This window comes from Nicotiana tomentosiformis, chromosome 2, assembly GCF_000390325.3.
Source record: "Nicotiana tomentosiformis chromosome 2, ASM39032v3, whole genome shotgun sequence".
In the NCBI taxonomy this organism is placed as follows: Eukaryota; Viridiplantae; Streptophyta; class Magnoliopsida; order Solanales; family Solanaceae; genus Nicotiana; species Nicotiana tomentosiformis.
Genome location: NC_090813.1, coordinates 91,845,406 through 91,917,494, shown reverse-complemented (window position 1 = coordinate 91,917,494; position 72,089 = coordinate 91,845,406). Strand labels below are relative to the sequence as shown.

Here is a 72,089-nt window from a genome sequence, read left to right as displayed (position 1 = left end):
CCATAAAGGTCGTGATGGCGCCGGACTCCACTGTCAGGCAAGCCAACACTAAATAGTTAATTAAATCCTCATTTTCATATTTTTGAAATCGTAAATTTACTTCAATTTATCTAGTAAAAGATGAATTTACAGAATAAATAACAATATTTTCCAATTCCAATAGTGAACATCCCATAATCATCCCAGAACCCGGTGTCACAAGTGCATGAGCCTTTTCTAGAAATTTAAAATAAAATACAATAACTGTCCGGAATAAAACTTGGATAGGAAAGAAAATACAATATTCTGTAGGAGACTCTGCTGGCTACGGTGCGTCGTATAGAATGCAGATCACCTAAGTCCCCGCCATAATCATGCCTTTGCACCCACAAGGCTGCTAAACATATGTGTGTCTGCACAAAAAAAATGTGCAGCAAGTGTAGTATGAGTACGTAAATCAACGCGTACCCAGGTATCCCGCCTAACCCCGAAGAAGTAGTGACTAGGGGTCAACTTCGACACTTACTATGGGCTATAAATAGGATATCAATGATATAATTAAGTATGGATTATATGAACGGTTGCAAGCTCAATATTTTGAAGTAAGTAAGCAGATCTTTCATAATTAAGAAATCTCCAAAATCATCTCCAATTATTTAATAATTTATATCTCCGGCCAATGAGGCCATATCAATTATCAATAGTTCCAAATCAATCAATTAAGTCATGCGCAAATCATGCCGAGGTCGTACGACCCGATCTAACAAATATTTAAACTGTGCACTGCCAGAGGGTCGAATGGCGCGAACCATAGATGCATCTATTTAATCTGCCGAGGCGTTCGGCCCATTCCATAAAGATAAACACATACAGACAGTACATCGAGAATTCATCAAGGGGGAATTATCCAAGGAAATGTCAATTGCTCTTTTAATAGTCAAGAAATGATGTTTAGCTTTTTAGAAATTTATTAACACAGTCCGATATGATTTAAGTATTTTAAATTGACAACAAGATTTCAAATATTACAAGTAAAACATGCTTTTGGGTCCTAGACTACCCGAACTTAGGCATAATAGTAGTTACGCACGGACTCTCGTCACCTCGTGCGTATGTAGCCTCCACAAATAGGAGCACACAGTGATTTATTTCACCTATGGGGTAAATTCCCTCTTACAAGGTTAGAAAGGAGACTTACCTCGCTCCGAAACTCCATAACCGGCTGGCTCCCAAGCCCTTCCGACGACTCAAACCGATGCCCAATGCTCCAAAACTAGCCAAACAATGTGCAAACCAATGAAAAATATACTCTAATACTCATAACAATTCGATTTACAACCATTTCCAACTCCATTCGAAAAGTCGATAAAATTACCTTCGGACCCACGTGCCCGGATTACGAAAATGTTTTGAAGATAATCATTACCCATAACCTTATAAACTCAAATATATGATTTATTCGCAATTTCATGCCCAAATTTGTGGTCAAAATCCAAAATACCAAATTCTAGATTTTTCTTCAAAATCCCAAATTTTTACGAATTTTCATGTCTAAATCAATATATAATCCAAGTATTTAATTTTCTATAAGTGGGAATCACTTACCTTGACATAGATGATGAAGGTGGAGCTCCAAAAGCGCTCCAAGACTAGCTCCCATGGAGGAAATGAAGTAAAAATGGCCAAAAATCCCGTTTTAAAACAACTCACTGCCAGTCCGACCCTCCTTCGAGAACGCGGAAATCCCCTCGTGTTCGCGAAGGCCAAACCTGAAAGGTCTACAATTTTCCTCTTCGCGTTCGAGAAGATCCAGGCTCCACTTCTTCGCGTTCGCGGTTAGAGCTCCGCGTTCGCGAAGGCTAAATGGCTCTAGGACCAGCCCCCTATTTCCTTCTACGCGTTCACGATTGGCCCCTCGCATTCGCGTAAATTCCTCAGGCACCTCTCCACGTCCGCGAGCCCTCCTTCGTGTTCGCGAAGGCCAAATCCAACACCCCCAAAATGTCTTCTTCACGAACGCGGGACTTCCTTCGCGGTCGCGAAGAAGGAAACTAGACACCATAATCAGCTATTCCAAAACTTCTCCAAATGATCCGAAACCACCCCGAAATACACCCGAGGCCTCCGGGACCTCATCCAAACATTCCAAACTGCCCCAAAACACGACATGAAGTTAGTAGAGCCTCCAAATCACATAAAAAAACGTTGAATTCATGGATTGCACCTCATTCCAAGCTTAATGAACTTTAGAATTTCAATCTTCTACATTCGATGCCGAAACCTATCAAATCCCGTTCGATTGACCTCAAATTTTGCACACAAGTCACATTTGATATTACAGACCTACTCCAACTTCCGGAATCGGATTCCGACCCCGATATCAAAAAGTTCACTTCCGGTCAATCTTCTAAAAAACCTTCAAATTTCTAGCTTTAGCCAAATGACTCCAAAATGACCTACAGACCTCCGAATCCACTTCCGGACGCGCTCCCAATACCAGAATCACCATACGGAGCTATTCCCAGACTCGGAATCCCAAACGGACATTGATAACATTGAAATGCACTTCAACCCAAATTTATAAAATTCTTCCAAAATTTCAACTTCCACAATAGGCGCCGAAACGCTCCCTGGTCATCCAAAACCCGATCCGTACATACGCCCAAGTCCGAATTCATCATATGAACTTGTTGGAACCTTCAAATCCCGATTCCGAGATCGTTTACTCAAAAATCCAACCTTAGTCAACTCTTCCAATTTAAAGCTTCCAAAATGAGAATTTTCTTTTCAAATCAACTCTGAACTTCCGAAATTTCAATCCCGGCCACGCGTACAAGTCATAATACCTGAAGTGAAGCTACTCAAGGCTTCGAAACGCCGAATGACGCGCTGGGGATCAAATTGACCGGTCGGGTCATTACATTCTTTCCCACTTAAACATACGTTCGTCCTCGAACGTGCTAAGAACTGCGCTGGATTTGTCCGAAATCACTGTTTAACACCTCGTGCACCTACCCGTGCTACCAAAACTCAATTGAGCATATTAGCTCGATCAAACCTAAAGATATTCTCTTTTATTTAGGCAAATAAGCCTTAGAGCCCAGTTCCAACATCCGAAATTCTTTGCCAGGCCTGCTTCCAACATACGAACACCATATCTATCACCACGCGATGTACTAGAACATGATTGCATACCTTTGCTGAATTCACACCATGCACCGCAACATTCGCATGACCATAATAACATTCTCTAATCGTAATAATCGACATTTCCCGAATCTGATGTTCACCATGCACCTCATGACATATATAAGTATGGTTCCAACTCTTACGATACCGCCGCGATGGATGAGGTAGAAATTCCTAACCAGCTGCCGAGTCAACAAATCATTGAGTCTCTCCTCCTGACTAGAATCATCACCCCATTATAACCAAATAATGGCATTTGCTCTTTACTATACTTCATATAATCCGATCGCACTGATCCCGGATCCAATAATTTCGTCTCACCCAGTATAAGTTGTTCAGGCAATAAGCCACCTCAGACGCTGCCAAAAGTCTCATGTGATGCCACAATGTGCCAATAAGTTACAAACTGGAAGGGACTACTCAACCCACGTAACTAACTAGACAACCAAAAAAGTGCCATGAACCTTCATAAGAAAATGGAACACAAAACACACAAAATAGAATATAGGGGACTATACTCAACATCACACTGTTTCGGCGTGCAACCCGATCCAAACAACATACCCGTGGCGGCGTGCCACCCGATCCGCACAAAACAAAAAAAAATCTATAAAGAAATACTTACCAAGCTAGAATGCTCATTATTACAAAATACCCACATATTGGCCACAAGCACGCTAAGTGCATAATATCATCCCTGAAGAGACAGATAGCGCCATACCCTATAAAACTCAAGCACAACTACAGTGCGATATATGATCTGCATCTTGAGAGACATCCTGCTCACATAACACCACCGCTGTGCGGGAACTCAACACATTGTACAAATAATCAAGCCATCTCACAGTCCATATGGCACAAAAAAAATATAACACACGAAATAGTTGGCAACGAAATTAACATCCAACGCCCGAATAGTCCTCCACAAGGAGCGCTAAGCTGAAATGAACACATCCGACCCGATATAAAGCCCATATTCATATCTAGATCCATCCACGGACCTCAAGCCGATTCGGATCACACCGTACTAGTCTAATAATCTTTCAAGGGCTCATAATAACCCTTTTCCCCCATAACACACAAGAGAAACCATCATATCCGGAACAAACCTCCACAATCAAATGAACCGAGCGCCCTCCAAGAATAAATTCTCACATGAACAATAGTACCGTGATGTTGGGCATATTTCGATATGTGTTGATGTTACTTTACCCATGTTTTAATCACTTTTTGATGCTATTTGATCTTTAAAATGCCCAACATGATTTAATTATTGATTTTATGACTAATTGAGTTGTGTGTGATGATTTAAGGTGTTTGGAGTGCAAAAATATGAAGAAAAGGTGCTCTAGCTAGAGGAAGGGGGATTGGATGCGTCGCATCCAATCTAGAAAAAAATCAGATTTCGTGCACCCTTAGCAGTGAAGTCGGCCCATAGCATCCGCCTTAGCATCCGCACCTGGGAAAAGCTGAGATGAAGGAACAAAGGGTGGATACGAAGCATCCACCCTAGCATGCGAAGCTGAGAAGGGGAGGACGAGGTGGATGCGACGCATCCACCCTAGCATCAATCCCTGAAGCTGATTTGGATTAGAAATAGGAGAACTTTGGCCCACAACTTTTGTACGCAATATATAAGCAAAAAACTCCTCTTTTAGTTCATCTAACATATTGGGAAGGGGGAAAAAGCCACGACAAAGCTTGGGAACCACAGAATTCATCTTGAGTTCTTATTTTTCCTTCTTTTATTGATTTTTATAGGCTCTTGTGAATTTTTTGAGGATTGCATGAACATGAGTGGCTAAGAACCCTATTATTCTAGGGTCATGGGCGATACATGAATGTTGATGTTTGAAGTTTAATTTGACAAAGTTGATTTTATCATATGGGGTTGTTTATTTAATTTTGTTTTAATTAATTTTCTGAGTAGCTAACAGTGAATTACTATCTACGAATCTAGAGTTGAACTCGAAAGTGGGAATTCTAGATTGTATATAGAATTAAATAAAGCAAGTTCTTGAACTCGGGCATCGGGGAACAGATTCACAATTAGGATAGAAATATACCTAATTGTCTTGCTTGGTTGAAATACAGGATGTATAAATGCATTCTTGTTAATCTTAATTCCATAAACATATAGGCATTAAGTTAGCTTGAATAGGCGAGTAAGAACTCGACAGATTCTTATGAGTAATATCAACCTTGTCAATCAACAATCCAGATAAATCAATTAGTTATTTTAAGCTAAGAGTGCAACATGATTGTTAGATAACTCGTGACCCTGGAATATTATCTCCTATTGATTGTTATTCGAAATCATTTAAGTGTTGTGGTTGATCTCTAGTATTTTATTACTTGATAGTTTTTAGGTAGTAAATTAGAAAATTATCTATTTTGTGAGAAATCGCTTGAATCGATAAGTTATTTGAGTTTGAGTTAGTCAAAAGTTAATCATAAGTCTTCGTGGGAATGATTCTCTACTTACTACTATATTACTTGACGACCACGTATACTTGCGTGAGTGTGTTTGGTCACAACAAGTTTTTGGCGCCGTTGCCGGGGACCTAGAAATTAGCTACTCGACTGACTTAAGCTTTTATTACTTATTTGTTCAAGTTTTAATTTTCAGTTTGCCTTGTTTGTGTTAACACAAGATCTTCTCTTGAATGCGGAGGAGTAGAAGTGCAAACAACCTCCTTCCTTTTGATCCAGAAATTGAACAAACACTTCATAGAGTGAGGAGGGAAGTTGAAGCTAGAACGAGAATAGAAAGAGAGTTGGACATCGTAGTTCAACCACATCCAATAGAGATGGCAGGTAATGATGAGCGTCCAGTGATAGAAGCCGCAAGGCCCAATCTTGCTAATATGACTCAGGCTATCGTGAAGCCTGATATCACGGGGCATTTTGAACTCAAACAGTACATGGTACAACTGATTCAGTCCACAGGGCAATATGTGGGTCTATCTCATGAAGACCCGCAGAGGCACATTCAGAACTTCTTGAAAATTATGGACACTTACAATTATCCGAACGTTTCCAAGGACTATGTCAGGCTGACACTATTTCCTTTTTCATTGTTGGGGGAAGCTAAGGAATGGTTGCAAAAGGAGCCCGCGAACTCAATCCACACTTGGGATGATTTAGCAAGGAAATTCCTAATCAAGTTTTTCCCTACTAAGAAGACAAAATCGCTGAGGAGCCAAATTCTTGGGTTCCAACAATGGGATGGCGAGACACTTCGTCAAGCTTGGGAAAGATACAAGAAGCTACTCAGAGACTGCCCGCATCATTGTCAGACTGATGAGGTATTGGGTCACACTTTTGTTGATGGGCTAGTCGAGGCATCAAAGATGAATCTTGATTCAGCTTGTGGGGGTAGTTGCATGGCGAGGCCGTATAGTGAAATACAACTCTTGCTAAATAACTTCACTGCTAATGACCATAATTGGCAAGGAGATGGGGACGCAAGAAGAGCAATTAAACAGAAGGCAGCCGAGTGATTGAGCTTGATGACTTCTCAGCCATGAGAGCAGATATTGCAAAGCTGGCAAATCAGATGAACAGAATGACAATGCAACAAACACAATAGATGCAACATGTACATCAGATGTCTATTTGCTGCGAACTATATGGTGACAGTCATATGAGTGACATGTGCCCCACGAATTCTGAATCTATATACTATGTGGGGCAACAAAACAGAGGTTCGATGAATCAACATGCACAATATGGGAACACTTACAATCCAAATTGGAGGAATCATCCTAACTTCTCATGGGGTAGAAATCAACAGAATCTGAATCAGTATAGGCCTCAAGGAAATTTCAATCAACCTCAGAAGCCACCCCAACAAACAAAAGAGAGTACGAATGACTTGCTAAAAAAGTTATTGCTTGACAATCAACAGCTCAGGACCGATTTCAGAAATCTTGAGAGGCAAATGGGGCAGTTAGCAGCAAATTAAAATACTAGACCTATATGCTCTCTTCCCAGTGATACAAAGAAGAACCCTCAAGTTAATGCAGTTACACTCAGAAACGGGAGGGAACTAGAGGAAGTGCCAAAGAAGAGAAAGGACAAACCTATACCTGAGGGGGAGCTGACCCCTAAGGCAATACACGAGTCAAAGAAAAATGATGCAAGTTCAGAGGTAGTGGAGGCTGCAAGGCCACCACCACCTTTCCCCCAGAGATTGCAGAAAAGAATGACGATTGCATGTTCAACAAATTTCTCTCTATATTGAGTCAGGTTCAATTAAATATTCCATTAGTGGATGTACTTCATGAAATTCCAAAGTATGCTAAGTACATAAAAGATATAGTGGCTCACAAGAGGAAATTGACTGAGTTCGAGACAGTTTCACTTACTGAGGAGTGCACTTCAAGGGTCCAAAACAAGCTTCCTCAAAAGCTTAAGGATCCTGGTAGTTTCACCATCCCGGTGCGAATCGGTAATATTGATGTGGGTCGTGCTCTTTGTGATTTGGGGGCGAGCATAAATCTGATGCCATTGTCCTTGTTTAAGCAATTAGGTCTGGGAGCTCCAAGACCAACCACTGTGATGTTGCAATTAGCTGATATATCCATAGCCTACCCTGAAGGAGTGATTGAAGATGTGCTGCTGCAAATTGGGAAGTTTATCTTCCCAGCTGACTTCATTATTCTAGATTTTGAGGCTGATGAACAAGTTCCAATCATATTGGGATGACCTCTCTTGGCTACTGGTGATGCAATAATTAAAGTGAGAGAAGAAAAAATGATTGTGAGGGTGGACAACGAGGAAGCAGTCTTTAATGTCTACAAAGCAATCCAACTTCCCCGCCACTATGAGGAGCTCTCTATGATATCTGTTGTGGAGGTGGATGAGCAACTTCTTGATACGAGTGTATATCTAGACGACTCTCTAGAGAAAGCACTCATGTTGTTTGACAGCTTGATGATTGATGATGAGATTGAGGAGATGATGCATATCCTAGATGCATCATGTGCTTACATGCAAGGAATACACCCGTTTGAGCCCCTGAATAGGCCAAATGGTCCCCCTCCAAAGCCGTCAATTGAAGAAGCTCCAAAATTGGAGCTTAAACCCCTACCCCTCACCTTCAATATGCTTATTTGGGTAGTTCTGACACTTTACTTGTTATTGTTTCTTCTCACTTGTCTAAATTGCAGGAAGAAAAGCTATTGAGGGTGCTACGTGAGCACAAGCGAGCAATTGGGTGGACAATGTCTGACATTAAAGGCATTAGTCCAGCTTTCTGCATGCATAAAATCCTCTTGGAGGACGGACACAAGCCAAGTGTAGAGCAACAACGCCGACTAAATCCAATCATGAAAGAGGTGGTAAGAAAAGAAGTGATTAAGTAGCTTGATGCAAGTATTGTATTTCCAATCTCTGATAGCAAATGGGTAAGCCCCGTTCAATGTGTGCCAAATAAAGGGGGGATGACTATAGTAGTTAATGAAAATAATGACTTAATTCCTACAAGAACTGTCATTAGATGGAGAATTTGCATAGATTATAGAAAATTGAACAATGCCACCCGGAAAGACCATTTCCCCTCCCCTTTATTGACCAAATGCTTGATAGGTTAGCTGGCCAGGAATATTACTGTTTCCTGGATGGTTATTCAGTATATAGTCAGATTGCTATAGCCCCAAAGGACCAAGAGAAAACTACATTTACGTGCCCTTATGGCACGTATGCGTTCAAGAGAATGCCCTTTGGTCTTTATAATGCACCTGCGACTTTTCAAAGGTGTATGATGGCTATTTTTACTGACATGGTTGAAAGATTTGTAGAAGTGTTCATGGATGATTTTTCTGTGTTTGGATGTTCTTTTGATAATTGTTTAATGAACCTTGATAAAGTGCTTGCTAGGTGTGAAGAGACGAACTTGGTGCTAAACTGGGAAAAGTGCCATTTCATGGTACGTGAAGGTATAGTTTTGGGGCACAAGGTGTCCAAAAGTGGTTTACAGGTGGACAAAGCGGAGGGGGAGGCGATTGAAAAAGTGCCCCCACCGACATCTGTCAAAGGCATTCGCAGTTTCTTGGTCCATGCAGGTTTTTATCGTCGTTTCATTAAAGATTTTTCAAAAATTTCTTCTCCTTTGTGCAGGCTTCTTGAGAAAGATGTGCCCTCCAAGTTTGATGATGCATGTCTGAAAGCATTTGAGGAGCTGAAGGGAAGGTTGGTGACTGCACCAATTATCATTGGCCCAGATTGGGCGCAATCATTTGAGTTGATGTGCGATGCAAGTGACATAGCAATCGGAGCTGTTTTGGGGCAAAGGAGGGATAAAATCTTTCACTCCATTTATTATCTGAGCAAAACTATGAATCCAACTCAGATGAATTATACAGTTACTGAAAAGGAGTTGCTTGCAGTGGTGTGGGCGTTTGACAAGTTCAGATCCTATATAGTGGGAACCAAAGTCATCGTTTACACAGATCATTCAGCTATCAGATTCTTGTTTGAAAAGAAAGACGCCAAGCCGAGGCTGATTCGTTGGGTCCTCTTCTTGCAAGAATTTGACTTAGAGATCTGAGATCAAAAAGGGACAAAAAATCAAGTGGCTGATCACTTGTCTAGATTAGAAAGTCGGAACCATGTAGCTGAATGAGGGTCAATCAAAGAAACATTTCCTGATGAGCAGTTATTAGCAGTCACCTCAGGTGAAGCCCCATGGTATGCAGATTATGTGAATTTTATTGCAAGTGGGGTGATGCCACTAGAATTGACACTTGATAATAGAAGAAGATTCTTACATGATGTGAAGCTCTACATGTGGGATGAGCCATTCTTATATAGGCAGTGCGCAGATCAGTTGGTGCGAAAGTGTGTTCCTGAGGAAGAAATGAATGCTATACTGCATGACTGCCATGCTTCGCCATATGGAGGTCATCACAACGGGGATATAATCGCTCAAAAAGTGCTACAATCAGGTTTCTATTGGCCAAAATTGTTTAAGGATGCACATGCCTTTGTTAAAAATTGTGACAGATGCCAAAGAACCAGAACTATCACAAGGAAGCACAAGATGCCCTTGCAAAATATTCTGGCAGTAGAGCTTTTTGATGTTTGGGGGATTGATTTCATGGGACCGTTCCCATATTCTAATGGGCACAGGTACATCTTGGTGGCGGTCGACTATGTTTCTAAGTGGGTGGAGGCCATTGCTCTTCCTACTAATGACGCAAAGGTAGTGGTAAGCTTTGTAAAGAAGCACATCTTCACACGTTTGGGACTCCAAGAGTGTTGATAAGTGACGGAGGAACTCACTTTTGTAACAAATTACTGAATAATGTTCTTGCAAAGTATGGAGTTAAGCACAAGGTTTCCACTACCTATCATCCCCAAACGAGTGGTCAAGTAGAAGTTTCCAACAGAGAGGTAAAGCAGATTTTGAAGAAAACAGTAACTGGGAATAGAAAGGATTGGGCCGGAAAGCTGGATGATGCATTATGGGCATATCGCACTGCATACAAGACCCCCAAAGGTACTTCTCCGTACACCTTGGTTTATGGGAAGATATGACACTTGCCCGTTGAGCTTGAACACAAAGCCTATTGGGCGATTAAAAAGCTAAATATGGAGATGGACTTGGCCGGTGAGAAGAGATTGCTACAACTCAACGAGCTTGATGAATTTCGATTGCATGCGTATGAAAATGCCAAATTGTATAAAGAAAAGACAAAGAGGTGGCATGATAAGCACATCCAACATCGTGAGTTTGAGTCAGGTCAAGAAGTTCTCTTGTTTAATTCGAGGCTAAAGCTTTTTCCCGGAAAGCTTAAATCTCGAAGGTCGAGTCCGTTTGAAGTGGTTAGTGTGAAACCTCATGGGGCGGTGGAATTACGTGATACGAGTTCCAATGCGACATTCTTGGTAAATGGCCAGAGAGTAAAACACTATTGGGGTGGTGACATTGCACGTCACAAGACCTTGATGGATTTGCTGGAGGCGTGAAGAACGTGTTGCATCGTGCCGCGACGTTAAATCAAGCGCTTCTTGGGAGGCAACCCAAGTCCTGTCTTTTGTTTTCATAGTTAGTTCATTTTTTTTGGAATTAGATCTTGTATGTATATATTTAAAAATAAAAATAAAAATCCAGATATGGGAAAACAGAGTGGATGCGTCGCATTCCCCTCAGCATAAAAAAATTGACGGACCAATTGCTCAAGGCAGTGAAGTCTGCCTATAGCGTCCACAGCAGCGTCCAAAAATAATTTAGAGAAGTCACTTGGGATGCGTCGCATCCAAATTCGCATCCCAGGTAAGTATTACTTAAAACACTAGAACCATCTATATTCCTTCCCTCACTATTTTCCCTTCTCCCCCTCGCACCACCACTGCCTCAGCCCAGACGCGACAGGTATGTATCTCCTTCCTCGTTTTTTTCTTTTTCTTCTCTTTCCTAATTCTCCTCTCTTCTCTCTCTCGCTGGTAGCAAAAGACCCCCTGCCGCAAATTCCCCTAGGTTAAGTTTTACCAATTTAAATGTCACACATGTGATTAAGAGGGGAACTAAAAAAGTTTGAGGCTTGGGGCTGTCATTCATGTTAGTTGTAATGGTTGCGAGATGATAAACTATAATTCTCTTAATCTCGTTAATTTTGGGAGGGTAGTCGAATTACTCGACTGATAGAAGAAACTAGGCACAACTGTTGCATATCACCTGTTCGACGAATTTCCCGTGAGGTAAATTTAGGCGCCGATGAAGTTTGAGTAACCGAGCGACACTGGTATATGCTAGTGAATAAGTGTAGGATCGTTTGTATTGATTGTTTACACCATTGTCGGAATGTTTTTATCTAAATAAATTGAACATCCGGCACATGCTAGACGTCTTGAATTGTAAAGTGTTACTCGATTTGAATTGTGTGAGCTCTATGCGTAATGATATGTCGTGAGAATAAGTGTGGGGTCGAGTGAGCTGCTATGTGTAATTGAACATGGTTAGTGAGCGTCGCTCGGATAAACCTCATATTGTGCATAATGATATCTATTTAGCGAAGTGCTTATTTGTAAATTTGAAGAGATTTATCATATCCCTGCTGAAAGCCATGGGATATAGTTTCATGAAGTACTGAATGGCATGACTATGCGAATGATTGGAAGTGCAAGCTGTTGCAACTGCTTTATAGCTGAACTTCACTATTCTATACGCTAATTGTTGATTTCTTTGCATTGCAGGTTCTTAGGCTCATAAATGTCAGCAACGAGCAAACCGTCCAAGCAACAAGACAAAGATAATAACAAGCAACCGCCCTAAAAGCCTACCGGAAAAGCAACAGGTGCTCCAAATCCACAGAACAAAAGGAAGCGGACTGAGAAAGAGAAGGAACTGCAGACTAGGCAGTTAATTGATGAATCAGAGCAAAAAGAGGAGGAACCATTAGTAAGGAGGACAGTGAATAAGGGTATTACAACAACATCATTAAATTCGCCAAGCAAAGGGATAGAGATAAGAGAACCTGTGCCGAACCAGAGAAAATCCTCCAAGCAGAGTGACCCGAATGATAAAGGAAAGCAGAAGATTACTGCAGAATCTGAGTCTGAGTCTGATTCGGATAATGAGCCTCCACATGTTGACATGAGTGACGAAGATGAGGGTGAACCAATAGACCGAGCTGCTTGGGAGAAGAACTTTGTTAGTGAAAAGGCATTCCGAGCTTATAATAAGATACTGGGTTCAAAGAAGTACATTCCAGAAAAGCCAATCAACATCGGAGCACTTAAGAAAAAGTACCCAGATTTTCTAAAATAAATTCGAGAGGTGCAACAATGGGGACATATCTTGAAGGGCCACGGCAAGGCCAACCTCACTATCGTCAGAAAGCTTTACGCCAATTGGCGTCACTCCAGGGGCAGCATTGTGAAAGTACGAGGGGTGGATATTAATGTCTTAGCTGAAGCTCTGAATAATTTCTTAGGGGTGCCACACACACTAACAGATAGGTTTGACTCCATATGCAAAGCACCAGATTATGCACACATTAGGTCGGTCCTATGCCCTACCAGGAAGGATGCAAATTGGAAGCATGGGAGTATGGAGTACCATTCTCTGGCCAAGGAATTCATGAGTGCATTAGCACGTTTGGTTCTAAATTTCATATGCAACCGCCTGATGCCATGCCAACACAAAACTGATGTCCCTCGACACCGAGCACTAGTATTGTATGCTTTATTGGAGGGGATACCGCTCAACTTAAGAGCCATCATGCATAACCAAATGTAGAGCACCAGGATGAACTACAAGTGGAGGTTGTTATTTGCAAATACCCTATCGGCTTTCTTGACAGAGAGGGGAGTACTATGGGACAAGGAGAATGACGACATTGAGGCTAAAGCTCCAGGACCATATGATGTTACTCATGTACTAGAGCCGAACAAGGGAAGGTCTTTTAAGCTCACCATTCAACAGTTGTTTGAGCAGATGCAAGCTGATATACAAGAGAACATGGCTGAGTTGAAAGAGACTCGTGTAGAGTTGAGTGCCACCAGAGATGAGTTGAGTCAGACTCGTGCGTCTCTAAGCCGAGTCCAGACTGAGCAGGCCACGATGATGAGGGAGGTATCATTACTCCTCCGTGCTCTGGTTCAACGTGCAGATATAGACATCTCACAGCTGCTTGCATCGTCCACTGCTAGACCATCCACTTCTGCTCCTCCTATAGTCCCTGAGGCTCCACACACCACGCCTACTGAGGCCGCTGTACCACCTGCTACAGACTCAGCTCCAGTTGGTGATGATCAGACTGTGACAGCTCTCCCTATTCGTGAAGATGCTATTGCAAGGCCAGAGGGGGTCATGATGAATGCTATGGATGCTGATGCTCTTCCACAGACTGCAGATGAGCCTTCCACCTTGACTTGAGGGAGTTTCTTCTCACCCTACTCTACTTTATTTGTGTGCATTGGGGACAAAGCACGGCTTTAAGTGTAGGGTGGGGGGGTTATTCATAATTTTGTGGATGAATGTACTTAACTATTACAATTTTTGTTGATTTTGATACTGTTGGGGGCTGTAATATTCACTAGATTAATGGCCCGTAATAGTTAGTAAATTCATCTATATGGAGTAACTCTCAGTCCATTGTTGTGTGTAGTCGTAGTAAGTAGCCTTATCAAAGACACAAAAAAAGAAAGAAAATAAAGGACTTTTCCCGACGACGGACTACCTGGACAGTTCTCTCGAGGGATTAAGGTCCTTAGAAAAATACAAAAAGATTTTCATTTGATTTTTGAAATTAATGTTAGTATTAGGAGATTGACAGAAAACTAAAGAAAAGCACAAAAATAGAGTAGTAGCCTTGAGTAGTTAGTAAATTTTTTTTAGGTAGTAATAATCCCCTGTGGTTTTTTTTTGTGCCTCGGTTCTTTTCTATGGGATGTATTTTGAACCGGGTAGTAATTCTTTTTTATTTTTAGAGTATATTAGGAATTTAGGGAATAAAAGGAGCAAGAATGATGAACCTAGGCGCCCTTGACTTGTTTGATAATAGCATATTTATGCTTTGGCATGTGTAGTATCTTCTATATGATTTGAAATTATTGATGATGCCTTGTTAAATTGGATAGCATGTTTTGTGGCGCCTATGTCTCATTTACATGACTTATGTTCACCTTGTGCTTAATGCTTAATATCTTGTTGCTCCGTGAATACTTACATTGTTTGAGAGTCGGAATGCGACCGTCCTTAATGACTCATGTGCCATGTGTGGTGAGGCTTTTGTGTAGTCCATGTATTGTACTTGTGTCTAGAACTTTCCCGGTATATGAGTTGAAGCGAAATTTAAGGTGATGCTCGGGTTGAAAAATTATTTTAGGCTTTCTTTGATCTTTTTGAGCTTATTGCTTATCATGAATAAAATTTATCCCTAGTTAACCATTTTGAGCCTATTGACTTTTATTTGGTACCCACATTACAAGCCTATACCCTTTTTATTCTTAATTGATATTGTTTTGATCCTTTTACCTCTTGAAGCACTTTAATTGTTAGATGAGCGCTAAAAGAAGGGACTAAGTATGGGATGACTTTTGAGTGGAACCAATGAAAGTAAAGAAAGGTGCACTTGTTTTGTAAAATACTACACCACTAGCGGAAATTAAAAAAAAAAAGAAGGAAAAATAGAAATGAATAAATTGTTGTCTTGTTCTTGCTAGTGGGTATGAACTAAAGTAGTGCTTAAAGAAGAAAGGGACTGTTTTGGGGGTGATATTGTTTGTGAAATTGAAGTGGGGTTGAAGAAAAAAAATGCTTAAAGTAATTTTGTGATGTATTAAAGTGCTTAGGAGGGTGAGTCACTATTCCTTAAATATATCCTACCCGTCCCTTAGCCCACATTACAACCATGAAAAAGTCCTAATTGATTTTAGATCGAGCGAGCTTACATTAGTAGAGATTTACATTAAGGGCAAGCCTATGGTACCAATTGCATGCATGTGACTTCTTTGTGAGAGTGAGCGATTTTCTTTGATATATGTGAGTCATTAAAATATATTTGATCATGAGATTCGAATGTGTGGATTGAACTCGCTCTCTTGTTCTTGTTGTGAGGGCACATGGTTTCACGAGGGATAGGTAACGTTATTAGACTTCTCTATGATGTTGGGTGTTCAAGCCATGAGTGCATTGTGACATTGAGTCGGTTTTTGAGGTTAGGATTGTTGTGAGCATGTTGTCTTTGTTCGAATATTTTTTAAATAATGACATAAGTAAAGGGAAGTGTATGTGATGCATATTCTAGAGCCTAGTTGTTGCAAATAACCATGGTCATAGGTGTAGTGTGCTTTGAATGATAAGAGCTTAATTTTGTTTCGTCTACTATAGTGATGGTTTGTTCGAGGACGAACAAAGGTTTAAGTGTGGGATGGTGATGTTGGGCATATTTCGATATGTGTTGATGTTATTTTACCCATGTTTTAACCACTTTTTGATGCTATTTGATCTTTAAAATGCCCAACATGGTTTAATTATTGGTTTTATGAGTAATTGAGTTGTGTGTGATGATTTAAGGTGTTTGGAGTGCAAAAATATGAAGAAAAGGTGCTCTAGCTAGAGGAAGGGGGATTGGATGCGTCGCATCCAATCTAGAAAAAAATCAGATTTCGTGCACCCTTAGCAGTGAAGTCGGCCCATAGCATCTGCCTTAGCATCCGCACCTGGGAAAAGCTGAGATGGAGGAACAAAGGGTGGATGCGAAAGCATCCACCCTAGCATGCGAAGCTGAGAAGTGGAGGACGAGGTGGATGCGACGCATCCACCCTAGCATCAATCCCTGAAACTGATTTAGATTAGAAATAGGAGAACTTTGGCCCACGACTTTTGTACGCAATATATAAGCCAAAAATGCCTCTTTTAGGTCATCTAACATATTGGGAAGGGGGAAAAAGACACGACAAAGCTTGGGAACCACGGAATTCATCTTGAGTTCTTATTTTTCCTTCTTTTATTGATTTTTATGCACTCTTGTGAATTTTTTGAGGATTGCATGAACATGAGTGGCTAAGAACCCTATTATTCTAGGGTCATGGGCGATACATGAATGTTGATGTTTGAAGTTTAATTTGACAAAGTTGATTTTATCATATGGGGTTGTTTATTTAATTCTGTTTTTAATTAATTTGCTGAGTAGCTAACAGTGAATTACTATCTACGAATCTAGAGTTGAACTCGAAAGTGGGAATTCTAGATTGTATATAGAATTAAATAAAGCAAGTTCTTGAACCCGGGCATCGGGGAACGGATTTGCAATTAGGATAGAAATATACCTAATTATCTTGCTTGGTTGAAATACAGGATGTGTAAATGCATTCTTGTTAATCTTAATTCCATAGACATATAGGCATTACGTTAGCTTGAATAGGCGAGTAAGAACTCGACAGATTCTTATGAGTAATATCAACCCTGTCAATCAACAATCCAGATAAATCAATTAGTTATTTTTAGCTAAGAATGCAACATGATTGTTAGATAACCCGTGACCCTGGAATATTATCTCCTATTGATTGTTATTCGAAATCATTTAAGTGTTGTGGTTGATCTCTAGTATTTCATTACTTGATAGTTTTTAGGTAGTAAATTAGAAAATTATCTATTTTGTGAGAAATTGCTTCAATCGATAAGTTATTTGAGTTAGTCAAAAGTTAATCATAAGTCTTCGTGGGAACGATACTTTACTCACTACTATATTACTTGACGATCACGTATACTTGCGTGAGTGTGTGTGGTCGCAACATACCGCAATCTCCATACTTGGTTCCAATCTTCGATCAATCAAGTGACTACATATCACACTTATACAATATCCCCGTGGGACGTGCTCCTATGACCTTCCGCACCAGATAGCAAGTCTGCACATTCATACCACCGGCCTCACAATTGCTATAAAGCAAATCAAAAATCTGAAATCAGTATTTAAAGCCTCTTACATAGGACACCGATCTCAGGTGACGCTAAAGACAATACCAGCTTACTCTAACCATCTGAATCCATTCTTGCTCATCTGAGCTCTTGACATTCTTGTCGACACCAAACTGCAACCTTGATCCTCAACTTTCGAATCCCATGCCGACCACTACACTTAATCATGTCAATGCGCAAGAGTACAAGAATTTCATCATAACTCCTAAACCACTAATAGGGTAAACACTTCATCATATAGAAACCTTCTACTTAACTCATTTCAAGAGAATCATTGCAACACGCGACTGAATCCTCATATCCACAGAAAATACCAACCTCAAATAGTGGTCTAAACTATCATAACCCCTCCGGGATCCATCTGCACATAATAGGCCATAATACTCGAAAGCCTACAAATAAGATTGGTTACGGCAACCGTCAAACCTCGCACGAACCAAGAAATATAAGATTCTTCAAGAATTCTCTTCTGCTGCTTATTCTCATGATATATCAGTTAAGGTTGGGATTGAATCCCTTGATTTATGGAACGAATAAAAGGTGATAAATATATGGGCTCAGTCACCTTCCATGTGGACCGTTTACTATTATATGATTTTAGTAGATGCATTTATTCTATGATCACATGTGCATTTGTTATCAACTTGCAGTTTGGCTTTTGCAAGATTGATTGCTCAAATTATTAGAGCACTGTTCTAGAATATAAATTATGATAATTTATCTTGATAATACTGGTTTAAATCTAAGTTGGTTTAACAGAAATTATATACCTTGAATTATTGGTTATGAGAACAAAATTGCCAAAATAAAATTTGGTATGTGATGCATTATTTAATATACAACATCACTTGTACGCATCTAGCCAAGTAATGATAAGTTCTCTCTATCACAATCGGTTCAGGGTCAGGAACCAAATAATTTCCATCTACAAATATGAATGTGCTATATGATTTAATTGTTCTACCACAATGCACAAAGATGAATCCCCAAATAGGGCTAGGGATATATGTTGGTGATCCCAACAATAAGGGGAGAAAATGGGCAGCTGAAAAAGTAATTCATGTAATGAATTATTATGAGTACATCTAGATCCTCGTACGAGAAAATGTGAACTTGAAGTTCAAGTGATAATTCATTTGTAAAATATTGCCAGGCGTATTTGCTGACCCAAAACTAAATATCATATTCAGCTGCTAATGCTCCAAATAAAATAAAGTTCATAATGAATAGAGTCTATAGCATGCATGAAGCATAATAGACTAATCGGTTCCAAAGATAAAACTCCTTGAAGAAGGAGAGGAGCAAATGTTCAAGATGGTCATAATAAGGGGGCAAGTGCTCTAGAAAAGCACCACGACATAACACTTCATAAAACCTCATGGAAGAGGCTCAGGTACCTGAAAATAATAAAATAAAGAGATCTCAATAAGTTATGTCTTTATTGGGTAATAGTAGAACCGATATAAAATGATCGTTGACGATATTGTTAATATAATGTAGCGCTCAGTATTATTAATATTGACGAGGATCTTGAGCTCAAATCTGTCATGAAATTTGGACAGATAAATGATTGGCCAAATGAAAAATACGCAATGAAAATTGATTTCACCTGAAAAATATGAAGTTGGATGGATAGTCCCAACACCTGAAAGTATAAATCCAGTGGAGGTATAAATGTGTTCTTGTGCGAAAAAAAGGTCAAGTCGATAAACATAAAGACGACTTGTGTCACAAGAAAATTTGTAACACACTGAAGGAGCTGATCATTGCCTGAAGGAGCTGATCATTGCCATCATTATGCCAATTCAACCATTGCTAACCAAACCCGACTTCTCCCAATTTACTCTGGATCTTCCTTAGAAATAACAACAGCTCCTTTATCAATATAACGAACTCAATCCGCACTCATCCCAAGTGACCCCATTTCACAAGGTCACCTTGTCTCAAAACCCACGAACCATTCCATACCCTCCTTGTGCGCATTTTTGCATCTTTAACTGGTACACCCATTCTGATAATTCCTCTATGAGTCCGAAGTTATTTTCTCTCATTCCTCCAATACTACACCGCAGACCGAAGGTAATATAGAATACTTCAAGCCCCTTTTCATAATCTGCAAAAGCTCGATACTCAACCATACTACTGGCTCGAAATCCTTAGACACCGCACTCTGATTTTTTTTTTGAACCCACTAGAATCATTGCTGCGAGTCACCTACTCCGCCTGGTCCCGAATATTATCAACTCCAAGGCTCTGCTAGCACATGAACACTCTCTCAATAAGCAACCGACTGAATCGCTTTCTCTGTACATCACATCTACACGAAACATAAACTCCGAGTCTTCCCAAAGCCTGAACATGAATCGATAAGGCCAATTATAGCATATATTCCTCAAATTCTTTGCCCACATCACCACCGACGACCCTCTTCCTTAGTCATAATATCCCACCAATATGCCGATAACCAGAAATCTCATAATTAGCCGACCATGCAATCCAACCATAGGTGGTGGAACTCTCCCACTTAGCTTGAAGCTACCATTGCATAACTCTAGAACCCGCCAAGATTCTTTCTTCATCGTTGAACTGATCTTGCACAACCAACTCGCCAAATTCCTCGAAATCCTTCCATTTGACCTTTCATGAACACTCTGAATCACTAACCACATTCACATATTCGACCTCATGCCGGATAACCAGTAGAATTCTTTCATGACAGCCCCATCAACACCACGCAACCGCTAACCTGCTCACAAGAGATAACCCACACGTGGAAATTCCACGCCGACATCATCCAATGCTGCTGCACTAGGTACAATAACTACGAAATCAGTAACCCATCTTGAGCCCGTGCTCATTCGCCAGTTGTACAGGTCCGTTCACTCCTCATGGACATCAACTAAAGGTGCAACAATACATTCCAATCCAAAGTCCTGTTGTTTCCTTCATCATATCAAGCAACACCCTCCTATCACACCCAATCTTCCTCAATATAGCAGCCAATATTCCAAATTAAGTCCGTAGACCTAGTCACGGTCCACCATGAATCCCAAATCATTCTAAACTTTATCAAGGCATGTAGTCATCCTACCACATAACCCACATGCTACTCTGCCACTCTCCCACTTTGGTCAAACTCACTCCTTTAAGTAACTACCCGATTCTTGTTTCTCACGCTTGGCCTTCTATAAGTTTATCCACCGCAAGGCACCTCCCACATGCCCTTCCTTATCCTTCGCTGCCCAGTTATTGCCTTAAATCAAAATCTACCTCTGTAGCACTTGAACCGATAGATTGCTACCAACTTTAAACCTTTCCGAAAAATATCTTTTTCGAGCCATCAATACCAGGAATGTCGATTCGATCCTGAACCCCTACACTGTAATCTATGACAGCCGCTTTCTCGGTATCATTTATAATACTCTGCCCCAAGGCAAATTGAAGAAAACCATAACACCGGCGAACTTAACACATTATAAACAATCAAGGATGATGACGCCACATCACAGGAGAAGATTCCGCCATGCTCGAAAATATTGAGTCCCGTTACACCATCAACCCAAGTCTGAACATTCTTAGTTCGATTGTCTTTCATTCATCGGAAGTAAAATACCGAATCTGAATCATGCACTGAGTAAACCTCCTTTCAAGCCATTCACTTCCCCGAGACATAGGCAAGTATCCTACCTTCACATCAATACTGTGCGATAACAACTCATGAGCATCATAGCAACCTGTGCATAGGCTCAAAGCTCTCAGAATTACAACTACTGGGCTGAAATGACAGAATATCCTTCCACAAGGCGACGACAATAGCCCAATCAATTACGCAGGGAGAAACATCCCGCACCACATCTGTAGTACCATTACAATTCCTCAATTCCCGATTTATAACCAGGGCTTCACGTCGCATAAGATTGAATGAGAAAGAGATGAAAGCATAAGCCTCAAAGGAATCAAATAGCATGATGAGGAATCAAGAAGGGAAGTGCTCCTAACAGCCCTGTAGCCTCTCGAAGATAAGTACAAACGACTCCGTACCGATCCAATAGACTCTACTAGACTCGCTCATGACTCGTGAGACCTAAGTGAACCTAGCGCTCTGATACCATGTTGTCACGACCCAAAATCCATAAAGGTCGTGATGGCTCCGGACTCCATTGTCAGGCAAGCCAACACTAAATAGTTAATTAAATCCTCATTTTCATATTTTTGAAATCGTAAATTTACTTCAATTTATCTAGTAAAAGATGAATTTACAGAATAAATAACAATGTTTTCCAATTCCAATAGTGAACATCCCATAATCATCCCAGAACCTGGTGTCACAAGTGCATGAGCCTTTTCTAGAAATTTAAAATAAAATAAAATAATTGTCCGGAATACAACTTGGATAGGAAAGAAAATACAATATTCTGTAGGAGACTCTGCTGGTTGCGGTGCATCGTATGGAATGCAGCTCACCTAAGTCCCCGCCATAATCACGCCTTTACGCCCACAAGGCTTCTAAACATATGTGTGTCTGCACAAAAAAATATGCAGCAAGTGTAGTGTGAGTACGTAAATTAACGCGTATCCAAGTATCCCGCCTAACCCCGAAGAAGTAGTGACTAGGGGTCAACTTCGACACTTACTATGGGCTATAAATAGGATATCAATGATATAATTAAGTATGGATTATATGAACGGTTGCAAGCTCAATATTTTGAAGTAAGTAAGCAGATCTTTCATAATTAAGAAATCTCCAAAATCATCTCCAATTATTTAATAATTTATATCTCCGGCCAATGAGGCCATATCAATTATCAATAGTTCCAAATCAATCAATTAAGTCATGCGCAAATCATGCCGAGGTCGTACGACCCGATCTAACAAATATTTAAACTGTGCACTGCCAGAGGGTCGAATGGCGCGAACCATAGATGCATCTATTTAATCTGCCGAGGCGTTCGGCCCATTCCACAAAGATAAACACATACAGACAGTCCATCGAGAATTCATCAAGGGGGAATTATCCAAGGAAATGTCAATTGCTCTTTTAACAGTCAAGAAATGATGTTTAGCTTTTTAGAAATTTATTAACACAGTCCGATATGATTTAAGTATTTTAAATTGACAACAAGATTTTAAATATTACAAGTAAAACATGCTTTTGGGTCCTAGACTACCCGAACTTAGGCATAATAGTAGTTACGCACGGACTCTCGTCACCTCGTGCGTATATAGCCTCCACAAATAGGAGCACACAGTGATTTATTTTACCTATGGGGTAAATTCCCTCTTACAAGGTTAGAAAGGAGACTTACCTCGCTCCGAAACTCCATAACCGGCTGGCTCCCAAGCCCTTCCGACGACTCAAACCGATGCCCAATGCTCCAAAACTAGCCAAACAATGTGCAAACCAATGAAAAATATACTCTAATACTCATAACAATTCGATTTACAACCATTTCCAACTCCATTCGAAAAGTCGATAAAATCACCCTCGGGCCCACGTGCCCGGATTACGAAATTGTTTTGAAGATAATCATTACCCATAACCTTATAAACTCAAATATATAATTTATTCCCAATTCCATGCCCATATTCGTGGTCAAAATCCAAAATACCAAATTCTAGATTTTTCTTCAAAATCCCAAATTTCTACAAATTTTCATGTCTAAATCCTCTTTCCTTCTACGCGTTCGTGATTGGCCCCTCGCATTCGCGTAAGTTCCTCTGGCACCTCTCCGCGTTCGCGAAGGCCAAATCCATAACCCCCAAAATTTCTTCTTCGCGAACGTGGGACTTCCTTCGCGTTCGCGAAGAAGGAAACCAGACACCAGAATCAATTGTTCCAAAACAGCTCCAAATGATCCGAAACCACCCCGAAATACACCTGAGGCCCCCGGTACCTCGTCTAAACATACAAACCTGTCCCAAAATATGACACGAACTTAGTCGAGCCTCCAAATCACATCAAACAACGTCGAATTCATGGATTGCACCTCATTCCAAGCTTAATAAACTTTAGAATTTTAACCTTCTACATTCGATGCCGAAACCTATCAAATCATGTTTGATTGACCTCAAATTTTGCACACAAGTCACATTTGACATTACGGACCTACTCCAACTTTCGGAATCGGATTTCGACCCTGATATCAAAAAGTCCACTTCTGGTCAAACTTCTCAAAAACCTTCAAATTTCTAGCTTTAGCCAAATGACTCCAAAATGACCTACAGACCTCCGAATCCACTTTCAGACGCGCTCCCAATACCAGAATCACCATACGGAGCTATTCCCAGACTCGAAATCCCAAACGGACATTAATAACATTGAAATGCACTTCAACCCAAATTTATGAAATTCTTCTAAAATGCCAACTTCCACAATAGGCGCCGAAACGCTCCTGGATCATCTAAAACCCGATCCGGATATACGCCCAAGTCCGAATTTATCATACGGACATGTTGGAATCTTCAAATCTCGATTCCGAGATCATTTACTCAAAAATCCAACCTTAGCCAATTCTTCCAACTTAAAGCTTTCGAAATGAGAATATTTTTTTCAAATCAATTCTGAACTTCCGAAATTTCAATCCCGACCATGCGTACAAGTCATAATACCTGAAGTGAAGCTACTCAAGGCTTCGAACCGCCGAATGACGCACTGGGGCTCAAAACGACCGGTCGGATCATTACAATAATAGTGTAAGAATATATTAAATTTTAAACATAAAAATTTATATTTATTGATGATTATTAATAGGGTCATAAGCAAGACATTAGGTCAATTTATAATCTAATAAAAGATTACATTACAGTATAACAATATTAAGTAATAAATGATGCAATAATTATAGGCAAAGAATAAAAAGAGAAAATTTTTATTTCTAAAAATATAGAAGGATAAGACTTATTTGAACTTAAGATAAAAAATAAAGAGGTAGTAAGAATTTTGCTAAAATAATATAATTTATTGTGCTCAAACAAGACAGATCACAACGTTATATGTTTAGTATTCTTTAATATTGTCCGTAAAATAAAATACAAAGTGCCAAAATCAAGGGGTTGGATTATTACGGTATAGAAAAAGATAACATGTTATCCACTATGAGATCTAAAAAATAATTTTATGTTCTGCTTCTTAATTAATATCTAATAATTATTTATAATTTCTATATAGAAGGTTTACTTTTAAGGTTATTTGCACATAGTTCAAATAATTCAAATCATAATTTGACGTTGTTTATGTCCGCGCATCGCGCGGGTAGTAATACTAGTATTATATTAAAAGTTAGGTAGTGGAGCATGTGGTTAAGCCAAGTGGCAAGCTAAAAAGAAGCCACTTAGCAATTTTAAGACAACATTAATAATTTGAATTATAATAGAAACATAATTAATGGAAGTAGTAGTTCAATAAGAATTGTTTTTAATTATGATAGGAAATATATTTGACGTCTGTAGACTCTTCAGAATATCTATTATATTATTAAATATAAATTTTAATTTGGAAAATAAATAACATAGAGTAGTATAATTTAGATAACTTTTTTTGTATAATTATGGTAGGGGCGTCTGTTATGGAAATAATTAAAGATTGATGAAGTATTCTTTAATTGATTAAGCTTTGTGTCTGACCTTATTTGGATATAATATACATTACTGTAGGTATCTTTAATTAAATTTTTGTGTATAATTCAGTTATGGTAGGTATTCTTTTTTAAGGAAAAATCAATTAAATTTTTGTTTTGTATCTTACACATTAATTTTAAGTTGAAATAATAATTCTTTATTTAGTACGAGCTTTGTATCTAACTTTATTTGTGTATAATATGCATTACTATAGGTATCTTTAATTAAATGTTTTGTATAATTCAGTTATGGTAGGTATCTTTTTTTGAGAAAAAATCAATTAAATTTTCGTTTTGTATCTTACACATTGATTTTAAGTTGAAATAATAATTCTTTAATTTGTTGGATTCTATTTGTATAACATTAATAAAAGTTATTAATTGATATTCTTTTGTATCTAATTAATAATTGGATTTTTTTGAATTGCATAAAGCTGTCATCGAATTGTATAACTAAATAGTACTAAATATCTTTTCCTTTTGAAGAAACATTCTCTAGAATTTTGTATCTACGTACTAATTGATTTTTTTGTTAATGAATTGCTAGAGTTGTCACCGAGTTATATAATGAAATAATATTAAATAGCTTTTCCTTTTGAACATTCTCAAGAATTGTGTATCTAATCTAATTAATAATTAAAACTAAAGCTATAAACTGCATATAGTGTTGTCACCGATTAATATAAGAAAATATTACTAAATATTTTTTTCTTTTGAAGAAACATTCTCTAGAATTGTTTCCTGATTAATAATTGAATAATGAATACTTTTTATAAATGGTATATTAGAACTGTGACAGATTATATAAGTATATAATATTAATACCTTTTTCTTTTGAACATTCTCCAGAGGTTCTTGGATAAAGAAACTGATAATCTAAAAAAATTTCACTCTCTAGAAACTTCCCTCTTCACTGACTTGTTTCTCCAAGCGGCGGTTACGTTTGGCGGGAACGGTGGTTGTCAATGGCGAAGGGCAAAGCTAACGGACTAGGACGGGCAAGGAAGACACCGATACTAGTTCTCGGAAGCTCACTGACAACAACCAAATCTCCTACAACACATTTAGTCTTGCAGAAAACACAAGCAGTACCAATGGTAGCTCCAGAGGTTCACCAACAAAGCGGGAGGAACGACAATGGTAATTTTTCTCAAATTGACAATTCTCCTCCTCGTCTAGTTGAATTAGGCAGTGGATTGCCTATTGATGTTAGTGGAATGAGTAAAGTGATGAGTGAATGTGAGACCTCAACATCGAGTGTGTTGGCTATGGTGCAACCGCAACTAAATGCACATGCAGATGAAAATTCGCAGAAATTGACGGTTAACAAGGATCCAGTAGCTCCGGCGTGGGTTAATTTATTTGCTAAAAACCAGATGGCTTCAAATGGGCTTTCTCTGTCTTACATTCCACCGACGATTGTGGATGGTAATGTGGTTATTCAATTGGATATCATGGAGACTGCGAAAGAGGTTGATAAATGGAAGCACTCTTTGATTATTGCTGTAATTGGTGAAATCCCAAGGTATAATCATATGAAAAGGTTCATCAACCAGAATTGGTCGAAAGCTCCATGCTCTAAACTCTTCTGGCATGACAAGGGTTATTTCATAGCCAAATTCAAAGATGAAGATGATCTCAAAGAAATTATGTATAGAGGACCATATACAATCAATAATAGGCCCATAATTTTGAAGAAATGATCTCATGACCTAGAATTTGATACGACATTCCTAAAAGAGATACTCCTATGGGCTTCTTTCCCTAATTTGCCTATGGTTTATTGGGAAAAAGACTCGTTGAGCAGGTTGGGCAGTGCTATTAGAATACCCCTATTTGCTGATGAATGTACAACTAACCAATCGAGAATCTCTTTTGCTAGGATGCTGATTGAAGTGAACATAACAAAGCCACTACCAATTGAAGTTAAAATACAGGATCCATATGGCAAGATATACCATCAAGATGTTAGATTCTAATGGAAACCTGAATTTTGTCCAGATTGTCAACAGCTTGGGCATGTGTGTAAAATCACAGTGGAAGTTCAGGGTAAACCTCAGAAGATTGTAACGACCCGACTAGTCATTTTGAGAATCTACACTTCGCTCGGTATTTTGAGAGCTCGAGCATCTCCGCATAATGTATTATGACTTGCGTAAATTGTCGGTGTTGGTTTTCAAGTTATCCAGAATCGATTTGGAAGGATGAACTTCAAGATTTAAGCTCTAAGTTGGAAGAATTGACTAAGGTTGGATTTATGGGTAAACGATCTCTGAATTGGGGTTTGAAGGTTCCAACAGGTTCGTATGATGACTTCGGACTTGGGCGTATGTTAGGATCGGGTTTTGGATAACCTGGGAGCATTTCAGCGCCTATTGTGGAAGTTAGCATTTTGAAATTTTTTTATCATATTTGGGTTGAAGTGTATTTCAATGTTATCGATATCCGTTTGGGATTTCGAGTCTGAGAATAGCTCCGTATGGTGACTCTGGTATTGGGAGTGCGTCCGAAATATATTTGGAGGTCCGTAGGACATTTTGGAGTCGTTTGGCAAAAGTTAAAAATTTGAAGGTTTTTGAGAAGTTTGATCGGAAGTGGACTTTTTGATATCAGGGTCGGAATCCGATTTCGGAAGTTGGAGCAGGTCCGTAATATAAAATATGACTTGTGTGCAAAATTTGAGGTCAATCAGACGTGATTTGATAGGTTTCAGAATCGATTGTGGAAGTTTAAAGTTTCAAGTTCATTGAATTCAAATTGAGGTGTGATTCGTCATTCCGATGTTGTTTTGTGTGTTTTGAGGCCTCGAGTAGGTCCGTGTTAGATTATGGGACTTGTTGGTATGTTGCGACGGGGTTCCGGGTGCCTCGGGTGTGATCCGGGTGGGCTACAGGTCATTTTCCTCCTATTTTGAATTGCTAAATTTGTCATCTGGTTTTCCTTCATCGCGTTCGCGTCCTTAATCTTGCATTCGCGTAGTGTTATTTTGGAGGGTGGAATATTTCCTCTTCACGTTTGCAGCTACCCTCTTGCGTTCGCGAAGTTCTGCCACCTCCTTCTTCGCGTTCGCATTCCATATGTCGCGTTCGCGAAGTGCAAACCAGGCCCCGGGCACTGGTGATCATTTTCCTCTTCGCGTTCGCGTGTCTCTTACGCGTTCGCGTAAGTCCTATCCCTTGTTCATTCGCGTTCGCATCCCGCTTCTCGCGTTCGCGAAGGATATTCTGGGCAGCTTTTGTTTTCTTCTTCGCGAACGCGATAGTTCTTCCGCGTTCGCGATGCATAAAAGACCTGGGCAGTGTTCTTTTATTTTAACATTTCCAAGCTCGGATTGAGGCGATTCTTGGAGCAATTTTCATCTTGTGGACTAGGGTAAGTATTCTCTACTCATTTTTGATCTTATATCACGAATCTACCCTCATTTTTGGTAATTGGATTATGAATTATATAGAAGAAATTGGAGGTTTTGGCCTAAAGTTCATAATATGAATTTTTGAGTTTTGAACATCGAATTGGAGTCGGATTTGAGTGAAACTAGTATGATTGGACTCGTACTTGAATGGGTGGCCGTATTTTGTGAAATTTGTCGGGTTTCGAGGTGCGGGCCCAGGGGGTCAACTTTTGGATCGATTTTTAAACTTTGTTAAAAATTGGGGCTTTATGATCCGGAATAGTCTCTTACGAGTTTTATTTGTGCTTTGAAGTTATTGTGATTAGATTTGAGCCGCCCGCAGGTCATATCACCCGAGGAGTTCATTTTTGAATATCAGTTTGCCTTCTTTGAGGTAAGTGTTTTGCCTAACTTTGTTGAGAGAGTATTTCCTACTATTTGACATTGTTTGCTACATGCGGGGGTGATACATATATGCGGTGACGAGCATATATGCATGTGCCAGGGTAGCCATGCTCGGGGGTAAATTATGTTATAAATTGCATTTTATAGAATCACGTGATCTTCTTGCCTCATGCCTTACTTGGCTCCTAGATACTAAGAATATAGTATTAAATATTAGAAACTAAGACTTAGCTTATTATAACTTGATCAAATTTGATGGAAATTCTGAGAATACATTGGTGTATTTAATTCGGTCATCAATATGCATAATCATTAATACATTGCTATGACCGATATTCTTGAGATACTAGATTCTATACTTGTGTTGTAGATCATTTGTGAAATTTGTTGGAATACTTGAATAATAAGGTTCTTGTGGGTTTATTGAACTATTGTTGGCTTGGAAAGTTGTGATTGGGATTCATTTGAAATATCCGTTTAAACACTCTCCTTGACGTTATTTATGCTTCCTTCCTTGTTTGTCCTTGATATACATATGGTTGGTAAGGAAGAGTGCAAAGCACGAATGGTGATGCCGTGCCTTTATTTATACATTATCATGTGAGGGAGAGTGTAAAGCACGAAGGGTGATGCCGTGCCATATTATTTGAGAGTTAAAGCACGAAGGATGATGCCGTACCATATTATTGAGAGTGAAAGCATGAAGGGTGATATTGTGCCATATTATTGAGAGTAAAAGCACGAAGGGTGATGCCGTGCCATATTATTGAGAGTAAAAGCACGAAGGGTGATGTCGTGCCATATCATTATGAGTAAAAGCATGAAGGGTGATGTCGTGCCATGTTATGTGAGTAAAAGCACAAAGGGTGATATCGTGCTATTGTATTTATATTATTACGCTTTCATGTTATGGTGAGTTCATGGCACAAAGGTTGTTTCCTTGCAAGTGAGGACGAGAGACATGCATTATGTTGTGATATTTCTTCCTTGCAGATATCTTTATGTCTTTACATGGAATTGTTATTGTCGTGTTCATGGTTCTTATGTGATATGTCGTTACTGTTCTGTCTTTATCCCCTATCACCTTTGTTGTCGTACTATTATGCCTTCTAGTTGTTTAAACTTGCTAATATCATGCCTATTTCCTGTTGTTATGATTTCATCCATGCCATCTATTTTGTTGCACTTTAAGTGTGGGTCTTCTTCCATACTAGTTGTTCATGTCCCTACTTGCTAACTTATAAAGATCATGTGTCCGCTTCCTTATTTGTCATATTTGTCTTCATGCCTTCACCTTGCTAGTTAGTCGAAGTTACATTCCTTTTTCCTAATCATTGTCATTACCTATATGCTTTCTGTTTAGTCTGTTACTGATGTTCTCATGTACATTCTCGTCCTCCATAGTTATTTGCGTATTTCCCACTCTGTCATTTATGTTATCGGCATTTCTGTCATTTGGTTGGTACTGCTTTACGCATAATTGGTGAGGATGAGATAAATGCACGAAGTGTGTTGCCGTGCCGTTAAATTTGATGTCTTGAGTATATTTCTCACATTATGAAAGTTTTGAGGTGATTGTTGTGATTTAGTGGCTTTCGCTCTCAGGAAAGGATTGGGTGAGATATTGATACCTGTTGAATTGTGTTTTCTTTTAGTACTCTGTTAATGCTTTGTATAATTGTTTCGTGTGCTCTACTCTGTTATACTGTAGTATAGTTATATTGTTAGTTACATTACAGGTTTTATTAATGAGCATCTTTTAACCAAAGCCTCGTCACTACTTCGACGAGGTTAGACAATATACTTACTCAGTACATGGCGTCGGTTGTACTGATATTACACTTCTACATATTGCGTGCAAATGTTGGCTGTTGTTGTTGCTGTGCTCTATTGTTGCCGGGATTGAAGATGTACCTGCGTTCCTGTTGTAGCTGCTTCTTGTTCATGGTAGCCTTAGATTTATAAAAAAAAACTCTGTTTATGTACTTTTCAAACAGAAGATGTATTTACTTCATATCAGCTTGTAAATTATATTCTTAGAAGCTCATGATTTGTACTACCAGTCCTTGGGGATGTATAAGATTTAGATAACTCCTTTGCTAAATTGTTTTATTAAGTTAATTGAAAATGGGTAATCGTTAATTGGCTTACCTAGCGAGTTGGGTTAGGTGCCATCACGACTAGTGAATTCCGGGTCGTAACAGGTGGTATGAGAGCCCTAAGTTCATTGCTACAGGGCATTTAGGATAAACTTCCCATCCTTCTTTCCTTATCGTGCGACATTGATTCCGCTCAGAGCGTAACTTTTTGAATTCTTTCCACGCATTCGCTTGCGCATGCGAGCGCTCGGTATTGGCGGAGCATCGGCGGCTTGTGAGTCCCTGGATGAGTTACGAGATATGATTCCCGTGTGCTGATAATGGGTCAGTCTGGAGGACTTGAGGCCGGGTTGTGACTGTAGTTTGAGTACGGGGATCTCGGTTGTGTGAGCATGTGCTTTTGGATTTATACGTCCGGTAGTGTCCCTATGAGTGGATATTATGGCAGGCGAGTGGTTGGGTGGCTAAATAACGAGTAGGATGTGGTTGCGGACTATATTTGGGTGATTGAATGTGATAAAAGGAGTCTGCTTGAGGTGTAAAAAGGGGTAATGGGCGTTGGTTTCTGTCTTGATATGGTGTATAGTCTCGAGTTAAGAGTGTATTGAAAGGTTTTCATGTTGTTTAATTATGGAACGAATTTGATTCTCATGACTTATTTACGAGTTCAGACTCAGAAAGTTTAAGTGATGGCATAGTGGTTGTGGCTAGAGTTTAAGATTTACATTGGATGGTGTCGAGGCTCGCGGTATTTCTACATCATTGTGGATTATGCAATTCATTAACAGCAAGACTAAGTGGTGGAGGGAACAACTTTAGATTCACAGAAGGTCCCTTCAGAGCGGGTGCCTTGGTTGTGGTACTTTGCGGGGGTGTTAAGAGGGGATGCAGCGGCTTATGGGCCTTAGGGCGGTGTGGTTTTTATGCTAGAATCTCTTATGGCGAGCTTTGGGGTAAGGATCATGTTGTTCTCGCAAGGAGGGGTATCAACTTGAGGGTAATCTAGAAGGAACTCAGAGGAAACAGGGCGGTTTGATGGTAAATTGGATCAACACGGTAATGATGTGACCGGTTCCTTGGGTACTTATGATGTAGTGGGTCTCCACATGTGTTTCGTGGCAATGCTCATGGGTTTTGGGCAAATGCGTGGCTTGGTTGAGTTAGAGGGATTTGGTTATGATAGCTTGGGTATGTGCCAATGGATTTCCAAGGGGTTCTCGATGATTTCTTTCACGGTTCGGGGTGAATATTTTCTATTGGTGTGAGGTCATGTTGCGTATTGGGATTTCCTCCTAGATGAGATCAAATAGAATGTTTCTGACTGAACGGGATTGTGTTTTGGATGTGCAAGGTCACGTTTCTGTCTTGAAGGGAAAGTCATGTATTCTTAGACAGCACGGGCGGGTTCAGATGTCTAAATGGATGCTATCATTACTTGGTATTGCCTGAGAAGGGTGTGCATTTCAGAAGGCGCATTGTGTTTTGACTTACGAATGCATCATTGATATTGCGATGCTCGCCTGGTTAGTCTGCTGGTGAGATTCAGATTTTGTTATATGACACGGAAGAATTATAGAAGTATTCCTCGTGGGATGATTATATACGAGAGACGTGTTAGATATTTGGGCGGTGGAGTTGGGATCAGGTAGGGTGATTCGTGTGTTCCATGGATTTGAAGATTGGAGTTCTCAGAAACAGATTGTTTCGTGGTTGTGGTCTGTGAAATATGGCCAAAACTAGCCAGATGATGGTGTGTGTTACGGTTATGTCGTTGTGGCCTTTTGAGGGCTAATCGTCCGTTCAGGGATGATCGGAGTTAATTTGGGGGCTCATTGGTAGGCCCAATAAGGATGCGTATTCTGTATCGGATCAGATTTGCTTGCTCTTGCGTAGCTGTTACCACATATATATCATCAGGCGGAATGAATGTTATTCGCGCCTTGGTTTATGTTATATGTTCTCTTCTATACTATGACGGATTGTGAGTGTTACGTGGTTCTTCGCACGCATATTGTAATTCAGTTTAGGCTTCATGGCACTATGGGCGAGATGGCCTTCGTGATGTTGATTTGCTTATTGCACCATAGTTGTGCTTGTCCTTCTCAGTATTGTTTGTTCCTGATAATTTTCCCACGGTTACATTTTTTTTTGTGCACTCTATGGTGCTTGATATTGACGCACATGCGATCAGTGAGCCCGAGCATTATGGCTGGAGGGGTACCCTATGTGGATTGATATGATGGGATCGAGTTGCACGCCGCAACAGTACTGTGATGAAATGTAACTCCTGATGTTTACCTCGTGTAGTTTTGCTTTCACCTTGTTGAAAATAGTTCATAGTAAAATGCTAAAATTTCCCTGCCTGCTTAACTTGTTTAGTAGTCTTCTTATTTAGCTCTCCTACGGTTATCTGTCATGTTCGAATTATTACTTGTTGGTGTTCAGGACCGTGTTATGTGGGGTTCCATATGATTACTGATGATACTAGTTGGTGGGGCTGCTTGTAATGGCTGAGATGAGGTGTCTAAACTTGAGAATGGCACTATGGTAATGGGATGAGGAAGGTTTGGAAGAATAATACTATGTTTCCTGAGGATTCGGGCAAAATGGCCCTGGTCGGACTAGTGAGTTTCTTGGATTATTGATCAGATGAGTGGTTAAGAGGTTATGCGTGTTTCTTTCATCATCGGCGGGGTATGAAGGTTTCAAACGAGGCTCTAATCGATATGAGGTTGCTACCGACAATGGATTTGTGTTCGGGAAGTAATGGTGGTCAACAGTTCCTACTGTGATTGTCGGAGTGATGGAGCGCATCATGCGATTTCATCTTGGGGGTTTATGGTTATGACCTAATACAGCTTGTTCAGGCTTATATAGTGTGTAGATGTGAGATTTTGGGGCTTGTAATGAATTCGGGGTGTTAGAGATTGGGTTCAAAGGTTTAAGGACCAAGGTTGGAGTAAGGATCTCTAGTTAGATTGTGTTGGCAGGTTTATATGGGACAAGGTGATGCGGGATCACCCCAGGGTTTATGCATAGTAAGATTATACCGTGATTTGATAACTTTAGAGTGACTACTGGCACGTTCGAGGACGAACGTGTGTTTAAGTGGTGGAGGATGTAACTACCCGACTGGTCGTTTTGAGAATCTACACTTCGCTCGGTGTTTTGAGAGCTCGAGCATCTCTGCATGATGTATTATGACTTGCGTAAATCACCGGTGTTGGTTTTCAAGTTATCCGGAATCGATTTGGAAGGATGAACTTCAAGATTTAAGCTCTAAGTTGGAAGAATTGACTAAGGTTAGATTTTTGGATAAACAATCTCAAAATCGGGGTTTGAAGGTTCCAACAGGTTCGTATGATAACTTCGGACTTGGGCGTATGTTAGGATCGGGTTTTTGATAACCCGGGAGCATTTTGGCGCCTATTGTGGAAGTTAGCATTTTGGAAAATTTTTATCATATTTGGGTTGAAGTGCATTTCAATGTTATTGATGTCCGTTTGGGATTCCGAGTCTGAGAATAGCTCTGTATGGTAATTCTGGTATTGGGAGTGCGTCCGAAAATAGATTTGGAGGTCCGTAGGTCATTTTGAAGTCGTTTGGCAAAAGTTAGAAATTTGAAGGTTTTTGAGAAGTTTGACCGGAAGTGGACTTTTTGATATCAGGGTCGGAATCTGATTTCCGAAGTTAGAGCAGGTTCGTAATGTCAAATGTGACATGTGTGAAAAATTTGAGGTCAATCAGACGTGATTTGATAGGTTTCGGCATCGATTGTGGAAGTTTGAAGTTTCAAGTTCATTGAATTCGAATTGAGGTGTGATTCGTCATTCCAATGTTGTTTTGTGTGTTTTGAGGCCTCGAGTAGGTCCGTTTTAGATTATGGGACTTGTTGGTATGTTGGTACGGGGTCCCCGGGGCCTCGGGTGTGATCCGGGTGGGCTACAGGTCATTTTCCTCCTATTTTGAACTATTGAATCTGTCATCTGGTTTTCCTTCATCGCGTTCGCATCCTTGATCTCGCATTCGCATAGTGTTATTTTGGAGGGTGGAATATTTTCTCTTCGCGTTCGCGAAGTTCTGCCACCTCCTTCTTCGCGTTCGCATTCCATATGTCGCGTTCGCGAAGTGCAAACCAGGCCCCGGGCACTGATGATCATTTTCCTCTTCGCGTTCGCGTGTCTCTTACGCGTTCGCGTAAGTCCTGTCCCTTGTTCATCGCATTCACGTCCCGTTTCACGCGTTCGCGAAGGGTATTTTGGACAACTTTTGTTTTCTTCTTCGCGAACGCGATAGTTCTTCCGCGTTCGCGATACATAAAAGACCTGGGTAGTGTTCTTTTATTTTAACATTTCCAAGCTCGGATTGAGGCGATTCTTGGAGCAATTTTCATCTTGTGGAATAGGGTAAGTGTTCTCTACTCATTTTTGATCTTATATCACGAATCTACCCTCATTTTTGGTAATTGGATTATGAATTTTATAGAAGAAATTGGAGGTTTTGGCCTAAAGTTCATAATATGAATTTTTGAGTTTTGAACATCGAATTGGAGTCGGATTTGAGTGAAACTAGTATGGTTGGACTCGTACTTGAATGGGTGGCCGTATTTTGTGAAATTTTTTGGGTTCCGAGGTGCGGACCCGGTGGGTCGACTTTTGGATTGATTTTTAGAATTTGTTAGAAATTGGGGCTTTATGATCCGGAATAGTTTCTTACGAGTTTTATTTGTGCTTTGAAGTTATTGTGATTAGATTTGATCTGCCCGGAGGTCATATCACCCGAGGAGTTCATTTATGAGTATCGATTTGCCTTATTTGAGGTAAGTGTTTTGCCTAACTTTGTTGAGGGAATTTTTCTTACTATTTGACATTGTTTGCTACATGCGGGGGTGATACATATATGAGGTAACAAGCATATATGCATGTGCCAGGGTAACCATGCTCGGGGGTAAATTATGTTATAAATTTCGTCTTGTAGAATCACGTGATCTTCTTGCCTCATGCCTTACTTGGCTCCTAGATACTAAGAATATAGTATTAAATATTAGAAACTAAGACTTAGCTTATTATAACTTGATCAAATTTGATGGAAATTCTGAGAATACATTGGTGTGTTTAAGTCGCTCATCAATATGCATAATCATTAATACATTGCTACGACCGATATTCTTGAGATACTAGATTCTATACTTGTGTTGTAGATCATTTGTGAAATTTGTTGGAATACTTGAATAATAAGGTTCTTGTGGGTTTATTGAACTATTGTTGGCTTGGAAAGTTGTGATTGGGATTCATTTGAAATATCCGTTTAAACACTCTCCTTGACGTTATTTATGCTTCCTGCCTTGTTTGTCATTGATATACATATGGTTGGTAAGGAAGAGTGCAAAGCACGAATGGTGATGCCGTGCCTTTATTTATACATTATCATGTGAGGGAGAGTGTAAAGCACGAAGGGTGATGCCGTGCCATATTATTTGAGAGTTAAAGCACGAAGGGTGATGCCGTGCCATATTATTGAGAGTGAAAGCACGAAGGGTGATGTTGTGCCATATTATTGAGAGTAAAAGCACGAAGGGTGATGCCGTGCCATACTATTGAGAGTAAAAGCACGAAGGGTGATGCCATGCCATATCATTATGAGTAAAAGCACGAAGGGTGATGTCGTGCCATGTTATGTGAGTAAAAGAACGAAAGGTGATGCCGTGCTATTGTATTTATATTATTACGCTTTCATGTTATGGTGATTTCATGGCACGAAGGGTGTTTCCGTGCAAGTGAGGATGAGAGACATGCATTATGTTGTGATATTTCTTCCTTGCAGATACCTTCATGTCTTTACCTGGAATTCTTATTATCGTGTTCATGGTTCTTATGTGATATGTCGTTATTGTTCTGTCTTTATCCTCTATCACCTTTGTTGTCGTACTATCATGCCTTCTAGTTATTTAAACTTGCTAATATCATGCCTATTTGCTACTGTTATGATTTCATCCATGCCATATGTTTTGTTGCACGTAAGTGTAGGTCTTCTTCCATACTAGTCGTTCATGTCCCTACTTGCTAACTTATAAAGATCATTTGTCCGCTTCCTTATTTGTCATATTTGTCTTCATGCCTTCACCTTGCTAGTTAGTCGAAGTTACATTCCTTTTTCCTAATCATTGTCATTACCTATATGCTTTTTGTTTAGTCTGTTACTGATGTTCTCATGTACATTCTCGTCCTCCATAGTTATTTGTGTATTTCCCACTCTGTCATTTCTGTTATCGGCATTTCTGTCATTTTGTTGGTACTGCTTTACGCATAATTGATGAGAATGAGATAAATGCAGGAAGGGTGTTGCCATGCCGTTAAATTTGATGTCTTGAGTATATTTCTCACATTATGAAAGTTTTGAGGTGATTGTTGTGATTTAGTGGCTTTCGCTCTCAGGAATGGATTGGGTGAGATTTTGATACCTGTTGAATTGTGTTTTCTTTAAGTACCCTGTTATTGCTTTGTATAATCGTTTCGTGTGCTCTACTCTGTTGTACTGAAGTATAGTTCTATTGTTAGTTACATTACAGGTTTTATCAATGAGTATCTTTTAACCAAAGCCTCCTCACTACTTCGACGAGGTTAGACAAGATACTTACTCAGTACATGGGGTCGGTTGTACTGATACTACACTTTTGTACATTACGTGCAGATGTTGGCTGCTGTTGTTGCTGTGCTCTATGGTTGCCGGAATTGAAGATGTACCTGCGTTCCTGTTGTATCTGCCTCTTGTTCATGGTAGCCTTAGATTTATAAAAAAAAACTTTGTTTATGTACTTTTCAAATAGAAAATGTATTTACTTTATATCACCTTGTAAATTCTATTCTTAGAAGCTTATGATTTGTACTACTAGTCCTTGGGGATGTATAAGATTTAGGTAACTCATTTGTTAAATTATTTTATTAAGTTAATTAAAAATGGGTAATCGTTAATTGGCTTACCTAGCGGGTTGGGTTAGGTGCCATCATGACTAGTGAATTCCGGGTCGTGACAAAGATATAGAAGGTGAATGGCAGATTTCACGAGCCAGCAAAGGAATGGAGAATCAAGGGAAATGCGACACAGAATACAAGTAAACCTCAAGAAACAGTTATGCCAACTGATATTTCTAAAGCTACATATTCTGATCCTAAAGAGCAATATGTTGTCCCTATCATGATGGCTGAAAAGTCCCTGGATCAAACAACTACTCAGGTCAATAATGCCATACAACCCAAAGGTCATAGTAATAGTGTATCGAAAGGAAAAACTGGCGTCTCAACTCCTAGAAAGACTGTAGAAGGTATGAATTTCTTAATTGCTACACATAATACATTTGGAGTGCTATGAGGAGGTTAAGGGGTTAAGCAACCACCAGATAGAGGTGGTACATTAGACCCTTCTAAATGACTCTCCTCATGTGGAATGTGAGAGAGGAAAATCAGAGATATAAACAGAAGGAGTTGGCTAAATACTTAAAAAGAAAATCATATTTCCATAGTAGGTTTGGTGGAAACCAGAATTAAACAACATAATGCCTTTGTTATTGCCCCTAAGATTGCTAACAATTGGGTATTAGTTCATAACTATGCTCATGCGGTTAATAGAAGAATATGGATATTAGTCAACAGGAATGTATGGCAATTGGATGTGGTACAAACGGATGCTCAGTTTATTCACTGCACCATCAGTAACTCTAATGTTAGTTGTGCCTTAACTGTGGTATATGTATATAACAACTTAGAGATGAGAAAAGAGATGTGGCAAAAGCTCAAAAACCTTGCACAAACCATAAATCAACCATGGCTATTATGGGGGGACTTTAATGCTATTATTACTACACAAGATAGAGTGTCAAAGCATACAGTAACACAAGTAGAAGTCCAAGATTTTGCAAACTTTTGCTCAGATGCAATGATGCTTGAACTCCCTTGGAGAGGTGAGCTCTTTACATGGACAAATGGGCAAATGGGAGAAGACACGGTAATTAGCACGATTGATAGAGCATTGGGGAATGATGATTAGATGTTGAACCTTGGTCATCTAACAGTTGAAGTTGGGGATCCATTCATCTCAGATCATACACCACTCATGTTGAAGTTCCAAAGAAGGAATAATAATATAAAAGTGTCTTTCAGGTTTCTAAATGTTTGGGCTGAACATGAGGAGTTCCAAAGGATGGCAGGGTATCCAGCACTTGCAAGTTAGCTACTATCTGGTACAGACTGAAAGCTATGAAGTCTGACTTTAAGAACTTAAATACCAGAGAGTTCAAGAATGTAACAGAAAAAATTGACCAAGCAAGGAAAAACTTTATTGACATTCAACAAGAAATGAATAGAGACTACTCTGATCATCTAAGGATTATGGAGAAGGATGCTAGGATTAGATTAGAGAAGTGGTCATTTATTGAAGAAAAGATACTTCAACAAAAATCCAGAGCTCACTGGATTGATGTAGGAGATGGAAACAATAAATATTTCTTTGCTATGATGAAAGACAGAGAAAGCAGGAAAAACATTACAACTCTAACATCTCTAAATGGTGCAGTCCTAGCTAAGCCTACGAGTATTAAGAAAGAGATTGTAGATTTCTACAAGTCTCTTATGGGAACTGCTGCTACAACTTTACCTGCTATCAACGTTCAAATACTAAAAAAGGGCCCTCAGCTGAATCACCAACAAGTAGTGGAGCTTGTTAAGGATATATCTAAGTAAGAAGTAAATTAATGTTTTCATGATATTGGTAATGACAAAGCCCCATGCATTGATGGATATAATGTTATTTTCTTTAAGAAAGCATGGGGGGTTATTAAAGAGGATGTATATGAAGCAATATCTGAGTTTTTTTTACTATTGGGGTGTTGTCTGAGGCCATTAACTATACTACAATTACACTATTACCTAAGATCACCAACCCTACTACCATCAAGGACTACAAACCTATCTTATACTGCTCTATATTGTATAAGACCATCTCCAAAATCTTAGCATCAAGGCTGCATAAGGTAATGGGATCCTTGATTGATGGTGCTCAGGATGGCTTCATTCTAGGAAGGAAAGGGGCTGGAAATATCATCCTGGCACATGAGCTTATTAAATACTATTCAAGAAAACACATATCACCTAGATGCATGATCAAGGTAGATCTGCAAAAGGCATATGATAGTGTAGAATGTAACATTGTGCAACAAATTATTACACCATGTGCGTCCCAAGGTGACATAATGAATATAAGACTTGTTAATCATGATTTAATTGGGTTTAAAGTCATAATATGGCTATAAACAATATTTGGATAAAAAATATAAAGTTTGGAAAAAATCGGATTAAAGTTGCGGAAAAACCGACTAAGAATTTGCCTTGTAACAGAGCTTTTTGATAAATAAATTTCATATGTATATGGGGTCTTTTTGGGACATATTATGTACCAAATTGAATATCTACAAGTCTAGTTTCCAATACATTAAACCGTTTATCAATACAACATCGGAGTAGAGAGATATCCGCCTTTTTGCGAGACTGCGCAAGCAGCTCGGTTGGGACCCACTTGAGACGACCACCGACGTTACGTATTTTAAAATATGTTTCAACCTCATTTTGAGTCATTTCTCATCCAAAATTTCGTCCAAAATCTATCCCAAGCCCTCTCTAACATATCCCAAGATCTCAAGAACCAAACTCAAGGGAAATCAACTCAAATCATCATCAAAGGTGTTAAAGACTACAAGAGAATGCTTCCATGATGTTGTTGTGTGATTGAGGGCTATTATGAGCTAAGTTGAGATAGGGTTTCGAGTTGTAGATGCTGTCCAAGGTATGTATAATATCTTCTTGATTGTGCCAGGTTAATCTCGTGTTGGTTGCATTGTTTGAGTGAAGAACCATAAGATAACACTTGAAAGAACATGGCATATGGTTGTCTTTTTGGTTGGACTGTTTTGTGGCTAAATATATGGTTTGTGGTGGCTGAAAATTGTGAAAATTAATTTTATAATTTTGTGGCTGCTTTTGTTAAGCTTTTCTAGGTGTTAATTAAGTTGATTGAAGACAAAAAGATGAAAAACAAGTGATTGACGATAAAAATTAAGGTGCTAGACGTATGGGGCTGTTTTGGAAGGCATTTTGTGGATGTTTTGAACTAGAAATAATATAGTACATATAAGTATGATGTTCTAAAGTTTGTAAACTAATTTATGGAATAAGAGTTGGATTCAATTTATATCTTGTTATGAGTAAAAATGAGCTTGCCGCTCAATATGATTGTTAAGATAATCGGAGAAACTCATATTGGATTATATTGTTGTTATTGCTATTGTTGGTTATAGTTGTTGTTGTTGGGCTGTTGATGACCCTTAGTGGTCTTTGGGATGTATTAAAAATAGGGGAGTTGCTGCCCGATTTTCCTTAAGCCATACGAATAGCCAAATACGATGATACGACATTATATGTTAACGGCAATATCATTTCACTTGTTGTAGATGCAAGAAGTTGTGTTGAGCTTGGTTGAGTAATAAGGAAGAGATCATACAGGTATGTTAAGGCTATTCCTTCTTTCCTTTTGGCATGATCCATATGACGCAACGAAACGAGCAAGCATGCCACTTTCACGAATGATTCTATTCCTAGAAGTACTAGGGTTAATTATGTTCTTGATTCCCCATATGTCCTACTATCATATCGTCTGTCCATGGGTCTCATGACATTTTGAGAGATCTTATTGACTTATTTCATTATGAACTACATTCATTTATACATGTATATTGACCCATGACCGTATGTCGTTATATACTCGTATAGTATATGTATATGGGGTATGGGGAAAGGTTATGACGTTATATACGCACCACCACCTGATCAGCTGGTATACGTTTATGATTTCGCCCACAGAGGTTGAGATGATATGATGGGATGCCCTCAGGGGCTTGATGATGTTATGTACGCATATACCTATGCATGATATGACATTCATATGCGTACGCATGACATTATAAATATTTTCATGATTCACAGAGCTATTCAGACTTACAGGTTGAGTTCTTTACTCCATGTTTCTTTCATTCCTTTGATATATTGATTTTTATGCCGTACATACTCGGTACATTATTCGTAATGATGCCTCTATTGCTTGGGGCATGCGTTTCATGCCCACAGGTGCAGGTAGACAGGCCGACGGTCCCCCTCCTTAGGATCCTAGCTCAGCGAGAGTTGGTGTGCTCCTTTTGATCCGGAGCTGCTATTGGGTTTTGGTACGACACTTTTGTATACATATAAGGGTATGACGGGGACTGGTCCCGTCCTTTATACAACGATTCCCAAGAAGGCTACAGCCGCCCAGAAGGTCAAGTCCGTGGATGATGAGACTACAAATAGAGCGCCACGAGTTACCAGGGCTCGGGGAGAGTCACATAGTGAGAGTCCATCTCAGACTTCACATACCCTACCCTCTACGGAGGAGATCTGAGGGGCACCAGCTCTAGCGCCATCCCTAGTACCCACAGTTCCTTAGCCAGATGCACAAGGTCTGGAGATAAGAGATGTTATTCAGCTATTGACTCGATCAGTGGCCGCACAGGCTCGATGCCAAGAGGTAGGTATCAGTCATACATATAGGGCCATCAGTGCGAGGGTTCATGATTTCATTAATTTGGAACCTCTCGTATTCACTAGAGCAGATCCAAATGAGGACCCTCATGTATTTATTGATAGGATGCAGAGAACTTTGAGGGTTATGAAGGCCACTACGACTGAGTCAGTTGAGCTAGCTTCCTATAGACTTTGGGATGTTGCAGTTAATTGGTACAGGTCTTGGGAGTTGTCCAGAGGTGAGGATGCCCCTCCAGCAGTATGGCAAGAGTTTACAAAGGCTTTTCTTCGTCATTATTTGCCACCAGAGCTTAGACGGGCCAAAGTTGATAGGTTCTTCACCCGTCGGCAGGGTAATATGAGTGTTCGGGAGTACAACCTTCAATTTGATTCTTTGGCTAGGTATGCTTCCACTATTGTAGCTAAGATGGAGGATCGGGTTCACCGGTTCGTGATGGGGTTGGAGCCGCACCTGCTTAATGACTGTATGTCAGTCTCACTTCAGCCAGGCATAGATATTTCTCATATTCAGGCATACGCTCAGGGTGTAGGGGAGCATAAGAAGAGGGCCAATCGTGAGCATGATAGGGGTGAGCGAGATCTTCAGGTCCTTCTAGTGAGTTTCGAGGTGGTCAGCGACAGCAGTACCCGAGGTATCCAGCCCAGCCATCGGCTAGTGCACCCCCTCAGTTTGTCGGTAGGATATTTGATCGTTCCACCTATTCAGGGCCCAGTCAGAGTTCCAGGGCCTCTAGTTTAAGTATAGGGGTGAGTCAAGTCAGATGAGGCCACCCTTGCCACGATGTGCTCAGTGTGGTAAGCAGCATGCCGGGCAATGCCTTGTAGGGTTGGGTGTTTGTTATCCTTGTGGTTATCCAGGCCAAGTTATGAGAGATTGTCCGACGAAAGGTGGTGCAGGTATAGTTCAGTCAACGATATCTGTAGCCAGTTCGTCATCATCACTACGCCCCCCTGAGCAAGGTTCACAGACACCAACTGGTCATGGTAGAGGCAGAAGTGGAGCATCTAGCTCGAGCGATCCTCAAAACCGTATTTATGCATTACCGGGTCGACAGGATCAGGATTCATCACCTGATATTGTTACATGTATATTATCAGTATCCTCATATGATGTATATGCATTGATTGATCCAGGTACCACCTTATCGTACGTCACTCCGTTGGTTGCTAGTAAGTTTGGGATAACACATGAGTTGATTGAACCTTTTGAGGTGTCTACACCTATTGGGGATCCAGTGATTGCTAGACGGGTATATAAAGACTGTATAGTAGTAGTTCATAGTGGTTCTACAGTAGCAGACTTGATTGAGTTAGGTATGGTGGAATTTGATGTTGTAATGGGTATGGATTGGTTGGCTTCTTGTTATGCTAACATTGATTGTAGATCAAAGATGGTTCGGTTCCAGTTTCCAGCGGAGCCAATTCTGGAGTGGAGAGGTAATACTGCATCGCCAAGAAGTAGGTTTATTTCCTATCTCAAGGCAGGGAAAATGATCAGAAAGGGCTATATTTATCACTTAGTTCGGGTACAGGATGTGAAAGTAGAGTCACCGACCCTTCAGTCTATCCCGGGGGTTAATGAGTTTCCCGATGTTTTTCCCGATGAGCTTCCAGGCCTTCCGCCAGAGCGGGAAATTGAGTTTGCTATTTACACATTACCGAATACCCAGCCGATATCTATTCCTCCGTATAGAATGGGACCTACTGAGCTGAGTGAGTTGAAAGAACAACTGAGTTTGCTTAAAAAGGCTTTATCAAACCCATTACATCACTGTGGGGAGCACATGTGTTATTTGTAAGAAAGAAATATCGGATGTGTATTGATTACTGGCAGTTGAATAAGGCAACGATCAAGAATAAGTACCCGCTCTTGAGAATTGATGATTTATTTGATCAGTTGCACGGTGCCAGGTGTTTCTCGAAGATAGACTTGAGGTTTGGGTACCGTCAAGTAAGGGTTAAAGTGAAAGATATTCCAAAGACAACATTCAGGACCAAATATGGGAACTTTGAGTTTCGAGTTATGTCATTCGGGTTGACCAATGCCTTAGCAATATTCATGGATTTGATAAACTGCGTATTCAGACCCTTTCTAGATCAGTTCGTGATTGTATTTATAGATGATATTTTGGTTTACTCCCGTTCAGAGGCTAAGCAAGAAGATCATTTACGTACTGTACTCAGAGTTCTACAAGAAAGGAAGTTGTTTGCAAAATCCTCTAAATGTGAATTCTGGTTGAATTCTGTAGCCTTCCTTGGTCATATTATTTCAGGTGAGGGTATCCGGGTTGATACACAGAAGATTGAGGCAGTGAAGACTTGGCCTAGACCCATGACACTGACGGAGGTTCGTAGCTTCCTGGGTTTGGTAGGTTATTACAGGAGATTTGTAGAGGGTTTTTCTTCTCTTCCAGCACCACTGACAAAGTTGACTCAGAATGCAACTAAGTTTCAGTGGACTGATGCTTATGAGTGGAGTTTCCAGGCATTGAAGGAAAGATTGACTTCAGCACTAGTTCTGACACTTCTAGAAGGGATCGATGGTTATGCTATCTATTGTGACGCTTCGGGCATTGGATTGGGTTGTGTATTGATGCATCATGGTAAGGTTGTCGCTTACGCTTCTAGATAACTAAGAAACCACGAGAAGAATTACTCGACCTATGATTTAGAGTTAGCCGCGGTGATTCATGCACTAAAGATATGGAGGCACTATTTGTATGGCATTCATGTTGATATCTATATGGACCATAAGAGCCTTCAGTATATATTCAAACAAAAGGAATTGAATTTACATCAGAGGCGATGGTTGGAGCTACTGAAAGACTATGATGTTCATATTTTATACCATCCAGGAAAGGCGAATGTAGTAGCCGATACCCTCAGCCGTAGATCTATGGGTAGCCTATCATATTTATTGCCAGAGAAGAGTGAGATAGCTCGTGAGATTCATCAACTATCTAAACTTGGAGTTCGATTACTAGGTTCAGGTAGTACCAGAGTTACTATTCAGGACACAACAACATCCTCTCTAGTAACTAAAGTGAAGGAACACCAGTATGAAGATCATGTGCTAGCTCACTATAGAGATACAACCCCTCAAAAGGAGAAGACACCATTTGAGATTACAGGAGATGGAGTCCTCAGATATCGAGGTCGATTATGTGTTCCTAAGGTGGCAGGGTTGCACCAGTAGGTTATGGGAGAAGCTCACTATTCTCGTTATTCAATTCATTAGGAGCGACGAAGATGCATCATGATATCAGGGAAATTTTCTGGTGGGACAGAATGAAGAAGGATATAGCAGAGTTTGTTGCTCAGTGCCGTAATTATCAGCATGTTAAGATTGAGCATCAGAAACCCGGTGGATTATTGCAGGCTATAGAGATTCCGACTTGGAAATAGGAAGTGATTAATATGGATTTCATTATAGGCTTACCTCGTACCCAGTGTAAGTTCGATTCTATATGGGTTATTGTTGATAGACTTACAAAATCAGCCCATTTTCTGCCTGTCAAGACTACATATTCAATAGAGGATTATGCAAGTCTTTACATTAAGGAGATAGTACGACTTCATGGTGTCCCTATATCTATTATCTCAGATAGAGGTGCTCAGTTTACAGCTAATTTCTGGAGGTCTTTCCAAAAAGGATTGGGGACTCAGGTAAGTCTTAGTACAACATTGCATCCCCAGACAGACGGTCAGGCTAAGCGTACTATTCAGACACTGGAGGATATGCTACGGGCTTGTGTGATGGAATTCAGGGGTAGCTGAGATGATCATCTTCCACTTATTGAGTTCGCATATAATAATAGTTATCATTCCAACATTTAGATGGCTCAATACGAAGCACTTTACGGACGGAGGTGTAGGTCTCTTATCGGATGGTTCGCGATTGGGGAAACTAAGTTAGTAGGACCAGAGTTGGTACAACAGGCAGTTGAGAAGATTAAGCTTATAAGGGAAAGGTTATTAGCTGCTCAGAGTCGTCAGAAGTCCTATGCAGATATCGACGACGAGACTTGGAGTTTCAGGTAGACGACTGGTATACCTAAAGGTATCACCGATGAAAGGCGTTATGAGATTCAGTAAGCTTAGCCCTCGGTACATTGGACCTTATAAGATTATACGTAGAGTAGGCCAAGTAGCATATGAGTTAGACTTGCCTTCCAACTTGGAGTCTTTACATCCAGTCTTTCATGTGTATATGCTCTGTAAGTGTATTGGAGATCCCTCTAAAGTCATTCCAGTTGATGATGTTTAGGTTACAGAGCAGCTATCATATGAGGAAGCTACCATTGCTATACTAGATAGACAAGTTCGAAGATTGAGAACTAAGAATGTAGCTTCGGTTAAAGTACTTTGGAGAAAATTTAATGTGGAGGAGATGACTTGGGAAGCTGGAGAAGAAATGAAGACTAGGTATCCTCACTTGTTTCCGCTTTCGGAGGAGGATCGGACTGAGACATCACAACCTTTAGGTACGTATATGATACTTGATTCTTATGTTAGTTATTGTTATTAGTCAAGTGAGGCCATTGATGTTATTGATAATTGTGGCTTTGTATTGTTGGGTTTGCTGTGTGACATGTTGGTAGTAGTACTGTTACAGAGGAGACTCTGCCAAAATTTCTATAGATTTCTGGGAGTTTAACATTCGAGGACAAATGTTTCTAAGGGGGGAGATTGTTACACCTTGTGCGTCCCAAGGTGACGTAATGAATATGAGACTTGTTAATGATGATTTAATTGAGTTTAAATCCATAACATGGCTATATACGATGTTTGGATAGAAAATATAAAGTTTGAAAAAATCGGATTAAAGTTGCGGAAAAATCGACTAAGGATTTTCCTTGTAACAGAGCTTGTTGAGCAATAAATTTTGTGTGCTCTATGGGGTCTTTTTGGTATATATTATATACCAAAATGAATATCTACGAGTCTTGTTTCCCACTCATTAAACCGTTAGTCGATACGACATCTGAGTAGAGAGAAATTTGAGTTTTCGTGAGATTGCGCAATCAGCTCGATTGGGACCCGCTTGAGACGACCACCGACCTTACGTCTTTTAAAAGATGTTTAAGCCTCATTTCGGGTCATTTCTCACCCAAATTTCGTCAAAAAGCTCTCCAAAATCCTCCCTAACATATCCCAAGATCCCAAGAACCAAACTCAAGGATAATCAACTCAAATCATCATCAAAGTTGTTGAAGACTACAAGAGAATGCTTCCATGATGTTGTATTGTGATTGAGGGCAATTGTGAGCTAAGTTGAGATATGGTTTCGAATTGTAGCTTCTGTCCAAGGTATGTATAACATCTTCTTGATTGTGCCTAAGGTTAATCTTGTGTTGGTTGTGTTGGTTGAGTGAAAAAACATAAGATAGCACTTAAAAGAACATGGGATATGGTTGTATTTTTGGTTGGATTATTTTGTGGCTAAATATATCGTTTGTGGTGGCTGGAAATTGTGAGAAATAATTTGATAATGTTGTGTCTGCTGTTGTTAAGCTTTTCTAGGTGTTAATTAAGTTGATTGAAGAAGAAAAGATGAAAAACAAGTGATTGACGATAAAAATTAAGGTGCTAGACGTATGGGGCTGTTTTGGAAGGCATTTTGTGGATGTTTTGAACTAGAAATAATATAGTACATATAAGTATGATGTTCTAAAGTTTGTAAACTAATTTATGGAATAAGAGTTGGATTCAATTTATATCTTGTTATGAGTAAAAATGAGCTTGCCGCTCAATATGATTGTTAAGATAATCGGAGAAACTCATATTGGATTATATTGTTGTTATTGCTATTGTTGGTTATAGTTGTTGTTGTTGGGCTGTTGATGACCCTTAGTGGTCTTTGGGATGTATTAAAAATAGGGGAGTTGCTGCCCGATTTTCCTTAAGCCATACGAATAGCCAAATAGAATGGTACAACATTATATGTTAACGGCAATATCATTTCACTTGTTGTAGATGCAAGAAGTTGTGTTGAGCTTGGTTGAGTAATAAGGAAGAGATCATACAGGTATGTTAAGGCTATTCCTTCTTTCCTTTTGGCATGATCCATATGACGCAACGAAACGAGCAAGCACGCCACTTTCACGAATGATTCTATTCCTAGAAGTACTAGGGTTACCTATGTTCTTGATTCCCCATATGTCCTACTATCATATCGTCTGTCCATGGGTCTCATGACATTCTAAGAGATCTTATTGACTTATTTCATTATGCACTACATTCATTTATACATGTATATTGACCCATGACCGGATGGCGTTATATACTCGTATAGTATATGTATATGGGGTATGGGGGAAAGATTATGACGTTATATACGCACCACCACCTGATCAGCTGGTATACATTTATGATTTCACCCACAGAGGCTGAGATGATATGATGGGATGCCCTCAGGGACTTGATGATGTTATGTACACATATACATATGCATGGTATGACATTTATACGAATACGCATGACATTATAAATATTTTCATAATTCAAAGAGCTATTCAGACTTACATGTTGAGTTCTTTACTCTATGTTTCTTTCATGCCTTTTATATATTGATTTTTATGCCTTACATACTCGGTATATTATTCATACTGATGCCCTTATTGCCTGGGGGCCTGTGTTTCATGCCCGCAAGTGCAGGTAGACAGGCTGACGGTCTCCCTCATTAAGATCCTAGCTCAGCGAGAGTTGGTGTGCTCCTTTTGATCTGGAGTTGCTATTGGGTTTTGGTACGATACTTTTGTATACATATAAGGGTATGACGGTGTCACGACCTGAAATTCCCTCCTTCGGGACCGTGATGGCACTTAACATTTCACTTGCTAGGTAAGCCAACGTTAGAATAATTTAAACTATTTTTAACAATCCATGTTAATTAATTAATAAAGAAACCAAACAACTGGAAAAAAAATGTCTGAATTAAAGTGAACAATCCAAAATAATAACGCTGTCCAAATACCAACCCAGAACTGGAGTCGTAAGTGCACGAACTTCTAAAATAATACAAACAAGGGTCTGAATAAAAATAAAACTGTCTGAAAGAAAGCAAACAACTAAAATAAAGTAGAAGGGGACTTCAGAGCTACGAACACCGTGCAACTATACCTCAAGTCTCCACTAATAGCCGAATCCGAGAAAAATCTACAGTACGCCGCTGGGACCAACTTCGGAATCTGCACAAGAAGTGCAGAGTGTAGTATGAGTACAACCGACCCCATGTACTCTATAAGTGCTGAGCCTAACCTCGATGAAATAGTGACAAGGCTAAGGCAGGTCACTTACATTAACTTGTACGCAATAATAATAATAATAATAATAATAATAATAATAATAATAATAATAATAATAATAATAATAATAATAATAATAATAATAATAATAATAATAATAATAATAATAATAACATGAATAGAAGTAAGACAGATAAATCATATCAATAATTGAAATTATTTCAGCAGTCACAACCAATTATTTCTTTTCTCATTCTGTTGCGGCGTGCAACCCGTTCCCCCAATATAATCCTTCAATTAAGTTCCGTTGCAGCGTGCAACCCACTCCAACAATATAAACTTAAAATATAATCCATTGCGGCGTGCAACCCGATCCCCCAATATATTCATTTTTATCTCCGTTGCGGCGTGTAACCCTCTCCAACAATATAATTTAACAAATCTTAAATGTAATAAAAATACTTCAATAAATACAACATTCAATAAAAAATTATTAGGCAATAAACCATACAATATTTATAAATTATTTAGTAAACAAGTAATGACAAGTAGCAATTAATTGTAAAAATTAGGGAGAAAATAGGCAATTTAATATCTAATATACTAAATGTCAAGTAGCAATTAAGTCACATAAGTCAAATAAGCATGTAGCAATTATAGCATGAATTTAAGACTTAATATTTGGCGAGGAATATGAGAGAAACAATTAATATAATAATTAACTCATGATAAAGAAAATAATTTATGATTTCCAGATAAATATGCAAATAATCAACTTGACGACGTATAGGCACTCGTCACCTTGCATATACATCGTTACACATGAAATTCACGTAACAAATAATTTCAGGGTTCTATTTTCTTAAGTCAAGGTTAACCACGACACTTACCTTGTTTCGCAATTTCAAATGATCACTCGACCACAACTTTTCCTTTCAAATTATTCTCCAAACTAATCAAACATGGCAAATTATTTACCAACAATTCAATTTGAGCTTTAGAAATTATTCACAATTTGAAAGAGACTTAATTTAAGTCATTTTCGGAAAAGTCAACCAAAAGTCAATGTGAGACCCATTTTCCGGAACTTGACAAAAAATCACAAAATTCGAACACTCGTTCCGATACGAGTTCAACCATACACAAATTATCGAATTCTGACATCGAATTGCCCTTCGAATCCTAAAATTATAGTTTATGAAGTTTCTATAATTTTCCCTAAATTTCCATCTCAAAATGCTAATTGAATGATGAAAACAATGATATATTCATGTATATTAACCAAATCCGAGTTAGAATCACTTACCACGATGAATTTCTTGAAAAACCCACGAACAATCGCCACAAACCGAGCTCTCTAAGTCCAAAAATGAAAAATAAGATGAAACCCTCATTTATATGGTACAAAATCTGATCCCCGTTGTGCTTACCGCACATTTTTATACGGTCTGCACACTTCCAAGTTCCGCGGCCGCGGTCCAAATTGTGCGGCCGCACTTCAATGTGATTGCACTGCCAGGCTTTAGTAAATTAATAATGACTTTCTTTACACATGTCCAAATGATTAATCATATATCTTTCTGGAAACTAGACTCAAAGGGCTACAACTTTTGTTTTTGAATCATCTCCAAATTGTTTGTACATTAAAAGATATAAGCTTCCGAAGTCGGACCATCGAACCTGAAAATCTCCTTTCTGCGGCAGCGAGAGAAATTCTGTGGACCGCACAATTTCAACTGCGGACAGCACAATTTCAACTGCGGTCCACATAATTACCAGTGCCTCCACACTTTGGAAGTTTGCGGCCGCACATCCGCACTCCAAAATGTGCCCTCCGCACTTCAACTGTCCCAAAACATCATCAGAGTGCCAAAATGCCCAAACTCGTTCAAAACTCACCTCGAAACTCACCCAAGCCACTCGGGACCCCGTTCAAATATACCAACCAGTCCCGTAACATAACACGGGCCTACTAGAGGTCTCAAATCACGTCAAACAACATCGAAACTACCATTCGCACCTCGATTCAGACTTATGAGTTTATGAAATTTTTAATTCTATAACTCATGCCGAAACATGTCAATTCAATCCGGAATAATCTCAAATTTTGCAGGTAAGTCCCAAATGACATAACAGAGCTATTCCAACTCTCGAAATCTCAATCCGAGTCTGATATTGATAAAGTCAAATTCACAGTCAAACTTTGGTAATCTTTAGCCTTTAGATTTCTAGTTTCCGTTAAATGGTGATAATTTGAGCTAGGGACCTCCGAATTCGATTCCGGACATACGCCCAAGTCCCAAATCACGATACGGACCTACCAGAATTGTCAAAACAATTATCTGGGTCTGTTTTCCCAAAAGATTGACCAAAGTCAACTCAGTTGAGTTTTAAAGCTCTCCTTCACATTTTAATCAATTTTTCACATAAATACTTTCCGAAAAAATTTACGGACTACACATGCAAGTCAAGAAATACTGAAAGGTGCTATTTGAGGTTTTAGAACAAAGAAATAATTATTAAATTTAAAGATGCCTATCGGGTCATCACATTCTTCACCTCTTAAACAAACGTTCGTCCTCGAACGGAATTAGAAAAGAACTGGGCTGGTGAAAAGGAGTGGATATCTACTCCGCATGTCCGACTCGGACTCCCAGGTAGCTTCCCCAATCGCTTGACCTCTCCATTTCACCCTGAAGGATAACTCTTAGACCTCAACTGTCGGACATGCCGGGCTAGAATAGCTACTGGCTCCTCCTTATAAGTCAAATCCTTGTCCAATTGGACTGAGCTGAAATCTAACACATGAGACAGAACACCGTGATATTTACAGAGCATAGACACATGGAACATTGGATGAACTGCTGATAAACTAGGTGGCAATGTGTCACGACCCAATTTCACCTATAGGTCGTGATAGCGCCCAACACTACAGCTAGGCAAGCCAACTAATAAGCCAAACGTACATTGGTTAAACTTTTATTCCAAGAAAATAATAAAATACCAACTTCTACCAATGCGTGTGCCAAGACCTAGTGTCACAAGTGCATGGGCATCTAGTAGATTATACAAAACTCCAAATACTGTCTGAAATAAAATAGACAGAATATAAATATAAGAAGAGACACTGGCAGCTGCAGAACGGCTCAGAAAGGCAGCTCACCACTATGCCTCGGGATGACGTGGGTATGTGATGATAGGTCCTCCACTAGTACCTGTCTCAGATCCTGCACAAAAAGTGCAGCAAGTATAGTATGAGTACGTAAACAACATGTACCCAGTAAGTATCAAGCCTAATCTCGAAGTGGTAGAGACGAGATGGCCGACTTTGACACTCACTATGGGTCAATAATAACTGAAATAAAACTAGGATATTTAAATCAGCATAAATTACAGAATTTATAATTATTTATTTAATCAGCGAAAATAATCAAATTTCTTCAAATGTAACAATTCTTAATATATTAATTAAATTCCTTCAATTCAAATAATTTCCAATTTATCAATTAAATCTCATTTACAGGAGTAACAATTAATTCCTTAATAAGCAAGAATAATAATTCATTAAATTCCAAAGATTTTCCAATTTATTAATTAGCTTCACAAGCTGAAATAAATTATTAAAGTATCGTGTAATTATTATTATTATTATTATTAAGCATGATTTCTGCCGAGGACATACGGCCCGATCCAGAGTGTCGTGTGCACTGCCGAGGGACGTGCGGCGCGATCCATAGATGCATCTATCCTGTCGAGGCGTTCGGCCCGCTCCACAAGAAAGGAGGACATTTTCTTATGTGCCTCCGGAAGGAGAGTATGTTTATTATAAGATAAATTTGGGAGGAGAACAATTTCTTTTAACAATTAATTGATTTAAACAAAAATTAAGCATATGAGATTTCCATCCTTTAATATCTTTATCTAACAATTCACAATATATTCATATATATCAATTAATATTAATTAATTAAAGAATACAATTTATACAAGTAAGGTATGCTTTGAGTCCTAAACTACCCGGACTTTAGCATTAATAGTAGCTACGTACGGACTCTCGTCACCTCGTGCGTACGTAGCCCCCACAATTTAGCAACAATTGTTTAATCTTAATCACCTATGAGGTAATTTCTCCCTCACAAGATTAGACAAGAGACTTACCTCGTCTTGCTCCAATTTAATCCACTATAAGGCCTTTTCCACGATTATCCAACTCCTTCTGGCTCGAATCTAGCCAAAATAATTCGATACAATCACTAAATATAATAGGAATCAATTCTATAAGAAAATACTACATTTTAAAGAAAAGATCCCGAAATTAATTAAAAATTCGCCCGCAGAGCCCACATCTCGGAATCCGGTGAAAGTTATGAAATCCGACAACCCATTCAATTACAATTCCAATGATACCATTTTCACTCAAATCCGACTCCGAATCGATACCGAAAACTCAAAAATTCGTTTCTATGAGATTTCTAAAACTTTCCCAAATTTAAATCTCAAAACACTAATTTATGGTGAAAACAATGATATACTTGTATATGTAGACCAAATCCGAGTTAGAATCACTTACCCCAATGTTTTCCCCTTGAAAATCTGCCAAAAGTCGTCTCTGCTCAAGCTCAAGTTCGTCAAAAATGGCAAATGAGACGAATGCCCTCTTTTTTATAAAACTGCCCAGCAACCTTCGGCACTGGTCCTCGAACTGGGCCTCGATCGCGGCTTCGATCACAGGCTCGAGCCTGGACCTCGGTCATGGCCTGCCTTCGATCAGGACATCGAGGCTGGGCCTTCGATCAGGGCATCGAGCATGTGCCTTCGATCAGGGCATCGAGCATGGGTCTCAATCCTAGCCCTCGAGTCTTACCTTCGATCATGTCCTCGAGCTACACCTTCGATCCTGACTTCGATCTCAGGCTCGAGCCTGAGCCTTGTCAACCCTGGGCTCGATACCTGGGCTCGATATCAACTCAGAATATCCAACAGAAAAGGAAACACTGCAGCAACTTTTAAGTCCAATTCTTGATCCGTTAACCATCCGAAACTCACCCGAGGCCCTCGGGACCTCAACCAAATATATCAACAAGTCCTAAAACATCATACGAACTTAGTCAAACCTCTAAATCACATCAAACAATGCTAAAACCATGAATCATACCCCAATTCAAGCTTAATGAAACTAAGAGTTTTCAACTTCTATATTCGATATCGGAACCTATCAAATCAACTCCGATTGACCTCAAATTTTACACACAAGTCATAAATGACATAACGGAGCTATGAAAATTTTTGGAACTGGATTCCGACTCCGGTATCAAAAAGTCAACTCATCGGTCAAACTTCCAAACTTAAATTCTTATTTTTAGCCATTTCAAGCCTAATTTAACTACGGACTTCCAAAAAAAAAATTCCGAACACGCTCCTAAGTCCAAAATCACCATACGGAGCTGTTGAAATCATCAAAATTCTATTCCGGGGTCATTTTCACATAATTAGACATTCGTCACTATTTGAACTTAAACATTTTAATTTTTTTTCGAAATTCCATATCTCAGGCTAGGGACCTCGGAATTTGATTCCGGGCATATGCCCGAGTCCCAAATCACGATACGAACCTACCGGAACTGTCAAAACACTAATCCAAGTCCGTTTACTCAAAATGTTGACCAAAGTCAACTTAATTGAGTTTTAAAGCTCTAATCCATATTTTAATCCATTTTTCACATAAAAACTTTCCATGAAATTTTACGGATTGCGCACACAAGTCGAGAATGATAAATAGTACTTTTCGAGGTCTTAGAACACATAATTAATTATTAAATTTAAAGATGACATTTTGGGTCATCACACAATGCAAGCCTGTAGGCTACTTCACCCATCTTTTCAAGAATTTCAAAGGGTCCAATATACCTAGGGCTCAACTTGCCCTTCTTTCCGAATCTCATTACACCTTTCATAGGTGAAACCCGGAGCAATACTCTTTCTCCAACCATGAATGCAATATCACAAACTTTACGATTGGCATAACTCTTCTGCCTAGACTGAGCTGTGCAAAGTCGATCCTGAATAATCTTGACCTTATTCAAGGCATCCTGTACCAAATCGGTACCCAACAATCGAGCCTCTCCCGTTCAAACCATCCAACTGGCGAATAACATCGCCTCCCATATAATGCTTCATATGAAGCCATCTGAATGCTCGACTGGTAGCTGTTATTATAGGCAAACTTTGGCAAGAACTGATCCCAAGAACCTCCAAAGTCTATAACACAAGCGCAAAGCATATCTTCCAATATCTGAATAGTGCGCTCTGACTGTCCGTCTGCCTATGGATGAAATGTTGTACTCAACTCAATCCGCGTGCCTAACTCACATTGTACAGCCCTCGAGAAGGGTAAGGTGAACTGTGTACCTCTATTAGAAATGATAGACACGGGCACACTGTGAAGGCGGACAATCTCGCGGATGTAAATCTTCGCTAACCACTCTGAAGAATAGGTAACTGCTACTGGAATGAAATGTGGCGACTTGGTCAACTTGTCCACAATGACCCATACTACATCGAACTTTCTCTAAGTCCGCAGGAGCCCAACAACAAAATCCATAGTGATACTGTCATGACCCAAAATTCCCTCCGTAGTATATCGTGATGGCACCTAGTCTCTAATACTAGGTAAGACTATCAATTATGCGAAATACAAAACTGAAACTCAAATCTCAACATATAAAATAAATCAAACCGCGATTCAAATAGTTACAACTCCCAAAACCCGATAGAAATAAGTCACAAGCTTCCAAGAATTTATTCTAAGTGTCTCTATACATCAGAGTCTAAAGAGAATAAGGAAAATAACACGATAAGGATAGAAGGGGACTCCGAGGTCTGCGGACGCTAGCAGATATACCTTGAAGTCTCCACGTGTAGCTAGTTCATTGATACCTGGTCTGATAGGAAGTACCTGAATCTACACAAAAAGATGTACAGAAGTGTAGTATGATTACACCACAGCGGTACCCAGTAAGTGCTAAGCCTAACCTTGGTAGAGTAGTGACGAGGTCAGGTCAGGTCCTACTGGAAATAATAAAAGACATGGTGAAATATTTAACAATATAATAACAATAAATGACAATGAAAATGAATCAAGTAAGTAGTATGTCACCATTAAATTACACAGAATAAGGGAAATTAATACCTCGCGGAAAGAAAACAAAAATTTACAACTTTAAGAAAATCACTACAATAATCAAAGGCAAATGCATCCATAAAGAAATATCAACACGGGCACTCCCGAGGTACAGTCTCGTAGTCCCAAATCATAAATAAATTTACAATATCTCATTTTCCTTATATCACCGTGGGAGCCTTCACATGTAATTTTAAAGAAAATATTTTTTTCGAAATATCATCCCGTATTTTAGCCACCCTTATCACACTGCATAGCTTCTAGCAGTTCCCCTACTAGCCACGCGTATCAAGCCACTCTTATCTCACCGCATGCGTTTCAACACACAGACCTTATACCACCGCATGCGTATCAAGATCACAATATATCACAATTTGCACCTCAAGTGCCCAAATATTTTAACTTGCCAAAATAAATCAACAACAACAATATTTTTTACAATAAGGAGCTCACGACTCAATCACAATGAATATAAAAATCTCACAAAATATTCGGGAATGAATAACTCAGCAAAAAATAATATTTCACAATTTTGTTTTAGCATGTTGCCTCAATACCAAATTTAAAATGTCAAATACTTCATATGAATAATAATTCAATTAAGAAATTAAACTTTCAAATATTAAGCACAGAATGAAAGAAACACAGTTTCAATTAAATAGGTAAAGCAATTAGCAGGAAAAAATGTCAGGCAAATTTAAAATATAAAAATAGATCAATGATGATGAATATAACCGAATAAAATAATTTAATTAATATGCAGCAATGCTCTACATAATTTAAAGACATAATATTCCACATTTAGCCCGTGTACATACTCGTCACCTCGTGTACACGACTTTCAACACATCAATATTTTCATATCAATACCAATCCTAAGGGGAATTTCTCCCACACGAGGTTAGACAAGTCACTTACCTCGAATCTCGCTCAATCAGTAAAGTTGTATGCCTTTCCTTCGATTTTCCAACTCCGATCGGCTCGAATCTATTCATAATTAATTCGATTCAATCAATTCAAATTATAGGAACTAATTCCATATGAAAATACTAATTTTCCAACAAAATTCGAAATTGCACTCAAAAATCGCATGTGGAGCCCACGCCTCGGAACCCGACAAAAATTACAAACTATGAACGCCCATCCAACCACGAGTCCAACCATACAAATTTCACCAAATTCTGACATCAACTGGATCCTCAAATCTTCAATTAAAGTCTTTTGAGGATTTCTACCATTTTCAACTCAATCTTTACCCATTTGAACTCAATAATTTTTCGCAAAAATAATCTACCCTATATTTTATTCATATAAGTGTATGTATAAATAATACTCTTACACCCAAGAATCATACTTCCAATCACCCATCTTTACCCAAAAATGGCATTCTCAAGACCCACCTTTAGGGTTCATGCAATATCCCATTATAACTTCAAATAAAACTCATAAATATGCTACCCATACTTTAATATGACATATATATGAAGCTCAAGTGAAGGGATTACCTCTTGGTGGAAGAATCTCACTTTTCCTCTTTTTGATGTTCTTGAAAATTCAACCCATTTCCTATGGATTTGATCCATCATAATATTAGTTTTATCACTAAATGATGTTATATAATCATCCTTGTGCCCAAACAACTTACCTTGAAGTGTATCCATGGTGGAAGAGCTCCTCCTTCTCTCTAGAAATCAATTCCAAGTTGAAGAACTAATGTTTTCTTTCTCTAAACTCCTTGTTTCAGCCCCTTTAAAATGCCCCTTGAAGCTGCGTAGCCTCCTGCGTAGGCTACGCAGGGTAGACTTCTATCCCCCCTTAAGTTGGAAGCTGTTGGATTTGCCTACGCAATGGTGCGTAGGCTACGCTACTATGCTGCGTAGTTGTTCTGCCACCCTTTAGTAAAAAGGTCATAACTTCTTATAGGAATCTCCAAATGACAAACGGTTTGAAGTCTTAGAAACGAGATACATAGACCTTTCTTTTATAGGTTATACACCATATAACTCTTCATATCATGAGAGTTATGCTCGTTTGAATTTAGGTCTTATGCGAACTCACTTGAAACTTTACCCCATCATATAATTTCCAACTTGACTTAGCCTTGGGGCTCTTCTTAGACCATAAACCATTATTAATTCACTTCATACATATATTTTCATGATAAATTGATATCATTCATATTATTAGTCTTGTTCATACCCGAATTAATATAATTAGAACCTGGCAATCTTCTTAATGGTCTTAAAACACTTCGAAATGTTTTCGGGGTGTTATATTCTCCCCCACTTAAACAAACGTTCGTCCTCGAGAGGGTTAGAATTATACATGCAGTCTCAAATAGGTGTGGATATTTGCTCCGCATCTCCCGCTCAGTCTCCCAAGTAGCTTCTCCGACTGGCTGGCCTCTCCACTGCACTTTCACCGAAGTTATGTTCTTCGATCTCAACTTTCGTACCTGCCGGTCTAAAATGGCCACCGGATCCACATCATAAGTCAAATTACCATCCAACTGCACTGTGCTGAAATCTAAAACATAAGACGGATCCCCGACATACTTCCGGAGCATAGATACATGAAACACTGGATGAACTCTCGATAGACTAGGCGGCAATACAAGTTCATAAGCCACATCTCCAATCTTCTTAAGCACCTCGAACGTCCCAATATACCGAGGGCTCAACTTGCCCTTCTTCCCAAACCTCAACATACCCTTCATGGGCGAAATCTTAAGCAGAACCTTCTCCCCAACCATGTAAGCAACATCACGGACCTTCCGGTCGGCATAACTCTTCTATCTAGACTGCGTCGTGTGAAGCCTCTCCTTAATCAATTTAACCTTTTCCAAAGCATCCTGAACCAGGTTTGTACCCAATAGTCTATCGCCCAGTTCGAACCAACCCACGGGAGACCGGTACTACCTACCATACAAGGCCTCATACGGAGCCATCTAAATTCTCGACTGGTCGCTGTTATTGTAAGCTAACTCCACAAGTGGTAAGAACTGATCCCGAGCACTCCCAAAATCTATCACAAACGTATAAAGCATATCCTCCAGTATCTGAATAGTGAGCTCGGATTGTCCATCTGTCTGAGGGTGAAATGTTGTACTCAACTCCATACGAGTACCCAACTCTCGTTGTATAGCCCTCCAGAATTGTGATGTAAACTGCGTACCCCGGTCAGAGATGATGGATACCGGTACTCCATGAAGCCTAACAATCTCGCGAATGTAAACCTAAGCCAGCTGCTCCGAATAGTAAGTAGTAACCACATGAATGAAATGAGCTGACTTGGTCAATCTATCCACAATCACCCAAATTGCATCAAACTTCCTCTGAGTCCGTGGGAGCCCAACAACGAAATCAATAGTGATCCGCTCCCATTTCCATTCTGGAATCTCCAACTTTTGAAGCAATCCACCCGGTCGCTAATGCTCATACTTCACCTGCTGGCAATGTAGGCACCGAGCTACATATCCCATTGTCTTTCTTCATCCGCCTCCACCAATAGTGTTGTCTCAAGTCCTGATATATCTTTGCAGCACCAGGATGAATGGAGTATCATGAAAAATATAAGCCTCTTAGAGAATCAACTCACGCAAACCATCTATATTAGGCACACATAGCCTGCCCTGCATTCGTAATACACTGTCATCTCCAATAGTGACTTCTTTGGCATCACTGTGCTGAACTGTGTCCTTAAGGACAAGCAGATGAGGTTCATCATACTGACGCTCCCTGATACGATCATACAGAGAAGACTGAGAAAACAGACAAGCCAAAACTCAGTTCGGCTCGGAAATATCCAATCTAACAAACTGGTTGGCCAAGGCCTGAACAACCAAGGCTAAAGGACTTTCTGCTACCGATAAGTAAGCTAAGCTGCCCAAACTCTCCACCTTACGACCCAAGTCATTGGCCACCACATTGGCCTTTCCGGGATGATAGAGAATGGTGATATCATAATCCTTAAGCAACTCCAACCATCTCCGCTACCGTAAATTAAGATCCTTCTATTTAAACAGATGTTGTAGACTTCGGTGATCGGTATAAACCTAACAATGGACACTGTACAAATAATGCCACCAAATCTTCAAGGCATGAACAATAGCTGGTAACTCAAGGCCATGGACCGGATAATTCATCTCATGTACCTTTAATTGTCTGGACGTATAGGCAATCACCCTACCATCTTACATCAGCACTACGCCGAGACCAATACGCGACGCATCATAATACACAGTATAAGACCTTAAACCTGTAGGCAACACCAATATTAGGGTTGTAGTCAAAGCTATCTTGAGCTTCTGAAAGCTCTCTTCACACTCATCCGACCACCTGAACGGAGCACCTTTCTGGGTCAATTTAGTCATAGGCATCGCAATAGACGAGAAACCCTCCATGAAGCGATGATAATAACTGGCCAAGCCGAAAAAATTCCGAATCTCAGTAGTTGAAGATGGCCTGGGCCAACTCTGAACTACCTCTATCTTCTTCGGATCTACCTTAATTCCTTCACTAGACACTATGTGTCCCAAGAATGCCACCGAACTAAGCCAGAACTCACACTTACAGAATTTGGCATACAATCTCTCCTCTCTCAGCCTTTGTAATGCAATACCCATATGTTATGCATACTCCTCCTAGCTACGTAAGTACACCAGGATATCATCAATAAATACTACGACAAATAAATCAAGATATGGCTGTAATACACTATTCATCAAGTGCATAAATGTTGTTGGGGGCATTGGTCAGCCCAAATGACATTACAAGGAACTCGTAATGACCATACCGAGTCCTGAAGGCAGTCTTTGGAATATCTGGTTCTCAAATCTTCAATTGATGATATCCTGACCGTAAATCAATTTTTGAGAACACTCTAGCACCATGAAGCTGATCAAATAGGTCATTAAAACGTGGCAATGGATACCTGTTCTTCACTATAACCTTGTTCAACTGGCGGTAATCAATACACATCCGCATAGAACCATCCTTCTTCTTCACAAATAAGATAGGAGCACCCCAAGGTGATACATTGGGCCGAATGAAGCCTTTATCAAGTAACTCTTGTGAGTGCTCTTTTAATTCTTTCAATTTTGCTGGGGCCATACGATATGATGGAATAGAAATGGACTGAGTGCCCGGTAACAAATCAATGCCAAAGTCAATATCCATTTCGGGTGGCATACCTGGAAGAGCCGCTGGAAATACATTAGGAAAATCCTTTACTACAGGAACTGACTCCACGGTAGGAGTATCAACACTAACATCTCTCACATAGGCCAAATACGCATCACACCCCTTCTCAACCATTCGTTGAGCCTTAAGAAATGAAACAACCCTCCTAGGAACATAATCTAAGGTACCTATCCACTCTAGCCATGGTAGACCTGGCATAGCCAATGTCACCATCTTGGCGTAACAATCAAGGATAGCGTGATAGGGCGACAACAAGTCCATGCCCAAAATAATATCGAAATCCACCATACTGAGCAATAATAAATCAACTCTGGTCTCAAAACCACTGATAACAATCAAACACGACCGATACACATGATCAATAATAATAGATTCACCCACGGGTGTAGATACATAAACAAAAAAACTCAAAGAATCACAGGATATGCCCAAATACGGGGCAAAATAAGATGACACATAAGAATAAGTGGAGCCTGGATCAAATAAGACTGATGCATCTTTATGACAGACCGGAACAATACATGTGATGACAGAATCGGATACAACTGCCTCCATCCTAGCAGGAAGGGCATAATATCTAGCCTGGCCTCCCCTCTAGGGCGACCTCTACCTGTCCGACCTCCACCTCTAGCTGGCTGTGCAGGTGGAGTGGCAACTGGTGCATTAATCATTTCCTGAGAAGCTTGAGGGCCCTATGGAATGGGTGGGGCCTAAGAAATCTATGGAGGTGCGCCCCTCCTAAATCTGGGGCAATCCCTCATTATATAACGAGTGTCACCACACTCAAAATAAATCTTCAGAGGAAGTGGCTGCTAGGAATGGCTCGGGCCTGATCGACTAGACTGCCCGCTAAAACCACCCCGTACAGGAGGTACAATAGACACTGGTGGTGCATAATATAGAGCCTGAGGTCTGGGAGTAGCCAGAATACCACTGGAAGCTGGAAGTGCTGAATGAATAGGACGGCTCACATAGCCACTACCATGATGGGCTGCAGCTGGGGCACAAGAATTATTATATGTGCCGGAATCTCGGGGTCTCTTAGCTTCCCTCTCTTCCCTCTCCCGGATCCGCATACCTTCCAATCTCCTAGCAATTGACACCACCTACCGGCAGGTGATATCCATCTCTAGCTCTCGGGCCATATTGAATCTGATGCTAGGGGAGCCCCTCAATAAATACAAGAACCCGCTCTCGAACAGTAGCAACTAAGGCTGGTGCATGCCTAGCCAAATCACTGAATCAGACTGTATACTCTGACACAGTCATAGAACCCTGGCGCAGTTGCTCAAACTCTGTGCGCCATGCATCTCTAAGACTCTGAGGAACATAATCCCTCAAGAACATATCTGAAAATTGAGTCCAAGTGAGTGAAGCTGCCTCATCCGGACTATCCAACTCTTATGCCTGCCACCACTGGTAGGCCGCTCCTCTAAGCTGGAATACCATGAAAGAAACCCCAGTGGAATCCACAATACCCATAGTGCAGAGGATACGGTGACATTCCTCAAGAAACCCCTGAGCATCCTCTGAAGCTAAACCACTGAAAGTGGGAGGGTGGTACGTTTTGTACCTCTCAAGCCCGAGTTGCTCCCCCTCCGAAACTGCTGCTCTAGCCTCGGGCCGAACTAGAATAACTGGTTGCACTGGTATAACCTCTGGGGCATGGTTAAATTGGGCTCGTGTCTCTGAGGTACGGGCGACGGGAGTCTGTGCTCCTCCCCCGCCCTGAGATGTGGTAGGAGCAAGTGGAATTAACCCTGCCTGAGCTAGAGTGCCAAACATGCTCAAACACTGGGCAAGAGTCTCCTGAAGTGCAGGGGTAGTAACAGGCATCTCAGGTGCCTGTTCTCCAACTAGAGCTACTGGTGGCTCCTCTACAGCAGCTCGTGCGGGTGCTCTGGCTGCACCACGCGGTCTTCCCCAGTCTCTGGTTTGGCCTCTGCCCCGACCCCGGCCTCTTGCGGCTCCAATATGGGGCATGGGTGTCTGATCATCGGATCCAGTTGTGCATGTCCTCACCATTTGTGAGAGAATAGAAATACAATGGTTTAAAAATTTTGAAGTCAACAATTGCGCACGATTAGGAATAAAGAAGTGAATATTTTCCTTACAGTTCCATAGCCTCCCGAAGATAAGTACAAACGTCTCTGTATCGATTTGCGAGACTCTACTAAACCTGATTGTGACTCATAATACTTATGAACCTAGAGCTCTGATACCAACCTGTCACGACCTCAAATTCCCTCCGTAGGATGTCGTGATGGCACCTAGTCTCTAAGACTAGGTAAGCCTATCAATTATGCGAAATACAAAACTGAAACTCAAATCTCAACATATAAAATAAATCAACACGCGATTCAAATAATTACATCTCCCAAAACCCAATAGAAATAAGTCACAAGCTTCCAAGAATTTATTCTAAGTATCTCTATACATCAGAGTCTAAAGAGAATAAGGAAAACAACACGATGAGGATAGAAGGGGACTCCGAGGTCTGCGGAAGCTAGCAGATATACCTTGAAGTCTCCGCGTGCAGCTAGTTCACTGATACCTGGTATGATAGGAAGTATCTGGATCTACACAAAAAGATGTGCAGAAGTATAGTATGAGTGCACCACAACGATACCCACTAAGTGCTAAGCCTAACCTCGATAGAGTAGTGACGAGGTCTGGTAAGGTCCTACTAGAAATAAGAAAAGAATAATGGAAATGAATCAAGTAAGTAGCATGTCACCATTAAATTACACAAAAAAAGGGCAATTAATACCTCGCGGAAAGAAAACAGAAATTTACAACTTTAAGAAAATCACTACACTAATCAAAGACAAATGCATCCATAAAGAAATACCAACAAGGGCACTCCCGAGGTACCGCCTCGTAGTCCTAAATCATAAATAAATTCACAATGTCCCATTTTTCTTATATCATCGTGGGAGCCTTCACATTTAATTTTAAAGAAAATATTTTTCCCAAAATAGCATCCCGCATTTTAGCTACCCTTATCACACCGCATAACTTCTACTAGTTCCCCTACTAGCCACGTGTATCAAGACACCCTTATCTCACCGCATGTGTTTCAACACCCCGACTTTATACCACCACATGCGTATCAAGATCACAATACATCACAATTTGCACCTCAAGTGACCAAATACTTCAACTTGCCAAAATAAATCAATAACAACAATATTTTCCACAATAAGGAACTCACGACTCAATCACAATGAGTATAAAAATCTCACAAAATATTCGGGAATGAATAACTTAGCAAAAAATAATATCTCACAATTTTGTTTTAGCATGTTGCCTCAATACCAAATTTAAAATGTCAAATACTTCATATTAATAATAATTCAATTAAGAAATTAAACTTTCAAATATTGAGCACAGAATGAAAGAAACACAGTTTCAATTAAATAGGTAAAGCAATTAGAAGGAAAAAATGTCAGGCAAATTTAAAATATAAAAATAGATCAATGATGATGAATATAACTGAATAAAATAATTTAATTAATATGCAACAGTGCTCTACACAATTTAAAGACATAATATTCCACATTTAATCTGTGTACACACTCGTCACCTCGTGTACACGACTTTCAACACATCAACATTTTCATATCAATACCAATCCTAAGGGAAATTTCCCCCATACAAGGTTAGACAAGTCACTTACCTCAAATCTAGGTCAATCAGTAAAGTTGTATGCCTTTCCCTCGATTGTCCGACTCCGATCGGCTCGAATCTAGTCATAATTAATTCGATTCAATCAATTCAAATTATAGGAATTAATTCCATATGAAAATACTAATTTTCCAAAAAAAATTATAATTGCACTCAAAATTTGCCCGTGGATCCTACGCCTCGAAACCTGACAAAAATTACAAGCTATGAATGCCCATCCAACCACGAGTCCAACCATACAAATTTCACCAAATTCCAACATCAACTCGACCCTCAAATCTTCAATTAAAGTCTTTGAAGATTTCTACCATTTTAAACTCAATCTTTACCCATTTGAACTCAATAATCTTTCGCAGACCTTATTGGTACGTGTATGTATAAATAATACTCTTACACCCAAGAATCATATTCCTAATCACCCATCTTTACCCAAAAATGGCATTCTCAAGACCCACCTTTAGGGTTCATGCAATATCCCATTATAACTTCAAATAAAACTCATAAACATGCTACCAATACTCCAATATGACATATATATGAAGCTCAAGTGAAGGGATTACCTCTTGGTGGAAGAATCTCACTTTTTCTCTTTTTGGTGTTCTTGAAGATTCAACCCATTTCCTATGGATTTGATCCATAATAATGTTAGTTTTATCACTAAATAATGTTATATAATCATCCTTGTACCCAAACAACTTACCTTGAAGTGTATCCATGGTGGAAGAGCTCCTCCTTCTCTCTAGAAATCAATTCCAAGTTGAAGAACTAATGTTTTCTCTCTCTAAACCCCTTGTTTCAGCCCCTTTAAAATGCCCCTTGAAGCTGCATAGGCTACGCACAAAGGCTACGCAGGGTAGACTTCTATCCCATCTTTAGTTGGAAGCTGCTGGATTTGCGTAGGCTACGCTGCTATGCTGCATAGGCTACGCAAGGCTCACGTAGCTGTTCTACCACCCTTTAGTAAAAATGTCATAACTTCTCGTAGGAATCTACAATTGACAAACGGTTTGAAGCCTTAGAAACGATATACATAGACCTTTCTTTTGATAGGTTATATACCATAGAACACTTCATATCTTGAGATTTATGCTCGTTTAAACTTAGGTCTTATGCGAACTCACTTGAAACTTTACCCCATCATATAATTTCCAACTTGACTTAGCCTTGCGGCTCTTCTTAGACCATAAACCATTATTAATTCACTTCATACATATATTTTCATGATAAATTGATATCATTCATATTATTAGTCTTGTTCATACCCGAATTAATATAATTAGTACCTGCCAATCTTCTTAATGGTCTTAAAACACTTCAAAATTTTTTCGGGGTGTTACAGATACGCTCCCACTTCCACTCAGAAATTTCTAACTTCTGAAGCAAACCACCAAGTCTCTGATTCTCGTACTTGACTTGCTAACAATTTAGACACCGAGATACATATGCAACTATATCCTTTTTCATTCTCCTACACCAATAATGTTGTCGCAAATCTTGATACATTTTGGCGACACCTATATGAATAAAATACTGGGAACTGTGGGATTATTCAAGAATTAATTCACGAAGCCCATCCACATTAGGCACACAAATACGTCCCTGCATCCGCGGAACTCCATCTTCCCCAATAACAACCTGCTTGGCACCACCGTGTCGAACCGTGTCTTTAAGGACAAGCAAATGAGGATCATCATACTGTCGCCCTCCGATGCGCTCATATAAAGAAGACTGAGCGACCGTGCAAGCTAGAACCCGACTGGGCTCTGAAATATCCAACCTCATGACTGATTGGCCAAAGTCTGAACATTTGCAGCTAACGGGCTCTCACCAACCGAAATATACGCAAGGTTGCTGTCACGACCCAAAATCTAACCATGGCCGTGATGGCGCCTATCGTGTTACAAGGCAAGCCTACTTTCCAAAATATTACTACTAAATCGATTATAAGAATTTAATAAAACATTTCAACATTTAAATTTTTCATAAACTAAATCACCTTTTAATATAATATAGAAAAATACGGAAACGAGCCCCAAACATCGGGGTGTCATTAATTCATGAGCGTCTAAAACTATAAACTAAGATATATAAACTATCTAACTGTCCAAAAAGAGAAATGACAAAAGGAGTAACAAGGTCCTGCGGACGCTAGCAGCTACCTTGCAATCTCCACAGATAGCCGGTCTGAACTCAATGATCGCCGCCTTCTAACTCACCTGGATCTGCACATAAAGTGCATGGTGTAGTATGAGTACAACTGACTCAGTAGTAACAGAAATAACTAAGGAACTGAGTAGTAGTGACGAGCTAAGAAGAATAATCCAATTATTATTTCCACAATTAATTACAAACATGAGTAGACAGGTAATTTCATAAATCAGTAAGACTACAAGAAAAATTAATAGGTAAATGCAGCAACAGCAAAAGTAAATGCAACCTCACAGCAATGTTACTCCATCACTCAGCACTCGCACTCAGCACTCAACGCTCTACACTCTGCGCTTACTGGGGGTGTGTACAGACTCCGGAAGGGCTCCCAAAGCCCAAGCGCTAAGCACGGACAACTCACGTGCCATCATATCAATACCTGGATCCGCACGGTCAACTCACGTGCTACGCGGACAACTCACGCGCTATGGTATCAATACCTGGACCTGCACTGTCAACTCACGTGCTACGCAGACAACTCATGCGCTATGGTATTAATATCCTCACAACCAGGCCCTCGGCCTCACTCAATTATGTACCTCACTAGCCTCACCATCATCAACAAATAAGGGAACACAACCCACATCAAGTATCACAGCATATTAGCAAATAATAGAGACTGAGGTAAACATGTAGAATAATTTCTATGACTGAGTACAAATAATGTGAGCATGAATAAAGCCTAAGCATGATCTCTAACATGAAGGCAGACAAGTTCAAAAACAAGTAACTACGTAAACACAGAGGATGGACATGAGGCCTCACGGGACGGACCAAGTCTCAATCCCTCGAGGTATACACCCATATGCCCGTCACCTAGCATGGGTATCACCTCCAAATAGTCACACGATATCAAATTCTCCGGGTTTATACCCTCAAAGCCAGAGTTAAAACTGTTACTTACCTTAACAACGTAAAATCCTACTCCGGGATGCTCTTGTCTCTGGACTCGGTCTCCAAAAGCTCTGAATCTAACCAAAAATTAGAATACTACTATCAACATAGTCTAAAGAATCGAATTCCACCATAAAAACTACATAAATATGCCAAAAATCCGAAATCAGCCAAAACGGGTCCACATCTCGAAATCAGTCAAAAATGGCAGAATAATAAACCCCGTCCTCGCCCGAGTCTAACCATACAAAATTCATCAAAATCAGACTCAGTTTGGTCCCTCAAGTCCTCACTTAAACTCTCCAAAACTCAAACCCTAACTCGCTCAATTTCACTTTGAAATCATCAATCAAATCCCAAAAACGAAGATGGATTCATGAAATATAACCAAAACTGAGTATAGAACACTTACCCCAATCCTTATGGTGAAAATCGCCCCCCAAAATCGCCCAAATCTGAGCTCCCCAACTCAAAATATGACCGAATGAACAAACCCTCGTTTTATATATTTTCTGCCAGCTATTCTGTCTCGTTTCTCATGCCAACGATCCCAAAACTCGCCTTTTATGTCTCCAATGATTCCTTGTGAAATTCTAGTCAAGTTAGACTTTTGAATCACTCGATTTGACCTTATAATGAAGGAGATATGTTGGTTTCAATAAAATCCCCATACGATGTCCAAATTAGACGATTCTTTTCGATACGGGTCCGTAATTATGATACAGATCTAATGCTTCAATCAAAAAAGAAATCGGAGCTCATTTTCTTAATGTGGTACCATTTATGCTGGAAGAAACGACGTCGAAACATAAAAAAAACGAGCACAACGCAGCCCAAACCTATCTGAAACTCACCCGAGCCCCTCGGAACCTCAACCAATAATTTCCACAAGTCATATATCACTACCCGAACTTAGTCAAACCTTCGGAACACCCAAAACAACACCAAAACACCGAATCAACCTCGGATTCAAGCCTAAGAACTTCTAAACTTCCAAAATTCGCCAACGACGCCAAAACCTATCAAACCACATCCGAATAACCTCAAATTTTGCACACACGTCCCAAATGATACTATGAACCTATTCCAACTTCCGGAATTCCATTCCGACCCCGATACCTAATTTTCCACTGCTGACCAAAATCGCCAAATTTCTAACTTTCGCCAATTCAAGTCTAATTCTACCACGGATCTCCAAATTACATTCCGGACACACTCCTAAGTCTAAAATCACCCAACGAAGCTAACCGAATCATAAAAATCCAAGTCCGAACTCGTTTACTCATAAGTCAACTTTCGGTTGACTTTTCTAACTAAGGGACTAAGTGTTTCATTTCACTCCAAAACTACTCCAGACCCAAACCTACCAACTCGATACAACTCAACACAGCTGAACAACATATAAAGAAGCAGAAATGGGGAAACAGGGCTATAACTCTCAGAACGACTGTCCGGGTCGTTATAGCTGCCCATACTCACAGCCTTTCTACTCAAAGCATCGGCCACCACATTGGCCTTTCCGGGGTGATACAAAATGGTGATATCATAGTCTTTCAACAACTCCAACCATCTTCTCTGCCTCAAATTGAGATCTTTTTGTTTGAACAGATACTGTAAGCTACGATGATCAGTAAATACCTCACATGAGACACAGTAAAGGTAATGCCTCCAAACCTTCAGCGCATGAACAATGGCTGCCAATTCTAAGTCATGAACAAGATAATTCTTCTCGTGAACTTTCAATTATCGCGACGCGTATGCAATCACCCTCCCATCTTGCATTAATACTATACCAAGGCCAATGCGAGATGGATCACAATATACCGTATAAGATCTTGAACCTGTGGGCAATACCAACATTGACGTCATAGTCAAAGAAGTCTTGAGCTTCTGAAAGCTTAACTCACACTCGTCTGACCATCTGAATGGGGCATCCTTCTAGGTCAATTTGGTCAATGGAGATGCTATAGATGAAAACTCCTCCACAAACCGGAGATAATAACCTGCCAAACCTGGGAAACTCCGGATCTCTGTAGCTGAAGTAGGTCTAGGCCAATTCTGAACTGCCTCAATCTTCTTAGGATCCACTTTTATGCCTTCTGCCGATACAACATGCCCCAAAAAGGCAACTGAGTCTAACCAAAATTCGTATTTTGAAAATTTGGCATATACTGATTATTCTTCAAAGTCTGAAGCACAGTCCGAAGATGTTGCTCATGCTCCTCTTGACTGCTGGAGTAAATAAGATATCATTAATGAATACAAACAAAAAAGAATCCAAATAGGGTTTGAATACCCAGTTCATCAAATCCATAAATGATGTTGGGACATTTGTTAGCCCAAATGACATCACTAGGAATTCGTAATGCCCATACCGAGTCCGAAAAATGTCTTAGGGACATCGGATGCCTTAATCTTCAACTGATGGTAACCAGACCTCAAATTGATCTTTGAAAACACCTTGGCACCCTAAAACTGATCGAATAAGTCCTCAATTCTGGGCAACAGATATTTGTTCTTGATAGAAGCCTTGTTCAACTGCCGATAATCTATACACATTCGCATTGAACCATCTTTCTTCTTTACAAATAACACTGGTGTACCCCGGGCGATATGCTAGGTCTAATGAATCCCTGGTCAAGTAAGTCTTGTAACTGCTCATTCAATTCCTTTAGCTCCGGTGGAGCCATACGATATGGTGGAATAGAAATGGGTTGGGTGCCCGGAGCCAAATCGATACAGAAGTCAATATCTCTATCGGGTGGCATCCCTGGAAAATCTGTAGGAAATACATCTGGAAACTCACGGATAACTAGAACTGAATCCATAGAAGGAACTTCTGTGTTGGGATCGCGAATATAGGCCAAATAAGCTAGACACCCCTTCTCGACCATACGCTGAGCTTTCACGTAAGAGATAACCCTATTGATGGAAT

At 39.7% G+C, this 72,089-nt stretch overlaps 1 protein-coding gene across 1 annotated transcript; it reads left to right on the top strand.

The window, feature by feature from the left end:
• The first annotated feature begins 42,840 nt into the window (after positions 1–42,840).
• Positions 42,841–46,142, top strand: LOC138905250 (uncharacterized). The gene is made up of 6 exons (XM_070193755.1): positions 42,841–43,069; positions 43,596–44,174; positions 44,885–45,010; positions 45,110–45,340; positions 45,722–45,892; positions 45,976–46,142. Exons 1-6 carry the CDS (start codon positions 42,841–42,843, stop codon positions 46,140–46,142), a joined length of 1,503 nt encoding a protein of 500 aa, XP_070049856.1.
• The last annotated feature ends 25,947 nt before the right edge of the window (positions 46,143–72,089 follow it).

Coding starts and splice junctions, on each gene's coding strand:
- LOC138905250 (XM_070193755.1), top strand. CDS start 42,841: ATGCAGAGAACTTTGAGGGTTATGAAGGCCACTACGACTGAGTCAGTT. Junction 45,341..45,721: donor TTGTGTATTGATGCATCATG/GTAAGGTTGTCG, acceptor TTCGATTACTAG/GTTCAGGTAGTACCAGAGTT. Junction 45,893..45,975: donor TGGAGTCCTCAGATATCGAG/GTCGATTATGTG, acceptor TCAATTCATTAG/GAGCGACGAAGATGCATCAT.